General features: G+C 48.2%; 3 protein-coding genes across 7 annotated transcripts in view; all 3 read right to left on the bottom strand.

Moving 5' to 3' along the window:
* LOC125946383 (uncharacterized) overlaps positions 1-4,339 on the bottom strand; it is a 10,149-nt gene extending 5,810 nt beyond the window's left edge. The window contains exon 1 of the mRNA XM_049669343.1: positions 4,202-4,339. Coding sequence (XP_049525300.1) covers positions 4,202-4,231 — 30 coding nt within the window. The 5' untranslated portion in view covers positions 4,232-4,339. The remainder of the gene's footprint in view (positions 1-4,201) is intronic.
* Positions 4,340-26,837: 22,498 nt separating this feature from the next.
* Positions 26,838-56,178, bottom strand: LOC119455816 (glutamate-gated chloride channel-like). 4 transcript variants are annotated; one of them, XM_037717290.2, is made up of 10 exons: positions 55,849-56,167; positions 53,655-53,756; positions 52,883-52,983; positions 51,501-51,565; positions 49,221-49,444; positions 47,321-47,403; positions 46,618-46,752; positions 45,089-45,456; positions 44,288-44,504; positions 26,838-27,023 (listed from the first exon to the last, which is right to left on the bottom strand). In XM_037717290.2, exons 2-9 carry the CDS (start codon positions 53,738-53,740, stop codon positions 44,289-44,291), a joined length of 1,278 nt encoding a protein of 425 aa, XP_037573218.1. In that variant the 5' UTR covers positions 53,741-53,756; positions 55,849-56,167; the 3' UTR covers positions 26,838-27,023; position 44,288. The 4 variants fall into 4 exon arrangements, with proteins under 4 accessions (XP_037573218.1, XP_049525298.1, XP_037573217.1 ...); XM_049669341.1 differs by lacking the exons at positions 44,288-44,504; positions 45,089-45,456; positions 46,618-46,752; ... (3 more) ...; positions 52,883-52,983; positions 53,655-53,756 and adding exons at positions 27,807-28,174; positions 30,942-31,076; positions 31,458-31,540; ... (2 more) ...; positions 39,568-39,668; positions 40,558-40,659 and having other exon boundaries at positions 26,838-27,248; positions 55,849-56,178; XM_037717289.2 differs by lacking the exons at positions 44,288-44,504; positions 45,089-45,456; positions 46,618-46,752; ... (4 more) ...; positions 53,655-53,756; positions 55,849-56,167 and adding exons at positions 27,807-28,174; positions 30,942-31,076; positions 31,458-31,540; ... (3 more) ...; positions 40,558-40,659; positions 42,219-43,842 and having other exon boundaries at positions 26,838-27,248.
* Positions 56,179-68,497: 12,319 nt separating this feature from the next.
* LOC119455814 (glutamate-gated chloride channel-like) overlaps positions 68,498-71,345 on the bottom strand; it is a 16,720-nt gene continuing 13,872 nt past the window's right edge. For both annotated transcript variants that reach the window (XM_037717288.2, XM_049669338.1), the window contains exons 8-9: positions 69,759-70,171; positions 68,498-69,053 (exon numbers count right to left, since the gene is read on the bottom strand). In XM_037717288.2, coding sequence (XP_037573216.1) covers positions 68,835-69,053; positions 69,759-70,171 — 632 coding nt within the window. In that variant the 3' untranslated portion in view covers positions 68,498-68,834. The remainder of the gene's footprint in view (positions 69,054-69,758; positions 70,172-71,345) is intronic.

Here is a 71,345-nt window from a genome sequence, read left to right as displayed (position 1 = left end):
TCCTCTCTACGGCAAGGAAATCTTGCCGTTCGCGAGTAAAACCGCCGTCGAACATCGACCTGCGAAGGGTAAACGGCGTGCGGTGAGTTACCGTGCCGGTAACGTCGATAGGCCTCAGCCGCGACTCCGCGCTTCTCGGCTACCCGCTGTTGCTGCCGTGCCGGGCCGTGCTCGTGCGAAGCGTGCCGCTATGAACCCTGTGTTGCGCGCACGTCTAGAAAGGCCAACACTTTCGGTATCTGTTCGCGCAGCTAATCAGACCGCTAATCACAACTGTGCTGGAACGTGGGCCATTTGGCACTTGCGTTGCGGGCTGTAATTAGCGATTTGCAAGTGCGCACAAGCGAGCAAGACGACGAGGAAGAGCAAGGAGCGCGCGTACTTACCTGCTAGCAGACTAACCGGAAGTTGTAGGTTCTTGCTCGACCAATCGACATCGACGCCCCCGTTGACATCACCAGATGCACCCTGGTGACGTTACGAAGACCGCTATATTAATACCCGAAAGGCTCGGAGAGGAGCCAGCACCCCCTAGATAGCACAGGCCTACGCACTCCGCACGTCATGCTACCTGGCCCGAAATTTTCATTGCCAAGGCCGGCGTGACGAAAGCGGTGACGTCGAAATCACGGTAGCTTATGCGCGGGAGCATCCCCATTAGATACAATGGCAGTCGAGCCAGGTATCATGACGTATGGATCGGAGTGCGTAGGCCTTGTGCTATGTAGGTGGTGTTGGAGGCGCACGGCATTGGTGTGTGTGTGTGTGTGTGCGTGTGTGTGTGTGTGTGTGTGTGTGTGTGTGTGTGTGTGTGTGTGTGTGTGTGTGTGTGTGTGTGTGTGTGTGTGTGTGTGTGTGTGTGTGTGTGTGTGTGTGTGTGTGTGTGTGTGTGTGTGTGTGTGTGTGTGTGTGCGCGCGCGTGTGTGTGTGTGTGTGTGTGTGTGTGTGTGTGTGTGTGTGTGTGTGTGTGTGTGTGTGTGTGTGTGTGTGTGTGTGTGTGTGTGTGTGTGTGCGTGTGTGCGTGTGTGTGCGTGTGTGCGTGTGCGTGTGTGTGTGTGTGTGCGTGTGTGTGTGTGTCCTTCGCGCGCCCGCGGCGCGTAGCGCTGCAGCGTTTGGCATCATTGATGGTGACTGCAATCTGAACTCGACACGCGTGTTTACGTGACATCTTTAAAATATATCTGAGATGATTTAGGGGCCCCTTAAAGGACTCCTGAGACGATATATTAGACTAATTTTCTTGCGTTAAATGAAATACTCTAGACCTATAAACCTTCGTTTACTGCACGGTGTAAGATAAATACTCTTTAGGTGGGACACTTCTAGGCTTGCTTGCGGGACGCGATCGACCAGCTAAAGTAGCAACGGTGCGCTTCCATCGGCGCGATGACGGCAGCGGATACTAGTTAGAACGCAGTCGATTGCTTGCTCGGACAAGGAACGCGCGCATAAAACGCAAGCAACCAGAGAACGGCGTCAGAACGCGGCGTCGTGTCGCCTCATCTGCTCTCTCGAGGCGATGCCCTCTCCCCCACGCTCTCCCCTCACCCCGGTGACCAACTTTCGCGCGTCACTCAATCATTTCGGATTTGCCGCGAAGCGCCGGTTGCCATACCAACGGGTCCAATAAAGACTTTTCTGCCTTGAAGTTGCGTCGTCCCGCCGATAGGTATCCGCTGCCGTCACAGGGCCGATGAACGCGCGCCAATGCTACATTATCTGTTCGATCACGTCTCGCCAGTGTCCTTACTTAAAGAGTACATATCGTACATCGCGGTTTACTGGACGCATTGGAGCGACTTGAATAATTTAATATAATTGCCTTGCCACAGCCAGTTTCGGTTTCATTTCCCAGGTGGTGACTGTGTCGTGACGTCATGACACATAATGTGGCCACGTGGAAACGGGACATGTGACATTCTGACTTGTCGCTCCGGCTCGCTGTGTCCGCCGCCAAGCTGTTACACCGGGCCTCGCAACGAGTAGCTGTGTAGGAGGCGACCGAGCAAGCCGGATCGAGTTACAAAACGTCACGATGTCCTGCTCCCAGGTAGGACGCAAAATTGCTAACGCACCATGCTTCGGAGGCACAGGCCGGACGCGTGCCAGCACGGCCGTAGTGGAGGAGGAAGCCGTGCTCATACAAAGAAAACCTTTTGGCTGCGTCCTTAAACGTATTCAGCCAATTTTTTTCAGTGCTTTAGTACGTCGGACGCAAGAAGCGTCCGTCAAGCGTTTCACGACGTCCGTCCACTGCGGCTGTCGAAGTCAGTGTCGCGCCTAATTAGGCCAGCGTGCGCGAAAAACATAATTTAAGAATTTACGTTGCTCACTCCGTTTTCACGACAGTTTCAGGGGGCAATTACACGCCGTCCAACCTCTGGGCTAATGACAGTGCGCGCACGCAACGCGAAAGGAGACAGGCATTCGATAAAAGTGTCTTCTCCGTAAACCGCTCATACGTAGGTGTTCATTCCACGTTTCCACGTTGAGCTTTGTTTGCAATCAATTCTTAGGAACTGGAAGAAAAGTAAACAGCATCAGAACCCGGTGTAGCGAAAGAAGATATACCAACTGAGTAGCAGCATGGTGTTTTCGCACGTTCTTTTATGCCAGATATCCTGGTATATAAAAATTCCGCGGGGACAGAAAGGGGGGTGCGTGGGCGTGCCCCCCCCCCCCCCCCCTCTTTTTGTTCTTGGCTGCGCCCCTCCATAGAAAGGCCCACACCGCAAGGCGGATTAAGATGATGCTGATTTTATTACGGCACATGGAGGCGCGGTAAGGTCCGTAAGTAACGACGGACAGTTCGAGCCTCCCAAAGGTTGCAGCCGCGGAGTGGGTGCAGCATCTAGAACGTGCCAGTTGCACGACAGTGCACAGTTAGCATTGTTGGAAAAAAAAGAAAAAAAAAGTGTGACAAAGAGTCCAGCGACGTCGCTTACGACGACGATAAGCGAACGTTACACGTGCGTCGAAATTCGTAATTCCTAATCTTGTGGCAGTCGAATGTTTTCTGTTTTTGTTTTTGTTTTTGTTCGCCTTAGATTCGAGGCAAGCACATTCGAGGTCCGTTCGCGCCTCCACCGCCATGCTGTCACAGTATCGACGGCGCACGTTGGAGATCCAGCAGGCCTCCAGAAACGCGAGAGACGCACGCGCAGCGAGTCTGGCCAACGCCTCCTCTAGAAGGAGGCGTTGGTCTGGCTTCAAAAACGACGAAGTGGACGCACCTTCCCGCTCCGCTGAATCGGCTCGGCGTGTACGCTGGCGTTTGTGCGCGCATGCCATATAGCGTTCCTGCTGTGCAGCCGTGTGCATACCACACCGCGGTGCATACGGTAGTCTGAGTGGAACGCGCAGTACACTTCAAGCTACAAACGCTGACGGCTTCCCGTCTGTCTCATCTCGTGCGCCATTGACGTGCGATGCCTGCAACGCTGGTAACGGCGCGCCTCAACACGCCAGCGTTTTACTGGCTGTCAGAGCTCTGATGCCTCGCGTGGTGTGTAGCGCCTGGTCGCGCCACATATCCAACACCATCTGAGGCAACGCTGGTCTGAGGAGCTTCAGCGCAACGCTACAACATGATGTCGCTTGCAATGTTTAGCCCAAAACTGTTCACTTATTTATTTTCCGTAATCCTAATTTTGTGACCTTCGTAATTTCGGGCGTCCGAGTAAAATTGAGGGCCGTCTATATTCTAGTAAATACGGTATCTCTCGTATGTGCGCTCTGCTCGCTGCAGACACAAACGAAGCCTGCGTGGCCTTCATTTGTTGCAAACTGCGACGCTGTCTCCTTGACCATACGCGAGAATTCGAACACAACTTATCATGTCGGGCAGTAGAGAGAACACGACAAAACAAACGTACGCGTTTGGCTTTCCTTATTACAACTCGGGCAAGCAAGGCGCGTCGTTAACAGCACACTGTTGGGCGCGAAGTTCTACCGCCGCACGAAATATGCGAGTGCGAGAGAGCGATACGTTCAGCGTGCCAAGCGTTGTAATTCGGGTCACAAGGCCTAGGAGAACGATCGCCGTGTGAGAGAAAAACGAGACGAGTAGTCGCACGGTGGCCTTCCTTGTGAGGCAAAATCGCGCACTAACCGAAAGTGCAAACACAGCTACACAATACCGGGCCGCACAAAAAAGACAAAGCTTCCTACAGTCCGGATGAAGATGGAAGAGTGAACTCACTTTGTTGTAAGACGCCGAAGGTTCGGACATGGCGGCTGGAATTGCGTCGTCCCACACGGTCACTCGAACGTGTTCAAGATGGCTACGGAAATCTCCAGCAGAATCTCCAATTCAACGACGAGAACGCGCCGACTTTGTCACATTAGGTTGAAAAAAAAACAACAAATACCACGTACCATTCCTGTTGCTCTCTATCTGAGGTGGATCGACCACAAATTTGGCTCCAGTTTTATTCGCTCATGTGCCGACTGTTTCTCTTGCTCGGGAGGGATGACAACAATGACAAAGTGCCTAATAAGCGTTTTAAGTGAGTGCATCTGGCTTTTACTTTAAAAATTGATTCGGCCCACTCATTGCCATATGAAGCGATAATTAAACATGCTCACTTTAATTAGTTGGGCCGAGGGCACTGCGAGTCAACTGCTCTGCAACGTGTTCAACATTCTTACGGTGCGGGTGCCGAAAAGGATTGCGCTTGTATGCGCGCAAGTTGGTGTCTTACTTTAACGTCAAGTTATAGATTATATCCTTTTATTGCGATAGCAATTATATGTACACTGCAAAGCGGATTTCTGCCGTCGGCGTCGCCAACGCCGTTGCCGTGAGGTTCCGTACGACGTCAATGGCGGTGAAATCGTCGCCGCGCGCCGGACGCTGTATGTGCGAGTGAAATGGGGCGAGGGACGCGCGCTTTCACGGGGAGTGAACGCACGGCGGAGAACAAACGGGCGTTCTACGCCGCGCTCCCTGAATTAAGGGCTGAAGAATTAAGCGTCTCTTTCCTCCTTTACAATCACCATATATGTAGAGCAAACGCGACTTCTTCCGACGCACGAAGCGGGGTAGTGGGGGGGGGGGGGGGTGCTATCGCAATTGATGGGAGAACGCAGGGCAGCCGACGCGTACGGACGTGTCTCCGCCGGCTCAGTATTCTTCGAATGATTGCGATCGGAAGATTTGCTTCAATCCTCAAGATTTTTCACCATTCTACAGATCTCGTCGAGAGGATTTCACCGAGCCTGTTTTTGACCCGGTAGGCCCATTTTTCGCCATTTTTGGAGACTTTGAAGTTTTCTCCCACCGATTCGCCCGCTAACCCTAGATTTGGGATTAGCGACGGCGAGGAGTACGGCCGGGCGGCCGCCCGCGCCGTCAGAGAGGCATCATGCCGGAGGTGGAGATAGTTGAAGGGGAAACTCTTTCCCGCGAAGAAGCTGACGCGCCTGGGTGGCGGACCGCTTTAAGCAAGAATAAGCGTTCTTCCCGGCAGCAAGAGAGCGTTTCTACTCAAAGTGACGGCACAGCTGGCCGCCGCACGGCTAACGCGCAGGGCGTCGTCCGGCGCCTTGCGACCGCATCGAGGCTCCCCCGCTTGCCGCGGACCCATATTCGAGTCATTGTCTGACCCAAGGGAGGCCTGGATCTCAAGAAGGTTAGCCAAGGTTAACGAAGGGGACTTGGTAACATCGTTACCAAGTCCCCTTCGTGGTGAGACAATGAAGACGGCGTAGGAAGCGCGCCAAGAAACGCCAGCAGGCCCAGGAGGGTCTGACATCGCGGGATTCCAGCGTGGCACCACCTGCGAGAACGCACTCTCTCTCGCCAGCTCCTGGGAGACGCCGTAGCCGCTCCAGGAGGCGCTCTCGCTCCCGAGGACGCTCTCGCTCCAGGGGGCGTTCCCGCTCCAGGGTGCGCATCCAAGAGGCTCCCACCACCTGGGCGGATCGAGTCAAGCCAAGGCCGGCGCAGCAGTCAGCACAGGTAAGACACGTGGCACTGCCAGAGCAAAAGGAAGACCCTAGGGTCGCTTTTCTAATTCAGGAGAACGCTACCTTGAAAGCTCAGCTTCAGCAGATGAGGGTCGAGTTCGAAGCCCTCAGGAATTCAGCACAGCCCCCGGCGCGGCCTTCGTCAGTGGAGCGGCGGCCGGCTAAGCGGAGGATAGGTCCAGAAGGAGAGGTTGCGGCGGCGTCCGACTCTGCCGTCCTTGAAGCAATCAAGGAATTGCAGAAGTCGGTGATGCGACAAGCGGAATGTTTTGACCTCGTAGCACGTAAAGTCGCAGTGATCGAAAGCAGGATTGGTCTCGGCGAGAATTCGTTGGTCGTCCCGGTGACGCCCGTCTCACTGGTTCCCCAGGCGGGCCCTGGTATGCCAATGTTTCTGGCCCCCGTACATAAGGACGTGCCGAGAAGTCGGCAAAACTGTGGTAGTAATCATGGCTCCCAGCGGAAATGAGTTTGCCATTTGGCAGTGGAACTGCGCGGGGTTTAGGAAGCGTAAGGCCTCCCTCCAGCAGTATATTTCCCCATTGGCGGTGAGGCCGCATGTGATTGCCCTACAGAAAACCACAGACGCGGCGGTTGCCTTGCCCGGCAATCGATCTGTATCAGTTAGGGGGGAGGGGCAACGCGGTCTGGCTATCTTGGTTGCGAGGAAATATGCGTTTGTAGAACACAAGCTTCAGCTAGGCAACTCTACTTTGGAGGCCCAGCTGGTCGAAATCATCCCGAATAATTGGCTTAAGTGTAGCATCTTCATACTGAATGTCTACAGTACCCCTCGGAATCACAAGCAGGCGTTTTCCTCGGTGATCGCAAAGGCGGCTGCCCTAGCGGGCAAGTCGCCGCTCGTAGCTGTCGGGGACTTTAATGCACACCACCCGGCCTGGGGATATCCAAAGGCCACTGTTAAGGGGAGAAACTTGGTTTAAGCTATGACGGATTGTTCCTTAGAGCTGGTCACGGACCCTCAGTTCCCAACTAGGGTGGGCACCTCTGTTACGAGAGACACTACTCCGGATCTAGCATTTACCAAAAACGCGGCGGGCGTACAGTGGGCTAACCTGCAGGAAAGCCTGGGAAGTGATCACTTTATCCTCTCGGTCACCCAGGAAACCCGGGCGCCTCCGCCTAGGGAGTTCAGGGTGACGGACTGGGACGAGTTTAGAAAGCACCGCAAGGCTGATCAGACCGAATATGGCACGTTGGAGGACCTCTTCTCGCGATTAGCAGAGGATGCTGTCCTCGCAACCAAGACGGTCCAGACTGACTTACAGGTGGATGCAATGGACTCACGTCTTGTGCATCTGTTGGAGGCTAAAAAATCACTGGTTGAGAAATGGCGCATGCAGAAGCTCAATAGGAGGCTGCGGAAGCGCATAGCGCTCCTCAATAAAGAAATCGAGGACTATTGTCAGGAACTGTCTAGGCAGCAGTGGAATGAAGTTTGCTCAAAAGTAGACGGGCAGATGTGCACCGGGGGTAAATGGAACCTCTTGAAGGTGCTTCTCGATGAGACTAATTCCAAAGGTAACCAGAGGTTGGCAATTGACCGATTGATCCAAGCACAGAGGAGCGGTGGGGTCCATGACACGACTCTACTTACGGAATTGGCGGAGCGATACCTTCCGGTTGGCCCCGTAGGGGACTGGGATTACCCGGACTACCGGGGAGGGCCGCTGGAGGCAGTCGACTCGCCCTTTACGAAACTTGAGATCGAAGAGGTGCTTCATGAACTTAACAGTCGCTCAGCCCCTGGCCCTGATGGAATAACGAATAGGCTGCTGCGTAATCTTGATGATAAGTCCATTGCTAAGTTAACCGAGGAGGTCAATCTCCTCTGGGCAGAAGGCCACGTTCCGGAAGCCTGGAGGACCGCCTCGGTGGTACTCATTCCCAAACCGGGCAAGGCACTCAAGGAGAACCTACGTCCCATCTCCCTTACCTCTTGCGTGGGGAAGGTGATGGAGCATGCAGTATATAATAGGGTAACTAGGCATATCGAGGATAAAGAGCTCTTTCCACATACCATGGTAGGCTTCCGGCCGGGTCTCTCCACCCAGGATGTGATGCTCTTGATTAAGAGGCAAATTATCGACCGACAAACCCAACATAATCGGGGAGTATTGGCCCTTGACCTCGCCAAGGCGTTCGATACCATTTCACATAAGTTCGTCCTGGAGGCGATCGAGAGCATGGGGCTGGGACCAAAGTTCCACGCCTATGTTCGTGCCTTCCTCCGGGACCGCACAGCAACCATAAATATTGGCCAATTAAAATTGAGGGCCTTCACACTGGGTGCGAGGGGCACGCCGCAGGGAGCGGTCATTTCGCCTTTCTTGTTCAACATAGCCATGAAAGGCCTCTCAGAGCGTCTTTCCACTGTAGCGAATACCAACCATGCCCTATATGCGGACGACATTACTGTCTGGTGCATGGGAGGTTCGGATGCTGAGGTGGAGGAGGCGCTTCAGTCGGCACTGTCTATCACCGAAAGTTTTCTGGAGGGTACGGGACTTCGACTCTCCCCCTCCAAATCGGAGTTGCTTCTCTACAGAACGGTTCGGCCCGGAAGGAGGCCCTCCACGCCGCTTGATCAGGTACAGATTACGCTAACCCCAAGGGACGGGCTGTCGATTCCCAGAGTCAACTGTATTAGAGTGCTCGGCTTGCTTCTTGAGTCCAACGGCAGGAATTCACAGGTTTTGGCCCGCATCACCTCCAAGACGGAGAACATGTTCAGGCTGATTTTAAGGGTCTCAAACCGCAGGGGAGGGCCGAGGGTCAGCAATCTCCTTCGGCTCTACCACGCGTTCCTCATGAGCCATATTAATTACGTCGCATCGGCATTGAATTGGTCTAAAAGCAAAGAGGATAAACTAGACACTTTAATGCGAAAAAGTATCAAAAGGGTGCCTAGGACTCCTCATGAGCACCGGCACGGACAGGCTCATGAGCCTGGGCATGCACAACACCCTATCGGAGGTGACTGAGGCACAGAAACTAGTTCAGGTCGCGCGGCTTTCCTCCACCAAGGCTGGGCAGCGTCTCCTACAGTCGCTGGGCTGCCATCATACGGGCAGCACCGAACAGAAGGTGTTTTTAACACAGACAGTGAAGGGTACCTACGAGGTGGAACCCTTCCCGCGCAACGTCCATCCGCAGTACAATGTTGGCCGGCGAAAGGCACGGGCCAGGTCTCTGCTTGACTTCGTAGCTAAATCCCCGGGAAAGGTGGCTTTCGTTGATGCGGCGCAGTATGGCCGCTCCGATAGCTTTGCGGCCGTGGTTGTTGATCATCGTGGTCGCGTACTCAACTCAGCGTCCGTTGGGAAGGTGTCTGCCTCCGTAGCAGAGCAGGTAGCAATAGCTCTAGCGATGAAGGATCCTACGCGTCCTGAGATATTCACTGACTCCAGGGCTGCCGTCCGGGCCTTCGCCTCGTGGGTGGTCTCCAGGGAGGCTGCCACTATCCTCAGTTCGAGGGGTGCGGTAGGCTTTCACACAATTACGTGGTTCCCGGCCCACATGGGCTTAGGGGTTCATCCGTCAGTTTCCAACGTCAACGAACTTGCCCATAACCGTGCGCGAGAAATCACGTGCCGCGGCGGTCCGGGCGGGTCCGCAGGCGGGTTCGCGGAGAGCTTCAAGGATCCACTTGGCACCTTTCACGAAGTCACGTCTCGCTATCAGCTGTCAAGGCGGAGGTACCCCCTCCCGCATTCCAAGCTCACTAGACCGCAGTCGTCCGTTCTCCGGATGCTGCAGGCAGGTTCGTTCCCGTCTCGTAGCACGTTTAGTCACTTTGCTGAAGGCATAGATCCAGGATGCCCTAGCTGCAGAGAGAATAAGTGCACACTCGCTCATATGCTCTGGCAGTGCCCGGCGTTATGTGGCGCCAAGTTCAGCACACAGCAGGACTGGGAGAGGACCCTTAAAAGCGGCGAACTCTCAGTCCAACTCTCGGCAGTCCATGAGGCCTGCGAACTGGCGGAGGGCCACGGTCTTCCAGTACTGGCGTGGGCGCGGCCAGCAACCGTGGCGGACCCCCCTTCGGGGGTGTCTGATCGGGGTTCTTCAGGACCAAATAAAGTTCATTTCACCTCACCTCACCTCGCAATTGATGCTTCGCCTTTCGGGTGAAACTGCGACAACTTTTTTTCCCACAGATGTTTCAGATATCGACTATTCAGCGCAACGTCTCAAATTTTCCTGTCATTGTAAGGAGCGTCGTCCGGTAGTGAGCGTGTATCCCTGGTGAGGACAGTTTGACATCTTTTCATAAGCTAATTATGTAGTTGCAACAGATGTGTAGTTACATGGTAATGTCCTTTGTTAGCTTTACTGTGCTTTCTTTTCTTTCTTTTCTTTTGTTCTTTATTCACATTGGCTTGCACTACGCACGACGTAAACATAATTTCTTCATTGCACCCGTATGTGTGTAAGGATGCGAGTTATTTTTTTTTTTCATTTCTTATTTCCGCCACAAACTTCACTTCACGTGCACAAAATATTCTTTGACCCTATAGCTATCGCGGCTAGTAGCGGGTACATTTAACAAAAATGCATACTTTTTATTTTGCAGCAACATAACATAAGGCGCACACAAATTTGATAAAAATACAGCAAAAAATACGTAAAATACACAAGAAGCTCATAACTCCTAATAATAGTTATTCACATATTTAATAAGAACTGCTTTACTGCTGGTAAAACGTGATTGGTTTTAAGATTATTCGGAATCGAATTCTAAATTAGGCCTACATTAAATTCGAGTAAAAATCAATAGACTGATTTGCACCCTTAATGGTGTAAATCGGTTCTGGGTGTACGATTTCGGATCCTCAGTTCGAGCTTTGAGCGCCCACGTGTGGAAGAAAAAAATATTCGCCGGGACATCCCACCCGTAGTACCCTTAGAACAATGGCACAGCGGTACTTAAAAAAATGAGTGGGGAAGCAAGAATTTATTTTCACACAAACACTTGTTGACAGCCAAAAATCCAGCAAAGATCTTCGTCCGTTTGCATGGTCTTGCAAAACGCTTGTATGCTGTTTATCTTCTGACGGCCGGTCACAAGAAAAAAAGAGTAATAACTTCCGCAAGTTCTAGGAGTTTTCCACGGTATCGAATGGAATATTACAAGACAACAGGTATATTTGCAAGAGAGCGATACCTGAGCATCCACAGAAGAAGCAACAAATCTAGAGGGTGTGAGAAATATCGGGAGCTATATATATATATATATATATATATATATATATATATATATATATATATATATAGAGAGAGAGAGAGAGAGAGAGAGAGAGAAGTTTCCCTTGTGCTCTGCAAAATATAAATGCGCTTTAAGCAAAGAAATAAAAAAAATTAAAAAGAGATCTATGGCAGCGATTTTTCTTCGCATGAGCTCGTGCGTTACTTGTTGCAGCACTATGCATAGAAAGCGTTGATGACAGTTGTCGGCAACAAGCACGAAGCGGCGCTCAAGAAAAAATAAATATCGTAAAAGAAAGTCAGAGCTCTACTCGCCGCCTCAAGGAAGACTGCGTTCCCACAACACAATAAACAAATTAACGCACATTATCACCATCATTAAAAACAAAGGCTAATGTCGCTTTCTTTATGCAACATCGCTTAGATCAACCTTTACTTACATAGGATGCACTTGTTAGCTCCATTTCTTTGCAGCAGGTTACCGCTCCACGCCGGTGCATGTAATGTCAAAAACTTCTGGATTTCGGCTAGCTTTGCGTTTCACAAGTAACTGTCGCGTACCACGGCCAAAGGAAAACAAACTCCTAAATCACGATAGCTCCTCGCGACTCTTACGCAACATGCGTCCGTGTAGTGGTCAACAGCGGTCAAGCAAGGGATGTCCTTGCGTGATCGCCATCACAGTTTACACAAGGGGAGCGCCAGCACAGTTGTCCCAGTGGTGGCCATCAAGAGTCACCGACAAGGGGACCTGGTCTTCATCAGGGTTCGACAAGTCCCCTCGTCTAAACCTTGGCTCCAGCATGAGGCTTTCCTTGTTCGACCGCTGTGCACCTTCGAGTGTACCTCTGTCATGCTTTCTGCTTAACTGGTATTTTCTGCTAAACTGGTCGAAGTTGAATAGCTGAAGGGGTGCACGACCACAACTTGCGAAAAGAATAGAGTAGCCTAACAAAAAACTGGCTCTCTCACCAGTGAGGGTGCTTCGTTGACCTCCTCGCGAGGAGGTGCGCATTGAGGCACCCTATGTCCACCCGGGACATCGCACCGAATTTTTTTTTTTCAGCACAATTGCGCCTGCACGCCATGTCGTTCTTGATGAAAACTTACAAAAGCAGACGGGGCTGTCACTCGAAATGATAAGATTCGTGCGTAAGCAAATTCATCATAGTGGAGCGAGAGTAATTGGAGCCGTTCTCGCACGTAACTAACACACACTTTTCTAACGCCATGTGTAGGTTACTTTATCGACGGAGCACCTACACGTCAAGGCGAACTTGTTGGAATTAGATGGCGTGTGCTTTCCGAGCGCGAAAAACAAGTGGGGCAGAGGTTAGATACACCAATACACCGTACACTGCGCCTTCAGCCCTTTATGTTAGTTTCTTGTCCAAGCGACGCTCTCCTCTCGAAGTATGCGATATCGGTAACGTCTACATGCTCTTGGCTTGATTGAAAACAATACTGGCTGCATGGTACAATACAAAAGGAAGAAAAGAGCCATTCTACAATCGTTACAGTCATCATGGCTCGTGTTGGGACTGGGGGTAGCGTTTGGGCCAGTGATCCTTAAGCAACAGGGATGAGTACGTCCGGGAGTAAGAGCGAGATAAAAAGGGTTTTTTCTACATATTTACAGTGGCTCCAGATATGGAAGCCCACTCCAAGTAGCAGCACTTTGTCTCAGCTCACTACGTATCTGTGCACGCATCAGAACGTCAGGACACATCACTGCACCCAAGGTGTCCGCTTATAAAACAGTCATTTTCCCTAGTTGTCCCGACTAGGGAATCTGATGACCTTGGGTCGACCAATCAGAGGGGTCGTATTGGTCACAGAACTCCGCCTCTAATGTTGCGCCCGCTTTCACACACATAGCATAGAGCCACATCATAGTTTCGAAATTGATAATAGACAGCACACAAGCATGGAAACGCACATTACACAAACATGGAAACACTGGGAATCGAACCCAGGTACATCGCGTGAAAACCAAACACGCTAACCAGTACACCACATCACTACGTTGGCACAGATGACTCGCATACCTATTTGTAGATACATGTGTACTTCCGAAGTTGTCGTTTTATGTCGGTCGTTCACCGTCGGCGATCGTGCGGGGTATACATATAGTTTGTGTAACTGTTACCGATGCTTATAAGTGCTTGGTGATAGTAAAGTTGTATTTAAGTGAGCAGCAGTATACGAGTACCGCTTTCAACAACTGTCATGTGGGGAGCATCGGAATGTGTCATGTGGGAAGCAGATTACGGAGCATGGGAGCTGCGCGCAAAGAAAAACTGCTTCGCCAGGCAAATGTTCTTCAATGTTGTGTCTTTATTCGCTATGCTGCAGATTGTTCGCAGCAGTTGCTGTTTAACCGGGAACTTGGCTTTGTCTGAGAAACTTTCAACCTCGTTCACAAGGTTCAGTTAAATCTGATCCGCAGCCAACATGCACACCTGCAACTATAATTAAGTGCACCTGCTTTAAGGTTGCGCTGTTGCACTGCTTCGGCGGTATAACGCCAATACGGCTCCGATTTTCTGAGACGTCGAATAAGCGGGCGGGATTTTGCCCACACGTCTAGGCTTGTTGAACCGACAAATATTTCCATTCACCTCCGCTGGCCTCAACAGGGTTAACCTCTCCGTTATAATGACATATATAGCTTTTGTGAGTACGCGAAGAATGCTCTCGAACCTCCTTTTATGCCGCTCCCTTGTAGTTACTGATTCAGTGCTTGTTTTGAAGCAGCAAGGCGCGTCGGTATCTCTGCCCGTGAGCCTACCGTAACTGCACTGCAAATATTTGAAGCTTCAGTGCTTTGCACACGCTAGCTTGTTTTCACCTCTTCACCTGCCAGGCGCATGTGAGGTTGCGTACTAGCAACCGTGGCCATACCTGCAGCGCTGTCGAAGTTAAAGGAATTAAGGGAGAAAAGAAATCGAGGCGTGTTTAAAGAATTTATGTGGTGGGTACTCAGCTGTCCCGAAACTGCTGTTTATTACGAGGGAAGCATTAATGGAGAGCTACGGATTAATTGTGGCCAATTGGCGTTATTTAACGTGCACCGAAAGATTGACAAAGGCGTTTTTGCATTTCCGTCGCAATGTGACAGGCGTGGCCGAAACGCTAAACTCGCCTTGTTACCGCGGCGACTGTCGTTGAAAGGGCGAATCAGCTGCTTGAAAATATCATATAACTAGGCGGGGTTTTGCCGGCTTACAATGGCTCCATTTCTAGCCTTGCAAGTCGATGGCTACGACGCAAAATGAACCAGGAATAACCACGATTTGCTCATTGTCTTGCGCTATATTTGTATGATCAGCACCTACGTATTGAGCACTTTCGACTATCAGGAATGCAAGCGATTCTCCGTGTGGAAGACGAGCCGAATTCATGCACAAACTATTTTTGGTATGTCAATAAAATCATGCAGACTCTATTAATAAAGTGCACGCGCTGTATTAAGCGGGCACGACGCTAATGTGCAGTGTGTCAGGCAAAAGTAAGGTGTGCCATGAAGTGGTTCCAAGCAGGTAAGATGGACTGCATGCTTGCACACCTAATTATCTCGAAGGACAGATGGAATTCGGATTTAGGTATCGTTTGCATTAGTTGAGTGCCTCTGCCTTCGTTATATCAACTGCGTCCTATATACACTATTATTAAAAGCTCAAGTTTTTCTCATTCGACCTGAAGTATGCCTTAGCGGAAAGTCAACGTCATCTGTGTGCGCGATCTGAAAGCATGCTGTACATGCAGACACGTTTATGCAGAAATATACATAGAACATATTTTTCAAAGTAGAATGGCTTATGTACAATACAGCAAAGTGGCCAGCATAGTTTCACTGTAGATTTTTAATGCAGAATGAGGACTTATATACCAAGCTCTGAAAGTAACATGTAAAAGACAAACTGCAACAGGAAATACAAATGTAGATAGCCCGTGTTCGTGCCTACATACAGCTTTTAAAATGTGAAACAAACATAACGCATGAACTTCATGCGGTTGTGACCAACAAAATTTGGGCCTATCAGTTCGCCGTTTCCTCGTTCATTAAAAAAAAGTTTTGTTCATATTCAAAATTATGTAAAAAATCTACATAAAGTACAACATCAGTAACAGAACATACATGCGTCCTAAACTTATTGTAAGGTCACATTTTTCATAGATAAGTTATCTAATGAGGAATTTAGACAGCTAAGTGCTCGCAGCGTTAATGAAAAAATAGCTATGCATGACTAGCATGAAAAAAAGAATAAAAGTGCTGCATCAAAATGTACGTATTTGAATTGAAGAACTCTACTGGGAGCCAAGCAACATAAAAAATCTGTTGTCCTGCGGAGGACACTCCGTATACACGCCACAGTGTTTGGGTGAACGCAGAGAGATCCAAGTGAAGTTTTTTATGTAGACATTGCCAATAAGAGAAAAAAAGCATTTTCAAGTATGTTTCATTTTGAATTTATTGCTTCGTCATCACAAACACATCAGATATCCTTCAATATGTTCAGAATTCATATTTATGCTTCATGTATGCAGAGGTAGAACACCGGCCTTCTAATCCGAAGGTCGTGAGTTCGAATCCTCCTCCTCCTCCGGCCTGGAGTGGCGCCTGACACCGGCTAAAAAAATTGCCGAGAGCCTGTCGGGCTATACTAGCCCAGTTGCAACCAAATTAGGAAGGCCCGCTAAACTTAAACAAAGGTACTCCCTCACAAGAACAGGAATTGGCCTCCCTGGTGCAGTATTCGGCCACTACCTCCCTCATGACCTCTGCAAATAACCCATGGCCCTCAGTCCCTAGCGGCTGCGGCGCACCTGACCAAGGCAGCGGTCAGACCTGCGACGCGGCAGAGGGTGCTAAGAATCACCGGATCTGGACAGGCCGCCACTGGTAACTGAACGTGGAAACTTTCAACACGCGCACCCTCTCGAGTGAGGCTAGCTTAGCAGGGCTACTTGAAGAATTATCGGGCATTGCCAGGGATATTATTGGCCTTAGTGAGATTATAAGAACTGGTTAGGCGTGCACAGTACTGACTAACGGCCACGTCCTTGATGAACATTGATGAATTCTACAGCATTATTGAGATGGTAGGAGCTGTCGTAATAAAGCTGAATAAGAGGTATAGAATAAAGGTAGTACAAGCCTACGCTCCAACCTCCAGTCACGATGATGAAGAAATGGAACAGTTTCATGAAGATGTTAAATTAGCGATGAGAAAGGTGCATACTCAGTATACTGTAGTTATGGGCGACTTCAACGCAAAAGTGAGGGAAAAGCAGGCTGGTGAGCAAACAATTGGCAACTACGGCATCGATTCTAGAAACACTAGAGGAGAGATGCGGGTAGAATTCGCGGAAAGGAATAGGCTCCGAATAATGAATACCTTCTTCAGGCAGCGTAGCAACTCGAAATGAATCTGGAAAAGCCCTAATGGAGAAATAAGGAACGAAATAAATTTCAGCAGGAAGTTATATTGAAACGTTGCGAGGCGAGAAGAGGCAGCGACTTCCGACGCTACTCGACGAGTTTTCAGTTCTCCGGTCGAAACCTGCCGAGCCACTACCAGAGGCATTGGCTGCACGGACGGCGTCGGCAGCAGCTCTACGCGTTGGGCGTTATCCGAAAGGGTGCGCCGCACAGAAACACCTTCTCTTATCACCTCTCCCCCTCGCGACCAGCGCGGCCTCTCATTGGCCGCCTCCTCCCCCAGCACGCCTCTACTCCTCTGCTGTTCACATGACCTGCCCTCGCCCGGCGCGGCTCTCATCCTATCCTGTCCACATGACCTTGCGTGACGCCGCACAGACGGCGAAGGGTCGATTAAGAACAGCTTCACTGTTAAAAAATATGAGGACATTTACGGATGCCCCCCACGACCACTCCCCCAGCGAGGCCTGGCTCGCAGGGAGACCTCGCTCCTTCTCCGGCTCTGCATCGGCTGCAGCTGGACGGCAGCACGCAGCTACCGACTGGGACGAGCGACGTCCCCGGCCTGCAGCTCCTGCGGGGAGCCGGAGACGATCGAACATCTCCTGCTGGCCTGCCCGGCGTACCTCCAGCAGCGGGGCCCACTCCTGCAGGAGTTCCGCCGCCTGGGCCTCCCCTCTGGCAAGGAGGAAGATCTCCTCTTCCCCGGCCGACACCACCTTTCTGCACTTCGAGGCGTCATGGAGTTCCTTGACTCGTCAGGGCTCTCCGCACGCCTCTAAGGACATTTCTACAAGCGGGAAGGCCTCACGGCCTCCCACCCCACCCCGGGCCTGACCGGCCTGGCACAACACCCCTGCAGACTCTGCAGCACACCAAGGCCTTCCATCTCGGCCTGATACGTGCCGCCTATGCCTGCCGGTTTTGCTTCGCCCAGCCATGGCGACTCCACTCTATCCCTTCTTTCGCTCCCACTTACCCCTCCCCGTTGGCGCTGAGCCGTGCTCCCTCAAGGGCTGCAGAAGATAGCCTCCTCCCCCAGCACGCCTCTACTCCTCTGCTGTTCACGTGAACTGCCCTCCCCCGGCGCGGCTCTCATCCTATCCTGTCCACATGACCTGCGTGACGCCGCACAGACGGCGAAGGGTCGATTAAGAACAGCTTCACTGTTAAAAATAATGAGGACATTTACTTGGAAACAGTACCGCGGTCTGGCGGAGAGCGCGGCGTGCGTGCACGTGTCTCCCATGACAAATTCGTCAGGATCGAGTCACCTACCGTTGATTCTTCTGGATCACTTCTGCAAACGACACGAACGGCTGTACCGAAACGCGTGGGCCCTGGATAATGGCCGACGCAACTTTTGCACATTTTGTTCTGTCAGCGCCTGTTCCGCGTGGTGTCTTCCAGAGTATTCTAGGCCATTTTATCTAGAGAGACTAAGGCGAAGAGCAGCAAGCTACCGAAGCTGCTAGCAAAGCTACGGACACAGCAAGCCAGTGGAGCGGAAATGTTATACGTTGCCACGGGAGGGAGGAGTGTGCAAGACGTGTGCTTCAAGCTGCCTTGTAATTTGCATTTGATGTATGCTTACTTAGTTGTATAGATTCTTTCACTGAGGAGATCCATTCTGAGTGTCATTTTATACGTGAAGCTGAATGTCCAATATACTGAATAATCGATTGGGCAGTTGTAGTAGATCGCACACATGATTGATTGAGCAAATAGCGGAACCGCGGTACGCGTAAGGAAAACAGACTCAGCGCTGCGTTCGGTCATTGCGCTGTTTCCCATGATGGTGGCGATTGATTTGGTTCTAGAACGTTGGTCCAAAGGTGCAATGTGTCCTTGTTCGTCCTCAGTGGATTTTTAGTTCGTTGTTTTCCTGTTGTAAATATTTGAGTTATAAGGGGGGTCATAAAGGGAGGACTGGGCGCTATGTTTGTTATCTAATTTTTCGCGTATCACAAATGTCATTTCAGGTTTCTGATGATGCTCCGAACAATTTATTTTGCTGCGTTTCACCCACACTGAGGCCGATGCAAGTGCGACGAAACCATACCACCGGCCGGTCACAATCACAGATGTTACTTTCGATGCGCTGCCATTGGCTCAAGCGTCGTATATTTAAGCTTAGGAAGGAAATTTGCCGCCTGAAGTGCCTTCAGCCGGCGTTATTGTCACGCCGCTTGGTTAAGGAATAAATTGACAAAATAGGACAGCTGAGCGTAGTGACCTCATTGTATGTCCCTGGTTACTAGTAAGGCAGTGCGCTGTATTTTACGTCACCTCAAAGGTGTCGACGAAAAGGGTCGTCCTGAAAAAAAAGGACGATGGATCGCAAGCGTTCCGCCTTTACGCATGCTTTGGACATTCCGTGGGCTTCGAAGGTTCACAGCGCAAAAGAACAGAACGTATAGAAAGGCGAAATAGTAGACGCTGTTTTTGGCGCTACTCCGAAGATGAATCGACGCCAACGCGCGCAACTTTCAATTCGAGTGCGTCAGAGACAGCACTGAGTTTCTGCTTTGCGGGCAACAGTCTATTCGGGCAGTGAAGCTCAGCGCCTCACCGCAAGTCAGTCCTGCCAGACTTTGTTTCACGGCTGACTTAGCGCCCGCAGAATCTCCATTGTACGATCACCAATCGCTGCGCGGCAACCAAAATGGCCTGCCTGAGCTCAGCCTGGCACTTTCCATAATACTTTTATCTGAAGCGTCGTATTAAATCACCGTCCATAATTGTTACGCGTTTTAATCACCTCCGCTGATCTCACGTTGCTTGGGTCACGCGAGCAGCAAAGTGAACGTGCTTTTTATCCTCGGCTTATCCGGATGCACGCTGCAGCCGCTGATTCATGGACTCACCTTTTTTTTCTATTAAATTGGCACAGACACCGCCCACAGAAATAAATGTTTAAAAGGGTATTTTAAACTTTTATTTCTATGGTCAGAATCGGTTATTACACAAGTGTGCCGTGATCATCCCCGACCAGATGAGTTTCCCTGATACCCTAGATTTCTTTCATTAATTTGTAGGGACAACGGCGTAGCATGCCGGTAGCTGTTCGTGTACTAAAGGACAAAAAAAAATAAAATTAGTTGTCGAAGTAATTCAATAGCTCTATTAGGTTCCACTTGATTTCATTTAGGGGTGTGCAGCAGGCATAAAATTATTTTCTGCATGTGTCTATGCATTTCTTCATTTCTACAAGATTTCGTTCAACTTTGTATTAAAAAGGTACATTTCTCGGCGGAAAATTTGTAGTTTCTTTAACTTTCAAATAACACGAGCCACCTGGGTATCTCTGTACATAGAGCACTAGTTTAGGTCACTTGATGATTATTATTATTATTATTATTATTATTATTATTATTATTATTATTATTATTATTATTATTATTATTATTATTATTATTATTATTATTATTATTATTATTATTATTTATTGGCATCCCCTTTGAAACGGGGCGGCGACAAATAGTCACCTAGCCTGCTTGATTTAATCAGGTATACTATACATGTTCTTTATCTAGCATTTTTGTATACCTCTCATTATTTTTCTTTTTCAAAAATTTACCTTGTACCGCTGCCTATGATTTTAAGAGATCAGGTCGTATCCATCTTTTCCCTACTTTTTTTCCACCAGTACTCTAATCGTCTCTTGCTGATCTCTACGGCTGATCTGTTTATGTTTCCTTCCACTTTAAACCCAAGCGCTTCTGGGAGTTGCACGTTACCTACGGTTCTCGCTGGGTGGATCCCGTCGCATTCCATTAGGATGTGCTGAGTGGTCTCTGGATCTTTACTGCAGCATACACATGTCTCATCTAGTTCCGAATATTTCTTCCGATATGTTTTCGTCCTTAGGCGACCGGCTCGAGCCTCAAATAGCAAGGCACTGCCCTTTGTGTTATCGTACAGATTTTCCTTTCTAATTTCTTTCTTCTCATTCTTGTAAATCTCCATTGTCCTTTTCGTTTCCATTCTTTGCATCCAATTCACGGTCTCTATTTCTCTCACTTTCTTTCTGATGACCCCTGGTTGTCTATTTACAGTTTCGATTATCCTGTACTTGGTTGCCAACTTCCTTGACCTCTTCCTCCATTCTGTGTCCACGCTTTTCATGTAGAGATACTTGTGCACTTTAGCCGCTCATTTATTTTCATCCATGTTCCTGAGCCTTTCTTCAAAACTAATTTTGTTCTGTGCTTCTCTGACTTCAAAAGACGCCCAACCCATGTCACCCTGCACTGCCTCATTTGTCGTATTACCGTGTGCTCCCAAAACCAGCCGGCCTACTGATCTTTGGTTAACTTCCAAACCCGCCAATATATCCGATTTTAAGCATATAATGGTATTTGCGAATATTAGCGCTGGCACCATTACTCCTTTCCAGATTCCACGCACCACCTCATACTTATTGTGGCCCCACAGTGCTCTGTGTTTCATTATTGCTGCATTCCGCTTCCCCTTTATTTTCAGATTATCTTGGTGGTTGCTTGAGTAATTCTTTCCATCGTTTATGTGTACGCCGAGGTACTTATATTGCTTCACTATGGGTATTACTTGCTGTTGAATTGACACCATGAAGTTACTCGTGTGTTCATTAAAGATCATAATCCCTGATTTCTCTGTGCTAGACTTAAGGCCTAGATTTGTCGCTGCCTTCCCACAGATATTCGCAAGTATCTGTAAATCTTTTTATTGTCCGCTAGTAGCACAATGTCGTCTGCGTACATCAGTCCAGGGACCTTCTGTTGCACCATTTGTCCATTACGCATGTAGGATAAATCAAAACCTAATTCGCTGTTTTCCAGCCGTCTTTCTATGCCCTTGACGTAAAGCGTGAACAACAATGGTGACAGAGGGCATCTTTGCTTCAATCCTTGGTGAATTCCCACCATTTCATTTCCTTTTCGGCCTTCCCATGCCACTTGTACTTGGTTGTCTCGATATATCTCCCTCAGCAGCTCCACGAAATCGTCATCTATGCCTTCGTCTTAGACTTGATTGCCTTATAAGGCGACGCGATAATCGCGTAAAGCTTACAAAGGTAACATTTTATTGCTTGAAAGCAAGCTGGTTGTGCTGCCTCATCGCAGGTTTGTTAGCCTCAATACAGACATCTGTTTGATTCGAGGCTAATAGGTCAGTGAAATCACTCTGGTTTCAGAGGTTTTATGAGTGCAGTTGGCGATTGGCATATTCATTTCCAGAATAATTGATTGATCGTGATTAGGTTTTGGAAGTGTGGAGTTTTTACCTAGTTGGTACAAGATATTTTCTTATAAGCGCAAGAACTTGAGGCAAAATGGATAGACGTCGAGACACACACAAGCACAACTGTCAACAGTTGTTTATTGAAAGCTGGATCACGAGTTTATTTACCCAAGACAAATACCAAGGGTGCACAATTGCGCAAATATGAGCCACTGAGTAATTGCATTTTTTTTCCTCGATAAGGATAGCGAAGGAGTACTAACGCATTCTTTATCAAGCTTATCTATTGTTGCGGATTCAATTATTAATATTTTCATTACGACTGTATTCCTGTGCACAACAATGCAATCATAAAACATAGGCGAGCAACTGCACGTGCTCCAGTGTATACTTCTAACCAGCCTTCACGTCATTTCTTGACATGAAGACAAGCCTGTGATGATGACCCACTTACAGACTGCAATGCGAAGTTCCGGAGACCTAGCACCCCCGAGACCTCCTATTTCTATTGCACCGATTCATTTCGTGTCTCAGTAAGGCTCCGTTCCTTTCGCCCTATCAAATTATTGCTGGTGTTAGTGAGTTTGCTTGGCCTCGTCGTGATATCGGCGTTTATTATGAAGGATTTCGAAACGCAATCGCTCATACTCGCACAAGAGTCGGTATAATGTTGTAAGAATTCCTCTCGCTCGATTTTATTCCTTTCTTATCATCCACATCTTACGGCAGACCGATTCCGGTGATTACGTGGTCTAAGCTCCGCTCAGACCTCCGACGAAGAACAAAAAGGAATGGCATTGGAACAGAATCATTACACGGTATCCTGGCGTTGGTTACACAGTTACGCGCAGCCCGCACCTGACAGCTGGAGTACCCCATCGAATATTCCGACTGACGTTTCAAGTGAGCGGATCTTTCCCATTTACCAACACATACCGGCAACTCTGCTCATTAGTCGTAAAGCACGTGTATTCACTCAAACAACTCGCAGAACGGTTACGGTTGTGTAAAGCGAATGTTTGAGCGTTAGCCTACTGCAGTGCTCGCAGGTTTTCGAAGCATAGACTGGCGCAACCGAAGGCAGAATGACGAAGATGGCATGACGACAATGAGAGGGCGATTCCTGACATTGTGACGATGGAATAACGACGACAGCGTGATGACGACTGCGTGAGGGAAATGGAATGACGAGTGCAGTATGACGGCGACGGCATAAGGACGACTGCGTGATGACGATGGCTAGACGAGAATCGTATGACGACAATGTGGCGACCACGACGGCATTACGACGACAGTATGCCAACGAATGCATGTCGTCGATGGTATTCACGAGCTTCACGAAACGATCACGCATGCTTGCAGAAGTCAGGTATTGCAATTTCCAATTGGTGTAAACTTTGGGGCATGGAAATAAATGTACATAAAACAGTCTCGCTGCGAGTAACACGTAAAAAGGAACCTAGTATATTTCCTTATGTTCTAAACGACACAAATATAACTGATGTTGAAAAATACAAATACTTAGGCGTCACATTCACTAACAGATTCTCCTGGTCAGACCATATTTCCCTTACATGTTCAGCAGCTTTGCGCAAATTATGGTTCTTGAAAAGGAAACTTAAAAAGGCACCGGTAAACACCAAAATTTTAGCACATAACACATTAAATACACAACTTGAATACGCGGCGGTTGTATGGGATCCTTATACCAAGAGGGACATCACGAGTTTGGAACGTGTACTAAGGAAGGCTGTTAGATTTATCTTTGGAAAATATAAAAGAGAGGATTCCCCGTCCCTACTAATGCTTAGAAATAAAATCATCTTACTAGAACTCAGACGTAAAGTTAGTCGTCTCCAGTTTTTACATAACATCATAAATGAAAAAATCAGGCTTCAATTGGCTCCTTATGTAACGCCTCTTAATGCTCGAACAAGACATAGACACGACTTTTCCCTTACGCCAATATTTGCTAAAAAAAATCTCACATGAATAGTTTTTATCCGCGTACGATAAGCGAATGGAATTCCCTCCCTGTTGATGTACTACGATCACCGAACTTCACAAATGAGTTAGAAAACTATTTGTCACATAAGCTATCACAACCATGAGCAGTATTTGTAACTATTTTCTCTTTTTTAATGTGGAATTTCCCTGTATTTTATTATGTTTAGTGCCCCATTGTTGTTTGGCACAGCTTTCTTTTTTGCATCCACGTATAAATTCAAATGTGCGGTTCTTTTTCTTGTAGTTACATACTGTCCTAAGGCAAGCATTTTGACTTTATAACGTGGCCATGGGCTGCATCCTTTTCATGCACTCTTTAAATTTTACTATTTATTGTCTATTTTTGTCGTTACTTGTCAACTGTATTGCCCCTCCTGCATGGGCCAGTATGTTGGCCTGCAGTATGAATAAATAAAAAAATAAAAATGAACAGTGGCAGCATGATTAGGATGGAATGACAAAGAAGGAATGACGTCGGATCGGATGACGGGCGCCGTCGGTGGATTTCGCCGCCCGTGATGAGGGGGAGGGCAACAACATCTGGTGGTGTTACAGGGAAGCAAGCTCTGCGTCATGTCACCGAGTACTCCTCTCTCATTGATTGAAGCGCACGCGGCGTCGTGTGCGCATCTATTAAGGGAAGCACCATTTGGCGCCTCTCTCAACTCTACCGCAAACCTCTCCCGCTGCGCACGGCACCAACGGCGCTAAACTGAGCGACGAGATAAGAAGAGCGAACGATTTGAAAGCAAGGCTAGTAGAAAATTATCTATAGCTTTACATTGAGCACTCCGGGATGATTGTTACCGACGCACAAGACGTACATAAAAGTGCACTGCGTACCGCTCTGTGGGCTTTCGTTGTGCTTCAAATGACAAAATTTAGCCCAAGTTTGTGAGCATAAACGAAGGCAATGCATTCTCATTTTCTCTGGATATCATGGAGTCCTTAAGCTTCGTCGTGAGATGTTTTCATCGTCTCGGCATTGCTGCGTTAACCACATCGGTATGTCCATCGCTCTCGGATGTTGTTTCGTCGTATTAACGTGACAATTAAGCGCGTCGCTAAGTCACTTGTGTGGCTTAAAGCTGGGTTCAAGGCTCCTCTTTCACACCTACGCCGAGAGGGCCTTCAGGATACTGTTTTACTGGTGATCGTGTTCTGTTCGAACGTACCACGGTACAGTGCTGAGCGGTACTTTCTGCAGCTGTGCCGGTCCAGCTGCTGCGGAGGCACCAGACTGGCATTGTTTGTTCGAGGCCGACATTGCTCAGTGGAACGCTGTGCATCGGCTGCCCGGCTCAGAGATGCACGTAGCAATACATTCGCGAGTCTGTGTACGCCGACGGCATGGGAGTTAAGCCTGCCGTGTTGTTGTCATTCACGTTCAAAGGCGACAAAAGACACACAGAAAAATGCTTATAACAGACTTGATGAAATGTTCGTTCTTTTTATTTTTTTTATTGCATGACTTCAACCTCTGATCCAACAACAGTAAAACCGCGTCAAACAACGTCTGTGTGAATGGACATTTCTAAACATTTTTAAGCACACATATATGTACTGAGTCATAAAAAAAATAATGGAGGGGGGAGAGGGGATGTATTATTTCACATACCAGTCTACAGACGAGAGCGGTTGCATAGGCACATAAAAAAAAGAAAACACGACTATAGAAAAAATAATAGCATGGTCAACTCCGCGCACACAACATGGAAGTATCAGATAGGATAAATTAATCGTCCATAAGTTACTACCGGAGGACAAGTGACAGTAACGTGTGTCCATGTGCCTTTCTTTGTGGCTGTGCCCTTTTGCTATACGTTATGTCTATACGGAAGTTGCTATGCGGAAGTGGAAGTTGCTAAATCGCATGACAATACAGTGAGGGGAATCATGCAAAAGGGCACCTTACGAACCCGAAAATTTGGGGCTTCTAATCTATCCCTCAGTTCTAGCATGCGGCAACTGTCCTATCCTACGTAATTTATGTTCTTGTCGACAAATGAAATCACGAGGGGTGAAAGCGGGTTTATTCGGTATTAGCCACCTCTCAGTCGTGACCCTATTCTATTACCGGTAAAAATAAGTGAGTAGGCTTGCCTTGTTGAGGAAAAAAACACTAAAGCGCGGCTTACAAATCGCTTGCGGCTGTACAAGCGCAGAGTAGGAAGCACACGCCACTGATTTTTGTAAATCACATGAATCCATTGCAAAGCATGTTCAAGACACTTCCATGAGACAAATCACTCACTCTCTCTCTCTCTCTCTCTCTCTCTCTCTCTCTCTCTCTCAACTAAAAACAATACGGCATCTAAAACAGCATTCATAGTAGATCTCTTGCAGAATGCGCGTGAGTATTCTGGAATTCGGCCCGCTCTATACGCAACCATGGAAGGCCGAATGTGATGGTCATCCATACTTGGTGGATCTCTCTTATCGGTGCCAGGCCAACGCCATTACATCTGTATAACTGTATTTGACCTGAAGCCATCCGACATCAACATTGCTCTTATGAAGTGTGCATCCACCCAGCTTAGAGTCTGCACGTCCTTCGGGTTTTGCATTTCCTTCGACATTTTGCGTGCGCAACGCATCTCCAAGAGGCAATAATTACCTGCTTCACATTCAGGAAAGGAAGCGAAGCCTCATTTTACTAATAAAGCTTCACAAACCACCAAACGCATGATGCACGTTCACTGCAAACATCTAGCGTGCATGGTTACTTTGACTCGGTACGAAAGACCTCGCCATATTGCGAAAAACAACTTCGGACTGTGTGTGCGTGTGTGTGTGCGTGTGTGTGTGTGTGTGTGTGTGTGTGTGTGTGTGTGTGTGTGTGTGTGTGTGTGTGTGTGTGTGTGTGTGTGTGTGTGTGTGTGTGTGTGTGTGTGTGTGTGTGTGTGTGTGCTATAGAGGGCCTTGCGTGTCTTTAAGGAAAACGATACTTAGACTAGCTACGTTGAAATAGGGTTCAATATATTTACTGCTCAGTTCTAGATGCCGGCCTACAGGCAGTGTTAAAAGAAAACATTTCTTGTGGCCTTCTTGCCAACTCTCGAGGCAGTTTGGCACGAGTTAACGTAGCAGCGGAGGGCAGAGCAGGCGGGGAGGGCGAAGGCCATTTCAGAAGGCTGAATACGGCCGGGTGAACTCGGGAACTCGGAAGAGACCTGCGTTACTCGTCAACGTTCGACCCTGCGTGGACACTGAAGTAGATGATGAGGAACAGTACGAAACACAGAGGAAAAGCGATCCGCGCCACGATGTCCATCTTATCCGGCAAGGATCTCGGTCGCTGCATCCAGGCCCTCAGAGATTGCAAGAAGGACGTCTTGGCCGAACCAGAAGCCGGCTTGCCCGCTTCCTCAACCTAATGGACGGGTGAAAAAAAATAAAGTAGGTTAATTTGCTTGCTTCGTTACCCAAAAATTCATAGAATATAGAGTTCTCAACGTGTGTGTGTGTTTTAAGCATCCACAACCATATATTCAACGATTTTGTTACCACCGGCGTCATAATAGGCTTATATGAATTGACTGATTAGAGCTACAAATTCGTAGCAGTAGCAGTATTCGTATAACCGGCTATGCTGAAGCTTTCGACACTACATAAGCAAATGGTGTTAAGCACTAAATAAGGAAACAGAAAAAAAAAACGACCATAAGAGGCAAAATATGAAAGAAAGAATAAAGCAACACCTCAATCTGTGAGCTGTATCCTCGCGTTTAAACTATCGTGATGCCCGAAGACAGCACGACAGTACAAACGCTGGATGCCACGATTGAACCCCTAATGCAGATATATATGCTATGGTTAATTCGTTTGCCAAGGAAACATGATGATAAATACGGTTGTGATATTTGCCCCAGGCAACACGAACATTGACTGAAGTACCAGTGCAAATTCTAGCCGCAAATTAACTACTTGCCTTGCTCTCGTCTCTCGGTGAAGCTGACGCATCCTGAACTCCTCGAGTCACGCGGACGATGTAGTCAGCCGCTGTGACGTAGACGAGCACGAAGAAGACGAAAGTGAGGCAGACTCCCGTCCACGTGTCCACGGCCTTCGTGTACGAAGTACGCGGGAACTCGTCTTGGTTAAGCTTGGATATGAACATCGCCATCACTAGTAGCACGACCAGGGGCACGAACACGCGCACGGCCGTGTTCTTGTTGCTGATCCAGAGAACGACCCAGGACACCAGGACGCACATGATGCACGGGAGGTACACGTTGATCATGTACCCGTTTCGCTCCCGATCGAACAACAAGTCCAGTCGAAGACAGGAGTACTCGCCTACGTAAAAAAAAAGAAGAAGAAGGAACATCACCCGACCAAATTCTAGAAGCGGCAAAGGGCTTGTGTGTGCCTCCCGTTCCCCACATCATGTGTCTGTTTCGCCCAGTGGAGGACTCTACAGGATTATTCGGCCCGCAAAGGAAAGCCTCGGTGCTCGAGCAGTTATTTGTGGCACTGAAAAACAGGCGTACAAAACACGTACACGAGAATAACAAGGACGGCACGACCGCCAACTATCAAATGAAATATACAACGATAAAGACGCAACACACCAAGGAAAAGACAGGCGGAAGGAAATGGCGCCACTCATTTCCTTGGTGTGTTGCGTCTTTGTCGTTGTATGAAGCCTGTACCAACAAGCCCAACAGCAAGTTTTATGAAGATTATCAACTGAAAGTTTGCACAGCGGCAGATAGTCGCGTGTCTGTGCTTCTTTTCTGAGAAGGTTCGTCTTGTGCTCGTGTTTTGTGCGCCCGCCTTTCCGTATGGTAAATCCCTACCAACCACAGCGGTGGCCTAGAGAAAAAGCGTCCGCCTCGTATGCGGGAGGTACTGAGTTCAAATCCCGGTGCCACCCGGAACCAACCGGGTTTTTCTAATGGGTAGAGATGTTCCCTGGCCTGGTGCTCGGCTCACGAGGGGATTCACATCTCGAAAGAAGGCCGAATAGAGATTTCAGGAGTTGCCTGTGGCCGCCTCTTGTCCAACCACAGACGGCCTTCTTGACGAGCATCCAGCGTGGCTGTGAGAGGCAAGTGCTGCCGCCAGGTGCCAACCGGTAACATAGGCACAAGCGCACTCCCGGCCTGGTGCTCGGCCATTATGAGACTTCAACGCTTGGAAAGGGGTGCTTGTGCTCAACCCGAAGGCGTTCCCACCTCAATAGGTGCATTTGGGGTGACACATGGGAAATGACCGCCATGGGAGTGGCCTAAACATCACCTTGTGATGTGCTCACGAGGGTTTCGACGGGAATTTAGGGCGTAGGCTCCTTTCCCACCCCTGAAAAAATCCGAGCGCCAGGCCGGGGTACACCTGTGCCCATTTACCAGTGGGTGCCCGGCGGTGGTGGGACTCCAACCCAGAACCTCCCGCAGTCGAGGCGGGAGCTCTAACACTAGGCCATCCGTCTATTCCTCCTTCCTTCCTACCAACTTACTCAGCTTTCTCTCGTTGATTACTGCAGAATGTCGAGCCTCACTGTCTAATCATCATCATCAGCCTATATTTCTATGTCCACTGCAGGACGAAGGCCTCTCCCTGCGATCTCCATTACCCCTGTCTTGCGCTAGCGTATTCCAACTTGCGCCTGCAAATTTCCTTACTTCATCGCCCCATCTGGTTTTCTGCCGACCTCGACTGCGCTTCCCTTCTCTTGGTATCCATTCTGTAACCCTAATGGTCCATCGGTTATCCATCCTACGCATTACATGGCCTGCCCAGCTCCATTTCTTCCGCTTAATGTCAACTAGACTATCGGCTATCCCCGTTTGTTCTCTGATCCACACCGCTCTCTTCCTGTCTCTTAACGTTAGTCCTAAGATTTTTCGTTCCATTGCTCTTTGTGCGGTCCTTAACTTGTTCTCGAGCTTCTTTGTTAACTTCCAAGTTTCTGCCCCATATGTTAGCACCGGTAGAATGCAATGATTGTACACTTTTCTTTACAACGACAGTGGTAAGCTCCCAGTCAGGATTTGGGAATGCCTGCCGTATGCACTCCAACCCAATTTTATTCTTCTGTGAATTTCTTTCTCGTGATCAGGGTACCCTGTGAGTAATTGACCTAGATAAACGTACTCCTTTACAGACTCTAGAGGCTGACTGGCGATCCTGAATTCTTGCTCCCTTGCCAGGCTATTGAACATTATCTTTGTCTTCTGCATATTCATCTTCAACCCAATTCTTACACTTTCTCGATTAAGGTCCTCAATCATTTGCTGTAATTCATCTCCATTGTTGCTGAATAGGACAATGTCATCTGCAAACCGAAGGTTGCTGAGATATTCGCCGTTGATCCTCACTCCTAAGCATTTCCAGTCTAAGAGCTTGAATACTTCTTCTAAGCATGCAGTGAATAGCGTTGGAGAGAATGTGTCTCCTTTTGTTAATATTTGTGCCCAAAAACGTGCAAGCTCTTAAACGACATTTCAGACGTGGAGCGTCAGTGCTTCAAGCCTCATTTGCCTATGCTGGCAAAGTATGCGTACCTGTCCTCTCTAACTATGTCCCGCTGCCGTCATTCTTGCTTCAGAGCGAAAGCGAGAACTAACTCTTTCGAATGAATATCCTGTGTAGATTCCATATTGAACTGAACAAAAGTGATCGAACAAGGAATGTCGGTGGTTCGACAACAAGACATCTATTCGTCAGAGCAGCAACTGCTTTCCTTGGCAGCGTTTGGGGGCACCCTAAAGATCCCCAGGTGGTCAAAATTATATTTGGGGTCCCTCACTACGGCGTACCTCATAATCAGATCGTGGTTATAGCACGTAAATCTCTAGAAATTAATTATTATTATTAGGTAAACCTTACTACAGAACCTTACTCTGCGCTAGCAGAACACCTTACGCACTACCAAAATATCTTACCCCACTACTAGAGCACCTTACTCAGTGCTCTACTACTAGAATATCCTTACTAGAATATCCTATGTTGACAAGCCGACAAGACTATGTAGTTTCATAGCACGGCGTATATTGACGGACACGTCAATCCCTTACCCTTTCCTCCTGCCCATAACATTTCCCGTTGAAAAATAACTCACCTGTATTTGTCTTTGAAGAACAATAGCTTGTCAGGAAACTTGTTAGGCTGAACCTCGAAAGGTGCAGATTCCTCGTCACTTGCACAGGGTCACCCTGTCTCCACAAGAACACAATATCTTCTGTAGTGTGGGCATCTAGTAACGAAAATACACAGAGTCGGTACTATGGTATTGCTTGTTCCTATTGTCAAGCGAGTTTTGCTTTACGGATTGCCGATCGGCAAGTTTCTTGCAAGTATACAAAAGTGATAACAATCTTAATACTTGTGTACTGCTAATATCAGTATTCAAAAGCAACGGCGTGTGTTGTACTGTGTTGTGTCGCGCTATCATTTATTTCACCTGTACGCGAAATACTGGACTTAAACTACAATTCCGCACTTGACTCGCAATTACACTGTTTTGTCTGGCATAGTGTGTCCCTAAAAGCTATCCTTTAGAGCGCTCGCCAAGAGCGCTCATTTACGTTGAGTCTTGCTGTTCAAGTACGCAAAAGTTTCACAATGATATACTCACAGCTGGTCGTCATAATTGAACAAGTTTGCCGATCAAACGGGAAATTCTTGAGGTTCATGGGACACGACAGCTTCAGTGACACCCTGCGTAGACAGCGGTGCAGTCGCTAAGCGAGAAATCCGCAAAGCGAACGCTTCTTGTGCGTCCTGTGTGAAAGCAAAACTAAAAAAAAATGAAGTGCGTTCGCGTATCGTCTGTAACATCGTTCGATGGTGGAGACGATAGGAAAGCTTCCGTGGTGCAAGCCGAGGGTTGAGCTTGTGAGAGCGAAAAGGGTAGCTAAGCCCGCTGGACTCCTGGACTGAGGGGACTACCCCTGCACAGCGGAAGAGCTACCTACGCTCGTGTGCTCTTTAGTATAACGTTTACTCTCTCTCTCTCTCTCTCTCTCTCTCTCTCTCTCTCTCTCTTTCTCTCTGGAGCTTGTGAGCAAAGCAATTCATGCGAGTAATTTCGTTCGAGTATTTCACTAAGGAACAGCCAGCCCCAGCAAGTCCACTGTATAAATCATTCAGTAACTCAATGTTCACTGCTATTAACATTTCTCGTGAAAACACATTCTTGAGATTTGTTATCACGTCACTCCATAATGCTGCCCCTTCTAAGACGTCTCAAAATGAAATGGCGTAGTATGAGCAGTGCGCCCACACTCCTTTGCCAAAGTAAGACGAATGTCAAAGAGAATATTCTTTTCCACTGTCCCTCCACAGAGCATGACGATAATGATGATGATTAGGATGATGATTTATTGGTATGCCCTTTAAAACAGTGCGGTAACCAATCACCTCTTAGCCTACTTGAGATAATCAGGTATGATATACATGCTTTTCAGTGTAGAATTTTCGTTTACGCCTCCTTCATCTTTTTTTTTCTGCCTCAGAACATCTATATCTACCTTGTGCTATTGCCTATGCTTGTGACGGACCCGGTGCTATCGATCTTTTCCCTGCTTTTTTTTCCGCCAGCACTCTAACCCTCTCTTCCTTATTTCGGCTGCTGACCACTTATTGTTTCTATTCAATTTAAATCCCAGCACTTCTGCGAAGGTGTAAGCATGTTACCAACAGGTCTTGCTGATTGAATACCTTCGCATTTCATTATGATGTGCTGAGTTGTCTCAGGGTTTTTACTGCAGCAGACACAGCTAGCGGAACGCTGAGTACCCCTTGGGATCATGGTAATAAATGTAAAACAAAACTTTTTTTTAGTCTTAAAACGGCGGAAGAAGGAAACGCAGTCGCGTACTGGAATTTAAGAGTCGAGAACTTCAAGCAGCCTCACAGGATGTTACTACTACCATCGTCGCGGCTATTGGCTACACGTGTTGATATCGTGGCGAATGGCCAAGGGTGATACATTTCTTAAGGCGAACAACATCTATTATTTAAGGGCTTTGCTTCTATTGCTTACAATAGGTCTAACTGTATTAGCCTTTGCATAGAATTTTGTTGTATTTTATTAAATAGTAAAACTATGGGAAAATAGGCGAGCCGAAGGGCCGGTAATCCCAATTATCAAAAATAAACTCAGGCACTAAAGCAAGATAAAATGAAATGCAAGTTAAAGAACGAAGAGAAAATGAAGCAAGGAAATATTATGGAGGAATAAAACATCAAGTAACTTAGGCATATAGCCTGCTATACTAAATGTTTAGTCTGGGTGCAATGTATCTGCATCGCACTTACGTCCAGTCACAGCGCTCGCTACGAAAACAGAACATTGCACACATCGAAGGATACAGCATATTACAACATCTTACATGTAAGACATTACAATACATTACAACAAGGAATCCAGGAAAGATTGGTACAATGTCGCATGAGCGTGCACAAACTTAGATTACGTACTCGTTCAGAGACGATCCTCTTTCAAAAAGATAGCTCAATCTTTTGGAAAGTCACGAACTGCTGTGACAGCGTGTGTCTGCTTGTTTCTATAAATCAGCTCTGATTTTCGCGACTTGTACTTCTGGTCCTGTCACTGCGGTGAATTGGTGAATTACCAGATATTTGAGAGCATCATGTAAGATAAGCGGAAACATTGCATACCTTACGCTGTAGAGCACCCTGCCATCGTGGTATATCCTGACCAGTACATTCGGCTTTATGATATTGTGAAAGGATCCGCTGATCTCGTTCGAAAAGAACGGGTCCGGAAGCCATAGCTTGTCAGGGTTCTCCACAATGACATACGCCAGCTGACCGCCCAGGTCGTTGAACTTGAGTCTCTCGTCTTTCCACATTTGGCGAAACGTGAGCTGCACGCTGAACTCCTGCACACGAACACAAAAAGCGGGGCCGAATGAAAAAGGTGTTCTCGTACTATGTTGAACTCAAAGTGCATCATGGCCGACTAGAATTTCCACGGCGTTACTCTGGAAGGTGGCAGGTGAGAAGCGGTTGGAAGATTTTAGATCGATGGCAATCCCAGCAAAGCATATGCAGTATCATAAGGAAGCTATACTCTGTTTCGTGCGTACATTTCTGTAGTCCCTAAACGCATCATAGGTTCTGGAGCGCTAGTGAGGCTGCTGGCACATGCTTGATAGTAACCAGGAATTTTCGAGGTGCTTACAAAGGCGTAGCAAAGACCCTGTAGCACTTCCTTTTATCCTTGCCCTTGTTTCCATCATTCATAATTTCTCATCGTTTCTATGTAGCTTTTGAGGCCTGTCAAGCCGGTCGACATTAGAGAGTGGTTACTTCCGACGGTCGAGCACAGCTTCCTAGAGGATCATGACATTTGTGTTGGGCAAAAGCCGGCACACATACTTGATCGAGGAACTGACGTGCCAAAGCTAAAGAATATGCTTGAAGGTTAACATGAATAGCTTTAAGACTAACAGATAAACCAAAGCAGTGTTAAGGAGTCTGGCGCGGGAGCAAGGGTTCATGATTGGTAGTTCGCCTCTTTAAGCAGTGAAGGAGCGCGCTTATTTAGGCCGAGCTATCACAGGAAACTCGGATCATGCAACCGAAGTCTCCGGGCCAACAAAAATGTGTTGGAGCGCATATGGAAGGTACTGTCATGCCCATGACCGTCAGCTTATCAATATCATTGAAAAGAGAAATATAACTACAATCAAGTGCATTCTGTCAGTACTCCCCTGGGAGAGAGTCTTGTAAGATAACGAAGAAAATTAAAAGGACGTATGGACAGCCGCTTGAAAGGAAAGTGATAGGCGTAACGTTAAGAGATAAGAATGTCTATATATGGGTTAGAAAGCAAACGCGGTTAGCTGATATTCCAGTATAGGTCGTGAGGTAGAAGTACAGTTCGGCAGGCAATACAATGGAAGATCAGATAACTGTCGGTCTAATAGAGTAACAAGAATGAGCACCAAGAGAAGGGAAAACCATTCGAGCGCGGAAGAGGATTAGAATCAGTTATGAGATTAGGAAACTCGCAGGCATTGGGTGACGTCGGCTGACACTAGCGAGAGCTAACTGGAGAGCACTGGGGAGAGGTCCTTGCCTAAAAAAAATGTCGCAGTTTCGCCCGAAAGGCGAAGCATCGATTGCGATAGCAAATTAGTAGAGCGCTATTCGGAGTATGGATAGTAGTTTTATCGGCTGCATAAACTTGGACACATTGGCTTACTAACTGAATTAACAATCGTGGTGTCAGCGCGCACAAGCAAACATGAATAGATCACACTGAATGACCGCAGCCAACGACTGTCAAAACGCTGGCAGCAAGCGCAAGTTCGCGCGGTCTATCGCTTCAACGGAAACTGAGTGGCAAATGCACAGCCCATACAAAGGTCAGAGCCTGTGTGGAGATAAGAGACGGTGCGGGCGACCGCCGGGCAGAGAAGTTGTTGGCAGAGGAGAAGATGCCCCCCCCCCCCTCCCTCCCTCTTCCCGTTTCTTGCTTTCGCGTGGGAGATTGAGTGGTAAGATACGCCTTTGGCGCCGGAGCACAGCGCCGCCCCGCCTCCCTCCATCCCATACCCCAACGGCCTTTCGCGGGACGGTCGCGTTTGCTTTCCGCCGTGCGTTCGCCCTCCGTGATAGCGCGCGTCCCCCGAGCGCTTTCGCTCGCGCATACGGCGCGCGGCGACGATTTTATCGCCCTTGGAATCTATACGGAACCTCACGGCGACGGCGACGGCGACGGTGACGCCGACGGCAGAAATCCGGTTGAAGTGTCCATATAATTGCTATCGCAATAAAAGATTATGTTACTTGCCACTTACCATATCTTTGTCATCGATGTTGTCTATAGAACGGACGTACATGTTGGTGTAGACTATCACGGGACCTGCGATGAAAGCAGTGGTGAGCTTCGATGGCAGAAATTGGTTGTCTTATTGTAATATGTACCCGTTACAGGCACAGGCATTCAGGGCAGTGTCGTCTGACTATTATAGAAAATTTTTATTAGAATTTAAGCAATCATAGACAGTGGTGGCTTAAGGTTTGCGTGAAAGCATGCAGATTAAGCTGTCGGTACTATATACTCAAATTAGGTCGCATATTGAGAATATTTCCGCGTAATGTAACCAATAATGCTGAAGTCATGCCAAACTGACTACTGATAAGGTATTTTCCAGAGATGACACAATGACGTGCAATTCAATTTTTACCACAATCACAATTTAGAAAGCATAGCCACAGAACGTCGCGCAAAAGTGCGCAAATAAATATGTCGTCGCCAAGAAACCCCTCCACTAGAGGTGGCCACACGATTGCGCCCTGCCGGAGATAGTGTCGGGATAGTAATGTGAATGTGAGTTAACCTGCTCGACTTCGGCATCAGTACGTTACATTCTTACCGTTTCGTTGACCAGTGCACTCCTCGATCGGTGAGCCGCTCTGATCTAACGTAACCTTTTGTGCCACCACGAGCATTTCGACTTCTGAGGTCGAATTCAAAACGTTTTTCATTCGTAAGCACTTCTTGGAATCGGTCGGCTGCTTTCGCTAATAGTGCGTCCAGCATCAAAACTGGCTGGAATTAATTTGCTCTTACAAACAATTCTAGCTTTAAAAGCTATGTATGAATACAGACTCGGAAATCTTGCTGCAGTGGCAGCGCGCTTCACGACGAGTAGGCAATCAACCTTGATAAAAATTGGAGGAATGGATGAATGAAGCTTTATCTCCCATTGAACAATGGAGGATAGTGAGAAAAAAAGTCGTCAAGAGACGGCTTGAAAACTCTCAACCCCCCAAGGACGCTTAAGCTTTGCCTTGAGTGGAACGCGATAGCATTCAAACATCCCTGACTGCTTCTCATGCTTCCCAGCTACTGCAGTTTAAGCAACCGTAATGGTTACCGGAAAACACTGGCGGCGAACGCTATGCACGAAGGCGAGCTTTCTGGCAGAAACGTGGCCTTTCGCGTGGGCCGATCCCGGAGGTTGTGCACAGCCGCGCCTAAAACATTACATCATTTCCAGGTTTCTGTTATTGTTTCGGACTTTTAATGCTTAAGTCTGAGAATACTTAAAATTGGAAGGACGCTTAAGCTTCGCCTTTTAAGAGTGGAACGCGACAGCATTCAAAGATACCTGACTGCTACTCATGGTCCCCGACGACTGCAGCTTATGCAACCGTAATTGTTACTGGCAAACAGAACGCTATGCACGTAGGCGAGTTTCCTGGTGGAAACGCGGCCTCTAGAGTGGGCCGATCCCGGAGATAGTGCACAACCGCGCCAAAGAAATTGCATAATTTTCAGGTTTCCGGGTTTGTTTCGCACTTTTAATATTTCAGTCTGAGAAGATTTAACATAAAAGGCGTGCGCTGTGGGTGTTTTGTCTCATGAAATTTGTTTGTGGATTGTCATTCTCAAAATTCCGAGGAATAGCTTTGCCAAGAATGCAAGACAAGGTATGAGCAGCATTAACGATAGAATGGTGTGGCATACCTAAACGTGGTTGGGGATGAATTTCACGGCCGCGGGCGCCAATGCCGACGCCGACGCCGGATTTCCTGCGACACGAGGTCCTAAACGCTATCGCGTTAGCATAAAAGGTACGCGCTGTCGGTGTTTTCTTTCGTGGCATTTGTTTGTATCCTGTCATTATAAAAAATCCGAGGAATAACTTCAAGAATTCAAGACAAGGTGTGAGCAACTTTAGTGCTAGAATGGCGCGGCAATATCAGCCCGCATATACCGCTAGTCATAGCAAGGCGTGGCATGTGTACATATACCATATAATTGGTGTTTTGTGGCTAAAGCGCCCTTAGGCGTTGATGCACCCACGCTGACGCCTGGTGGCACGTCTCCTCCATCACGACTACCAACGTCGATGACCATGAGCAACCGTCGTGCATATGGAAGCTGCACTACGCTGCACACGCTAGCACAACGCGAAAGACGAAGCACGTAACTGACACACTAATACAACGCGCAAGACAAAGCACGTAACTGAATCGTCACCGAGTCAAATCAGCGCGTACAGCGCGTCGTAATTGCAGCCTCCGCGATCAACTTCAGAAACATTTTCAGAGCTAATTGCGGAGGCCACGCTCCGCTGTGCTGAGTACGGTGAACGCCACCTAGGTGGCGTTGGTAGTGCTTCTTGATGCCAGCGTCCCTTCGAATGCTGGCATCGAGGCGTCGTAGTGCTGAGACCACCGAAGCGTTCACTGTCGGTGCGCGTTAAGGCCGGAATACATGGAGCGAATAACCGGCGTCCGAGCGAAGAACTTCGTCGGGCGGCGAACGTCCGACGGCCGGCGTCAAGAAATTTGCCGTCCGCAGCCGATCTGCCTGTCCAAACATTTTCGTCGGGCGAACGCCGCCGCCGGAAGCGTCTAGCGCGCAGCGGTGGACGACAGCCAATCAGGAGGCACTAGTTCCGGTCGCAATGCATGCTGGTGTTTCGCGCGCGCGCGCCTTTTCGCGTCGTCTGCAATCGCGTTGGTGTTGCCGTGTCTGCATGTCTCTGCACCGATTGAGTAGTTCCTAGTATGATCTCTCAGGAATCGCGTTGTATTTGTACATCCCATATCCGCTGATCTGCGAGGAAACAGACAAGCAGTGCAAGCTCTCTACAACAACCTTCAACAGAAATCTTCTGATCTCAGAGGCCACATGCTGTCGTCATGCCTATCTCCCGACTTCCCCGATAGATGACGTTGGCATCGGATATTTCTTTCGCTAGGCTTAGACGCGTTCGAAACGAGAAGCGATCTCGAAAACTACTCAAGGTTATCCATAATACTCTGTCGTCGAAGCGGCCTGAGACTAAGCGAAAGCCGTTTACGCAGTCATTTGCTTCCAACTAAGTGAATTCTACAAGGACAACGCCAAATTCAGTTCGAAGCGGGCGGCCGGGACCGCCGCCAACACGGCGGCCAACGCGCGGCGGCGTTCGCCGCATGTATTGCAACACAGCAAACATCCTGCGTCGTGTCGCCGCGTCGTTACTTGACGCGTGAAGTTCGTCGAGAAAGTTCGCTCCATGTATCCCGGGCTTTAGTGTCATAATGCAGTACTTCTCTTTTCTGCTCATAGGCGGCGGCACCGCCCCGAGCAAGAGCGCGGGTACACGGAGGAGTGTTAGATATATAAGGCGCGTCTGTGTAGCTCTCTGCGAATGCGTTTGTGGCGCAATGGGTTAAACGCTCGGCGATCTATCGTCGCGGACCGAGAGGTCGTGGGTTCGATTCCCAAATTTTGCATGTTTGTGGAACTTTTTCTTCTGGTTTCTTTCTTTGTATTATGTTCTATGACGTATTTCCGTGACGGAAATACGTCAGTGAAGTCTTGGTGGACCCCGGAATAAAACACTTTCGTGTTAATATATATCGAAATTTTCAGTCACGGGACGCCGACGCCGGACACCGACACCAGAGTTTCTGCGACACGGGGCCCTGAACGCTGTCGCTCTAATAAATGTTGAAAAATGAGAAGGTATTTTGCGGTCATAGCCATGGTTTAGCAGGTTCCCATTATTTCAGTATAACCATTTAGTCCAGACAGTCGCTCTACTGATACTCAACGAGGAAGTGCGCCTTGCTCGAGGAAAGAGACAGGACTTTCCAAGAGTGTTTCCGCCATCAGTAGAACCCTTCCACCTCCGTTTTTTTTTTTTCAGCCCATTTTCCAGCATTATGCGTGAGCTAAGGCCAGAACGATGAGAAATTTCGTTTACCCGTCGACTCGTTGGTTCCTGCCGGTCGCACTTGCTTGTCATACTTCTCCGGCTTGAAGATGTCGTTTACCACACGGCCAGCGTAGTTCGCTAAGTTGCTCCTGACGAGAACCAAAAGTAAGCGTGAACTCGATCAGCACAGCGCGAAGTCCGACAACGCCAAAAACCAATAAAAGGCTATATAAGGATGGAATATACGTGAGTGTGCAAAAAAAAGGCATTTTCGCTATTAGTTTGGCGGAAATAAGAAATTTCGATGTTAGTGGTATCGTATGCGGAATTCAAGGCCCTCTATAGCTTCTCTGTTCAAGATGCTACACCAACAAGCAAAATCTAACGTGACAGTATACGACAACTTGAGGCAGGCTTACCATCCCTCAGATAAGTGTGACAGTTTCGTAATGGTTTGCAGCGGTACTATAGACGGAAAGGTGCGCAAAATTAAACCGCGTAGTTCCTACAGACCGAGCTGTAAATAGGTGGTATACACTAAAGTTATACTGAAAGTGCATGTACAGATATGTATGTATATGAAAATGTGCGTGCATATGGAAGACTAACCCCGGTATTCAGAAATACATCTTAACTTGAAGCCCATGCTTGACTTCATATACATGGACGCCTGGCGTAAACGTGCCCAAGACCCTCATTGCGTCTCCTTTGGAGCATACACGTCAGCCGTCACTTAAGGCACGTCAAGCGTGGACATCAAGCTAAGATGCATTTCTGAATACAGGGGCAAGCTTCCACTATGTACACCAAATGCGCACTAATAGAGTATAACTCATCGCGCGTCGAAGTTCGCGATCTTAAAATGCCTTGTTTCTAGACGCTCGAAAAGTGCAGTGGTGTCTTCATGTAGTTCTCGAGTTCAAGTGTAGGCGAATTACTTAAACATGCGTTTCGCGAAGTAAAATGGACGACTCTTAATGTTTTACGTAGAAGAAAACAATGGCCTCGCGGCATGCAGTTTGGATAAAGCAGTCTTACTGAGCGTTTCCGGCTTGGAATAGAGCAAGCAGAATGGCGACGGCGGTTGCGAGTTTCAAGTATAGCCCACTCCTAGGACGGGCCATGCTGAGATTGTTGTCCCTGCAAGAGAACAAGACGCTGTGAAGGTGATCATGATTAACTGTTCTATCAAAATAAAGCAGAGCGTAATGGGTGATACTGGTGGCGGACGGCAATCAGCAGTGTTGAAGAAAATCGCACGTAAATACTTCTCACTTCAGTACGAAAACTTGTCAACTCGGGCATATCTGCGCGGTACACAAGTCATTATTATCACCTGTCGAACATTCTACAGAATACAGGGGTGCACTTCGTAATTTCTTTAGCACACGCAGAATTAAAAATATGAATAGAAAGGGTGATGGATGAGGCAAAATCAAACCTGAAGACAACTATAGCATCAGAAAAGCATCGGGGCGATGCTGGTGTAAACACCAGATATTCCAGCTGTGCCTGGAGCGACCAGCGTTATGCCGCCCATTAAATTCTTGGTTTGGCAAGAGAGTAAAGGTATATGATGTGCGCGATAATCTCTGCCAGGCCTTTGTTAAGGCCCGGTGATAGCTAAAGTTATCACTTCAACAACGACAACAAAAAGTAATTGCGACTAGCAAAGGACCAACCCACTTAAGGCATTATTCGACAAATACCGTAGCTGTCGTTTGCGGACTCACTTGCACTTACCAGTAGCAACAACTGCGTTGATATAATTGGGGTTCGAATGGAAATCAGCACGGGATATTCCCGTGTGTTTCCTTATTGCGCATCTTCTCTTCTATCCGCAAGCTTGCTTACGCAACGTCCATCCGTAGTAATCTAGCATTTGCGTCACCCATTCGGAGCCCTCGTCATACTAACCTAATTAGTGCGTTGGAAGCCGTCCAGAATGATGTTGCGAGTTGCATAACATCTGAGTACGACTGGAGAAAACGTGTTAATACTATCAAATCATCTCTTAACCTTTAATCTCTATCAACATGCCTCAAGATTACCCAACCGTGCCTTTTCCACAAACTGTACTACTATTTCTCACACCTGCGCAGTACTCTGCTTATTCCTCCTCAACGCACTTATCACCGACTATTTAACAGCCTAAGTGTACGGCGCCTGCCTCAGCATTGTACTACCACCACATTTAATAAATCGTGCTTGCCCATCGGTACAAAGGACTGAAACGAGCTGCCACAATCAGTAGTTAATGAGCGCGATCTACAAAAAGTTACGCAGTTACTGAACGCCTATTTCCATAATTAATTACTTTACTGACATATCTGCGATGCCTTACGTTCGTTGTTCCTTCAACGACCATGTCATTTGCGCCCCCGACATGTTTATATGTTATTTCTGTTTTGTTGTTGTTTTCATGACAACTGTGATTACTGATGTACATGCTCCCCCTTATGTAATACCCCGCCAGGGGCCCTTAAGGGACAGAAAATGGTGATGATGATGATGATGATTTAACAATGCACTGTTGCCCACGAAACTCGAAAAAACCTTAGCAATCATGCCCAATAAATCCCTTAGCGTGTATAAGCATGCAAGCTGCCCATCACGCGAACGTTTGGCTGTGCTGTTTACAAAATCTACAAGCTTTGTCCGAGGAAAACGGGTCGAGACATTGATAGGGCAACACTCACCGAAGAAAGGAAGCGTCGAGCTTGGTAAATCCTCCCGCACGTCGCTTGTAACGCCGCGGCCTGTGCGGCTCTTGGGTGGCGCTTTCGAGTGGCCCTCTCCTCAGAGCATAGAAGTAGATCGGGGCCCTAGCGTCTTCTCTGCCGACCCCCGGTGCCTGCTATTTTCTTCTTTGCTCCCTCTCCCTTTTCTTTCACGGACTCATCAAGCTTGGGGCGACGTCACGGCCTCTGCCGTGGCTTGTTTTTTGACCAACTTTTTGTACTTTCATGGCTACGCTCACCCGGCTGCCCAGCGGAAGCGGCAATAATTCGAATATCCTGTTGGTCGCGACGATTTGGGCGCCTTGACGGCGACGCGGAAAGGGAGGGGAAGGCGATAGTCGGCGCCCTGGGCAACTCGCGCGGATTGCGCAACAGTGTGTTCTCCAGATGTCGGGCGGAGGGGGGAAGCGTGTTTGTCGGGAGGGTGTTTGCGTCCAGGGCCTCGCCCCGGGAATGCAACCAGCGGCATTCAGCGTGCAACCTAGTTCAAGGCTTTTGCCCCCAGTTATTACAACATCGCCCCTCGCCCCCTTTCTACAGTGCCCCACCCTACCCGGGCTCCTTCGTGATACTGAAGCGAGGGTGGCCGGGGTTTGCGGGTGGCTCCGAAATAGCGGCGAAAGAGCGTTGCCGTTGCGTCTTTGAGCGCCTTGGTGTCGCCCTTGTTTTGACGAGCTAGCCGTCAAGCGAGCGTGATAGCCCGCCGCTGCTGTGCCACCACTACTTCCACGAGACAAATCATTCCCTCTCTCTCAAATAAAACGATGCGGCATCTAAAACAGCACTCGTAGTAGATCTCTTGCAGAATGCGCGTGAGTATTCTGGCACTCGGCCCTCTCTATACGCAACTATGGAAGGCCGAATGTGGTGGACGTCCTTCCTTGGTGGGTCTCTTTTATAGGTGCAAGGCCAACACCCTCCCATCTTCATAACTGTACTTCACCTGAAGCCATCCGGAGTCAACATTGCTCTTATGAAGTGTGCATCCACCCAACATAGAGTCTGCAAGTCCTTCGGGTTTCGCATTTCCTTCGACGTTTTTCGTGCGCCACGCATCTCCAAGAGGCAGTAATTATGTGCGTCACATTTAGGAAAGAAAGCGAAGCCTCCTTCTCCTAATAAAGGTTCACAAACCACCAAACGCATGACAGACGTTCACTGCAATCATCTAGCTTACATGGTTACTTTGACTCGGTAAGAAAGACGTCGCCAGTTTGCGAAAAACGACTTAGGGCCCATTCACACTTGCGACTAGGCGAGGTCGCGCGACCAATTGCGACTGGCGACCAGAAAACTACTCAAGACGAACGATGTTCACACTTACAAATGCGACCGACGAGTCGCTAAACCGAAATGTATCACGATATGCCGTTCACGTCTGCTTGAAATGTCATCGCCGCGTAAAATAAGCGTCTGCGTATACGGACGTCCTGTTCCTTCGCATCTGATTGGTTCAGCTGTTCTGCGACTGCGGTCGCGCGACTGAAAAATCGAGCAGTGAGCGACTGGCCCGAAACGGTCGCATTTCGAGAAAAGCGACCATTTGCGACTACTTGCGACTGGTCGCTTAGCGACCAACTTGGTCGCGCGACCTCGCCTAGTCGCAAGTGTGAATGGGCCCTTAGGGCTTGTGCGTGTGTGTGTGTGTGTGTGTGTGCGTGCGTGCGTGTGCGTGTGCGTGTGCGTGTGTGTGTGTGTGTGTGTGTGTGTGTGTGTGTGTGTGTGTGTGTGTGTGTGTGTGTGTGTGTGTGTGTGTGTGTGTGTGTGTGTGTGTGTGTGTGTGTGTGTGCTAGAGAGGGCCTTGTGTGTCTTTAAGGAAAACGGTACTTCGACCAGCTACGTTGAAACAGGGTTCAATATCTTTACTGCTCGGCCCTAGATAGCGGCCTACAGGCAGTGTTAAAAGACAACATTTATTGTGGCCTTCTTGCCAAGTCTCGAGGCAGTTTGGCACGAGTAAACGCAGCAGCGGAGTGCAGAGGAGGCGGGGAGGGCGAAGGAGATTCCAGAAGGCTGAATACGGCCAGGTCAGGTCGGAAGAGACGTTCGTTCCTCGTCAGCGTTCGATCCTGCATGGACACTGAAGTAGATGATGAGGAACAGTACGAAACACAGAGGAAAAGCGATCCGGGCCACGATGTCCATCTTGTCCGGCAAGGATCTCGGTCGCTGCATCCACGCCCTCAGAGATTGCAAGAAGGGCGTCTTGGCCGATCCAGGAGCCTGCTTGCCCGCTTCCTCAATCTAATGAATGGATGAAAAAATTAAAGTAGGTTAATTTGCTTAAATCGTTACCCAACAATCTCTCCAGTAGACTGTATGAAACAGAAGTGTCACGTGGCCGCTGGGAGTATAGAGGTTTTAACGTATGTGTGCGTTTTGAAACCAATACAATACACAACCACAAGCTCAACAATTTCATTTGCACCATTATCATAATGGGCTTATAATATTTGGACGGTTAGAGCTACAACTTCGTAGCAGGAAAATTTATATAACCGGCTATGGCTGAAGTTCTCGACACATCATAAGCAAACAGTGTTAAGTCTTAAGTAAAGAAACAGAAAAAGCAACCGAAAGAGGCAAAATACGAAAGAAAAGAAAAATGAACATCTCAATCTATGAGTTATATCCTTGCGTTTAGACTATCGTGATGTCCGAAAACAGCTCGACAACACAAACGCTGCAAGCCACGATTGAACGCTTCATGCGGATAGATATCTTATTGTTAACTCGTTTGCGAAGGAAACATTGTGATAAATACGGTTGCGATATTTGACGCAGGCACCATAAACATGCGAATTCTAGCTGCAAAAACAACTCCTTGCCTTGTTCTCGTCTCTCGCTGAAGCTGACGCATCCTGACCTCCTCGAGTCACGCGGACGACGTAGTCAGCCGCTGTGACGTAGGCGAGCACGAAGAAGACGAAAGTGAGGCAGACTCCCGTCCACGTGTCCACGGACTTCGTGTACGAAGTACGCGGAAACTCGTCTTGGTTAAGCTTGGATATGAACATCGACATCACCAGTAGCACGACCAGGGGCACGAACACGCGCACGGCCGTGTTCTTGTTGCTGATCCAGAGAACGACCCAGGACACCAGGACGCACATGATGCACGGGAGGTACACGTTGATTATGTACCCGTTTCGCTCCCGATCGAACAACAAGTTCAGTCGAAGACAGGAGTATTCGCCTGCGTAAAAAAAAAAAGAACATCACCAAATTCTAGAAGCGGCAAAGGGTTTGTGTGTGTCTCACGTTCACTACATGCTGTGTCTGTTACGCCCAGTGGAGGACTCTACAGGATGATTCGGCACGGAAGGGAAAACCTCGCTGCTTGAGCAGTTATTCATGGCACAGAAAGACAGGCGTACAAAACGCGTACACGAGAAGAACGAGGACGGCACGACCGCCAGCTAACAACTGAAAGTTCGCACAGTGGCGGGTATAGTCGGCGTTTCTGTTTCTTCTCGTTCGTCTTGTGTTCATGTTTTGTGCGCCTGCCTTTCCGCGTCCTGAATCCATACCAACTTACTCAAAGTTCTCTCGTTCTTAGCAATGATTGCTGCAGAATTGGGACGTTGAACCTCACTTTCTTATATTTGTCACCAAAAACGTGCGAGTTCTTGGACATTTCAGGCGCAGAAGGCCAGTACTTCAAGCCTCACGTGCTTATGCTGGCAAAGTATCTGTCCTCTATGACTATGTCCCTCAGCAGTCATTCTTACTTCAGAGCAAAAGCAAGAACAATTAACTGACTGTTTCGAATGAATATCACCTGTAGATGTTATATTGAACTGAATAAAATAGATCGAACAAGGAATGTCGCTGGTTCCAAACCAAGACATGTAATCGTCTGAGCAGCAACTGCTTTCCATGGCAGCGTTTATGTACGCATAGCTCAATCTCTCTATTGAAAGTGAAGGAGGGAGGAGAGTGTCTCCAGCTCATTTTATCCTCCTTTCCCAGTGAGTTTGAGGAAAAGAGGTTGGAGGAGAGTGAGCTACACCTACATAAACGCTGCTTATGAAGGAAGGACGTTTCAAGGACAGTGCTAGAGCTGGCACTGAACCAAAAGAACACACAATACGACGGACAAAGCGTTGACTTTCAGCTGACAGATTTTATTAGGTAAACCTTCCCCGCTACAAGAGAACCTTACTCTGCGCTACTAAGATATCTTACCCCAGTGCTAGGGCATCTTAATCAGTGCTACTAGAATATCTTTTATTGTCAACCCGACAGGACAATAATAGTTTTATAGCACGGCCTATATTGACGGACACTCCAATCCCCTAACCCCCCCCCCCCCTTTCCTTCTCCCAATAACATCTTCTGTTGCAAAATAACTCACCTGTAGTTGTCTTGGAAGTACAATAGTTTGTCAGGAACTTTGTTAGAGTGAACTTCGAAAGGTGCAGAGACCTCTTCACTTGCACAGGATCACTCTGCCTCCACAAGAACACTATGTCTTCTGTGGTGTGGGCATCTAGTAACGGAAATATGCAGAGTCGCGATCGTTACTATGGTTTGTAAAAGTACTGAAAGTTGAGCGAGTTGGTAGCTATTCATCTTCAAACTGCAGCGCGCACACAAGAAACGAGGACCAAAAGGCGAAGGTGACAGACAGCGCCTGTCTGTCACCTTCGCCTTTTTGTCCTCGTTTCTTGTGGGCGCGCTGCAGTTTCAAGATGAACGTTACTATGGTATTCCTTGCTCCTTTTATCAAGCGAGTTTCACCTTATACGGATTGCAAGTTTTTTGAAAGTATGTAAAAGTGATAACAATCTTTATACTTGTGTACTGCTAATATCAGTATTCAAAAGCAACGGTGTGTATTGTACTGTGTTGTCTTGCGCTATCATTTGTTTCGCCTGTACGCGAAACAGTGGACTTGAACTACAATTCCACACTTGACTAGCAATTGAAATGTTTTGTCCCTAAATGGGTGTGTCCCTAAATGGTGTGTCCCTAAAAGCTATCTTATCGCCTAGAGCTCTTATTTACGTTGAATCTTGATGTTCAAGCATGCGAAAGTTTCACAATAATATACTCACAGCTGGCTGTTACAATCGAACAAGTTTGCCGATCAAACGGAAAATTCTTCAGGTTCATGGGACACGACAGCTTCAGCGACACCCTGCGTAGACAGCGATGCAGTTGTTAAAAGAGAAATACACAATGCCAACACTTCTTGTGCGCCCTGTGTGAAAGCAAAACTACAATAATGAAGTGCGTTCGCGTAACATCTGTGACATCGTTCGATAATGGAGACGATTGGAGAGCTGCCATTGCGCAAGCCGGAGGAATAAGCCTGTGAGCAAAACAATTCGTGCGAGTAATTTCGTTCGAGTATGTTACTAAGGAACAGCCAGTCCAAGCAAGTCCAGTTTATAAATAATTCAGAACCTCAGTGCTTACCGATATGTTAATTTAAGACAGCACTGAAGCCCTGGTGTGCTTTTGTTTTGTTAAGAAAGTAACTGATACGCCAATGCATTTCTCCGCAAAGTTCGGGAATTAATATCTCGAAACGGGTCTCATCCTGAGAATTCGTACGAAGTGGATTCGTCTTGCGTACTCCCCCACTGGAATTTGTAAATTGCAATATGGGCTATAAGAAAAGTAGATAAAAACTTATTAGTGAATTTTTGTTAATTAGTCAATTATGCATTTAACTTTTTTGTGCACGTAATGTCCGCCTCTTCCAGTAGACCAGCTGATGAACTACAATTGTGCTATCTGCAACAGGCAACCTTTAAACAATTTTGAAAGTGTTCGCGTAAACACCTTGTATATATCTAACCTGTACCATTACCTATGCTTGTGACCGACCCGATGCTATCAATCAATTCCAAGCTTTCTTTTTCGCGAACACTCTAAAGATCTCTTCCTTATTTCGGCTGCTGACCACTTATTGTTTCTATTCAATTTAAATCCCAGCACTTCTGGAAGGTGTAAGCATGTTACCAACAGGTCTTGCTGATTGAATACCTTCGCATTTCATTATGATGTGCTGAGTTGTCTCAGGGTTTTTACTGCAGCAGACACAGCTAGTGGAACGCTGAGTACCCCTTGGGATCATGATAATAAATGTAAAACAAAGTTTTTTTTTTAATCTTAAAAACAGCGGAAGAAGGAAACGCAGTCGCGTACTGGAATTTAAGAGTCGAGAACTTCAAGCACCCTCACAGGATGTTACTACTACCATCGTAACGGCTATTTGCTACACGTGTTGTATTGTGGCGAAGGGCAAAAGAAAGGTGTTACATTTCTTAAGGCGAACAACATCTATTATTTTAAGGGCTTTGCTTCTATTGCTTACAATGTGTCTAACTTTATTAGCCTTTGCATAGAATTTTGTTGTATTTTATTAAATTGTAAAACTATGGGAAAATAGGCGAGCCGAAGGGCCGGTAATCCCAATTATCAACAATAAACTCAGGCGCTAAAGCAAGATCAAATGAAATGCAAGTTAAAGAACGAAGATAAAATGAAGCAAGGAAATATTATGGAGGAATAAAACATCAAGTAACTTAGGCATATAGCCTGCTATACTAAATGTTTAGTCTGGGTGCAATGTATCTGCATCGCACTTACGTCAAGTCACAGCGCTCGCTACCAAAACAGAACATTGCACACATCGAAGGATACAGCATATTACAACATATTACATGTAAGACATTATACAATACATTACAACCAGGAATCCAGGAAAGATTGGTACAATGTCGCATGAGCGTGCACCAACTTAGATTACGTACTCATTCACAGACGATCCTCTTTCAAAAAGATTGCTCAATCTTTTAGAAAGTCACGAACTACTGTGACAGTGTGTGTCTGCTTGTTTCTATAAATCAACTCTGATTTTCGCGACTTGTACTGCTGGTCCTGTCACTGCGGTGAATTACCAGATATTTGAGAGCATCATGCAAGATAAGCGGGGACATTGCATACCTAATGCTGTAGAGCACGCTGCCGTCGGGGTGTATCCTGACCAATACATTCGGCTTCATGATATTGTGAAAGGATCCGCTGATCTCGTTCGAAAAGAATGGGTCCGGAAGCCATAGCCTTTCAGGGTTCTCCACAATGACATACTTCAGCTGACCGCCCAGGTCGTTGAACTTGAGTCTCTCGTCTTTCCACTTCTGACGAAATGTGAGCTGCACGCCGAACGCCTGCACACGAACACAAAAGGGGGGACAAATGATGAAGTGTTCTTGGGCTAGCCACGCAGAACTCGAAGTGTGTAATCGCCGACTAAAATTTCCACGGCGTTACTGTGGAAGGTGGCAGGTGAGAAGCAGTTCGAAAGCTTCATATTGATGGCAATCGTAGCAAAGCATGTGCAATATCCTTAGCAAGTTACTCTTTTTCATGATTACATTTGTGTAGTCCCTAACCACATGATATGTTCTGGAGCGCAAGCGAGGCTGCTGACACATGCTTGCTAGCAACCAGCAATTTTCCGGGTGCTTACATAGGTGTGAAGGGGACCCTGTAGCAATTCCTTTTATAGTGAAGCTGTGTATGGCTAGGATCCCGGGATTTCTTTGTGGCGTAACGTCGACAGAAAACTATCATCATCTACGGCTCATACCCCCAAATGCAATGGTTCAAACCCCCGTAAGGCAGAGGCTACAAGCACTCAGCAAAGTGAAACGAGCAGTGCATACATTCTTAGGCATACAATATACAGAACAGCAAACGTTTCAATAAAGAACAAGCTCAAAACAAGCTTCCGAAACACATATGTGATGCAATGCAATGCTTGGCATGGAGCGCTTTCCGCATACGTTTCTTAGTAAAGATTATTGCTGTGCAATCATCCGCGGCGACGGCAGCTTGCAACGTGGGGAGTTATGTCCCTAGCCTTTCGTATATAAAGTAACCAGCCTATCCACTGATTCTAATGTTGTTGCAGCACCACTATGGGCGACGGCGTGCTGTGAAAATAATCGCTACTTCCATTGCTACTATTACTCTAAAATAGCATTACTACCATTACTCTAAAGCCTTAAAGCATCGCACAACCCCCTCAGCAGCTGTAGAGGTGGTTTTCAACAGCTTAGCTGGACATTCACTGGGCCGGGAAGGCGAGTCAATTTTTATGCTTGCCCTCGTTTTCGTCCTTCATAATTTCTTATCGTTTCTACAGAGCTTTTGAGTGCGTCCTTAAATATAAAGCCCGCCGGTATTAGAGAGTGATTACTTCCGATGGTCGAGCACAGATTCCTAGAGGATCATGACGTTTGTCTTGGGCAAAAGCCGGCACACATACTTGATCGAGGAACTGAAGTGGCAAAGCTTGAATGTTAACATGAATAGTTTGAAGACTAAGAGATTAACCCGGGCAGTGTTAAGGAGTCTGGCGGGGGAGCAAGGCTTCATGATTGGTAGTTCGCCTCTTTAAGCAGTGAAGGAGCACGCTTACGTCGGCCGAGTTATAACAGGAAACCCGGATTATGCAACCAAAGTCTCCAGGTCGACAAAAATGGATTGGAGCGCATTTGGCAGGTACTGCCATGCCCATGAAGGTCAGCTCATCAATATCCTTGAAAGGAGCAGTATACGCGTAACTACAATCAGTGCATTCCTCGAGTACTCCCTTGGAGACAGTCTTAGAAGATAACGAAGAAAATTAAAAGGGCGTTATGGACCGCTCAATGAGCGCTAGAAAGGAAAGTGACAGGCGTAACGTTAAGAGATAAGAACGCCGAGATATGGAGTAGAGAGCAAACGCCGGTAGCTGATATTTCAGTATAGATCGTGAAGGAGAAGTACATGCGCTGTTGAGCACGAGGTCGCGAAATCTAATCCCAGCCGCGGCGGTCGCATTTCGATGGAGAAGAAATGCAGAAAGGCCCGTGTGCTTGCGTTGTAGTGCACGTTAAAGAACCCCAAGTGGTCAAAATTAATCCGGAGCCCTCCACTACGGCGTGCCTTATAATCAGAATTGGTTTTGGCACGTAAAACTCCAGAAAGAAGAAGGATAAGTACAGTTCGGCAGGCAATTACAATGGAAGATCAGATTACTGGCCTGATTGTCTAATGGAGTAACCAACTGAGCACCAAGGGAAGCGAAACGCATTCGAGCGCGGAAGAGGATTCGAAGCAGTTATGGGATTATGAAACTCGCAGACATTGCGCGACGTCGGCTGACACGAGGGAGAGCTAACTGGAGACCACTGGGTGGTCTTTGTCAAAAAAAATATGGTGGCTATGGTCACTTACCATATCTTTGTCATCGATGTTGTCTATCGAACGGAGGAACATGTTGGTGACGACTATCACGGGACCTGCGATGAACGCAGTGGCGAGCTTCAATGGCAGAAACTGGTTGGCTCATTGTAATATGTACCCGTTACAAGCACAGGCATTCAGGACAGTGTCGTCTGACTATTATGAAAAATTATTATTATAATTCAATCGTAGATTGCCGTAGCCTAATGCTTGCGTGAAAGCATGCAGATAAAACTGTCTGTACTATATATTCATATTAGGTCACATGTTGACAATATTTCCGCGTAATGTAAACAATAATGTTAAGGCCATGCCAAACTGACTACTGATAAGGTGTTTTCCAGAGATGACACAATGACGTGCAATTCAATTTTGACTACAATCAGAATTTAGAAAGCATAGCCACAGAATGTCACGCAAGAAGTGTACATATAAATATGTCCTCGCCAATAAACCCCTTCGCTAGAGCTATACCACACGGTTGCGCCCTGCCGGAGATAGTCTCGCGATAGTAATGTGAATGTGAGTTATCTTGCTCGACTTCGGCATCAGTACGTTACATTCTTACCATTTCGTTGACCAGTGCACTCCTCGATCGGTGACATGCTCTGATCTAACATTACCTTTTGTGTCAGAACGATCATTTCGACTTCTGAGGCCAAATTCACGAAGTTTTAATGCATAAGCATTCTTTGGCGACTACCTCAGCAAAATCTGTCCGTCCCGTGACACCTTATAACTTCAAAATAAATGCTTAATTGGTGAAGTTAGCACATTTACCCGTTATAATAGTCTAATAGTAGATGATTGGTAGTAATGGTTAGACATGCATAAGCTAGCTAAGTAAGCAAAAGCGAAGTAGCAGCCGAGCCAAAAGAATGTCTCCGCATTATTAGGTAATTCTCCGAATTTCTATAACATTTTTTTTTGTTCGTAAGCACTTCTTGCCATCGGTCGGCCACTTTCGCCAATAATGTGCCCAGCATCAGGATTGGCTGTAATTAAATTGCTCTTACGAACCATTCTAGCTCTAAAAAACCTTTTTGTGAATACAGGCCCAGAAGTCTTGGTGTAGCGGCAGCGCACTTCAAGACCAGTAGGCCCTCAATCTTGATAATAAGGGTTAAAAAAGGAGAAGGTATATTGCGGACATTGCCATGGTTTAGCAGGTTCCCATTATTTCAGTATAACCATTTAGTCCAGACAGTCGCTCTACTGAGACTCAACGAGGAAGTGCGCCTTGCTCGAGGAAAGAGACAGGACTTTCCAAGAGGGTTTCCGCCATCAGTAGAACCCATCCACCCCGTTTTCTTCAGCCCATTTTCCAGCATTATGCGTGAACTAAGGCCAGAGCGATGAGAAATTTCGTTTACCCGTCGACTCGTTGGTTCCTGCCGGTCGCACTTGCTTGTCATACTTCTCCGGCTTGAAGAGATCGTTCAGCACACGGCCAGCGTAGTTCGCTATGCTGCTCCTGTCGATACCAAAAGTAAGCGTCAAATCGGTCAGCACAGCGCGAAGTCTCACAACGCCAATAACCAAAAACAGGCTATATAAGGATAGAATTTACGTGAATGGGCAAAAGAAAAGAAAAAGCCACTTTCGCTATTAGTTTTACAGAAATGGGTTCTAAGCCCCCCGTCCGTCTTCCTGCCCTCCCCCCGGATCCTTGCGGTCCGGGGTGCGTGCGCGGCCGCTCGAGCGGAGCGCAGTAAAACGCCCCCGCCCCCCCGACCCTGCCTCCGGAGCGTTGCGCGCGACTGGAAGACGGCGGGCTTCCTTCCCGCTTCCCTCCCTTGCTTGCGCGAGATTGAGCCGCGATCGCCGGCTCACCCTCGCACGCTTTCACTCGCACATGCAGCATACGGCGCTGGCGACAATTTTACCGCCCATGGATTTCATACTGAACTTCACGGCGACGCCGACCGTAGAAATGCGCCCGGAGTGTCCATATAATTGTTATCGTAGTAAAACGTCTTTGTTTCGAGACGCTTGAAAAGTGCAGTGGTGTGTTCATGTAGTTCTCGACTTCAGGTATAGGTGAATTACTTAAACATGCGTTTCACGAAGTGAATGGGCTCCTTATGTTTTACGTAGAAGAAAACAATGGCCTCGCGACATGCAGTTTGGATAAAGCAGTCTTACTGGGCGTTTCCGGCTTGGAATAGAGCAAGCAGAGTGGCGACGGTGGTTGCGAGTTTCAAGTACGGCCCACTCCTAAGACGGGCCATGCTGAAATTGTGGCCCCTGCAGGAGAACAAGATTCTGTGAAGGCGATTATGATTAACTGTTCTATGAAAACAAAGCAGAGCGTTATTGATGATAATGTCGGCGGACGGCAATCAGCAATGTTGAACAAAAGCTCATGTAAAAAATGTTCACTTCAACACGAAAATATGTACACTCCGGCATATCTTCACGGTACATAGGTCAATATTATCACCTGTCGAACATTGTACCAGAATACAGGGGTGCACTTCGTAATTTCGTTAGCACACACAGAATTAAAAATATTAATAGAAATGGTGACGGATGAGGCAAAATCAAACCTGAAGACAATGCTTAATACAACTATAGCATCAGAAAAACATCGGGGCAATGCTGGTCGACACTCCGGACATTTCAGTTATGCCTGGAGTGACCAGCGTTATGCCACTTATTAAATTCTTGGTTTGCTTAGAGAGTAAAAGTACATGATGTGCGCGATAATCTCTGCCAGGCCTTTGTTAAGGCACGGTGATAGCTAAGTTTATCACTGCAAAAACGACAACAAAAAGTAATTACGACTAGCAAAGGACCGACCCACGAATTTTAAGGCGTGCTTCAACGGATACCGTAACTGACGTTTCCGGACTCCCTTGCACTTACCAGTAGCAACAGCTGCGTTGAAATAATTGGGGTTCGAATGGAAATCAGCACGGGATATTCCCATGTGTTTCCTTATTGCGCATCTTCTCTTCTATCCGCAAGCTTGCTTACGCAACGTCCATCCGTAGTAATCTAGCATTTGCGTCACCAATTTGGCGCCCTCGTCAGACTAACCTAATTAATGCGTTGGAAGCCGTCCAGAATGATGTTGCGAGATGCATAACATCTGAGTATGACTGGAGCAAACGTGTTAATACTATCAAATCATCTCTTAACCTTTAATCTCTATCAACATGCCTCAAGATTACCCAACTGTGGCTTTTCCACAAACTCTACTACTATTTCTCACACCTGCGCAGCACTCTGCTCATTCCTCCTCAATGCACTTCTCATCGATTATTTAACAGCCCAAGTGTACGGCGCATGTATTGAACTATCACCACATTTAATAAATCGTGCTTGCCCATCAGTATAGAGCAATGGAACAAGCTGCCAGAATCGCTAGTTAATGAGCGCGATCTAAAAAAAGTTAAGCAGTTACTGACAGCCTATTTTCAGAAATAATTACTTCGCTGACACCTCTACCATGCCTTACGCTCTTTGTGCCTTCAACGACCATACCATTTGCGCCTCCGACCTGTTTACATGTTATTTCTTTTTCATTGTTAATGTGACAGCATTCTATGGCTCATGAAGCGGAAATTCAGGTGGCGTGGCCAGAGATGGTACAAAAGGTCACGTGGTCACAGCCAATCAATCAACGGGAAGCGCGCGCCGTGCGGGACGCTGGGTCCCTTGAAGCATCGCCAGATGGCACTTACCTCCGTGTATCCACGGCAGCGTCGGTCGTGCAGGGGGAAGAAAAAGAACCAGAAAACTCGACTTCGAGCATAGCGTTCGTAAAGGTTACGGTTTAATAAGCTGCAGATGCCTGAAAGCGGGAACTGTGTGGCCGGTCTATAGGTATATAGGGCCGCGCGTGGCGGCGCTGCCAGTCGGTGCGGTGATTTCGGTGAGTTCTGTAGTGCGCTCCGATGGACGAACCTTTGACTTCGACTTCTCAGTAACTGCGCCCGGCTCCTTTGGACATCCACGCAAGTACGCGAACGAGGCCGAGAAGTCATCGCAGGGAGGTCGCAATGCTTTCGCATTTATCCACGTTGGGATACCTAAGTACCCTTGAATTTTTTGTTATCATGACTGCTGTGATTACTGATGTACATGCTCTCCACTTATGTAATACCCCTCAAGGGGCCTTTAAGGCACAATAAATGAGGATGGTGATGATGATCCGACAAGGCACTGTTGCCCGCGTAACTCAAAACAACCTCAGCAATCATGCACATTGAATAGCTTAGCGTGTACAAGCATGCAATCAGTCCATCACGCGAACATTTGGCTGTGCTGTTTACAAAATCTACAAGCGTTGTTCGGGGAAAACGGGTAGAGACATGGATAGGGCGACGCTCACCGGAGCAAGGAAGCGTCGAGCTTGGTAAATCCTCCCGCACAGAGGCGTCGTTTGCAGCGCCGCGACCTATGCGGCTCTTGGGTGGCACTTTCGAGTGGCCCTCTCCTCAGAGTATAGAAGTAGATCGGGGCCCTCGTCGTCTTCTCAGTCGATCCCCGGTCCTTGCTATCTGCTTCTTTGCTCCCTATCCCTTTTCTTTCACGGACTCATCAAGCTTGGGGCGACGTCACGGCCTCTGCCGTGGCTTGTTTTTTGACCAACTTTTTGTACTTTCATGGCTACGCTCACCCGGCTGCCCAGCGGAAGCGGCGATAATTCGAATATCCTGTTGGTCGCGACGATTTGGGCGCCTTGACGGCGACGCGAAAAGGGGGGAGGGGGGGGGGGGGGGGTGAGGCGATAGTCTGCGCGGTGGGCAACTCGCGCGGTTGCGCAACCACGTGTTCTGCAGATCTTGGTTGGGGGAGGTCGGAGGGTGGTACGCGTGTTTGTCGAGAGGGTGTTTGCGTCCAGGGCCTCGCCCCAGGAATGAAACCAGCGGCATTCAGCGTGCAACCTAGTTCAAGGCCCCCAGTTATTACAACGTCTCCCTTCGCCCCCCTTTTCATAGCGCCCCACTACAAGCCGGCTCCTTCGAGATATTGAGAGCGAGGGTTGCCAGGGGTTGCGGGCGGCTCCGAAATAGAGGCGAAAGAGCGCCGCCGTTGCTTCTTCGGGCGCCTTGGTGTCGCCCGTGTTTTGACGAGCTCTCCGTCAGGCGAGCGTGATAACCTGCCTCCGCTGTGCCACCACTACGAAGTGACGCGCTTCCCTGATGCAACATTCTTCATCATCTGAGCCCACACTTGAACACGTCGCGGTCATCTGACCTGACCCCTTCCAGATTCATTAATTATTACTGCGACGAACTAAGCAAGCTCTTAGGTTTGTTTACGTAGAGCAGTGGCGCGCAGTTACGTACGCTTGCCGGTACAGAACAGCTCGTACTTCCTTACGCGACATATACGTATACATTCTAATCAATTGCACTTCGGCGTAGGTTTGTGTTCGAAGCAGTTCTTTTCCTTCTGGATCTAGTTTCCTTCACCTTTTCAACGTTCACGGTAGTGAGGGGGTCGCGAACGTTTGTGCATTCGGACAGGAAACATAGGCAAGCTGGCCGCGAAGTACGAGTATGTACTCGTATCGGTCATAATGTTAGCGCGAGAGCTGGTGGCACAGAAAAAAGACTCGCACAGGACAAGACCTGGAATTCAACGTAACTACCGCCTTCGTCATTCTGTTCTCTTTTCTGTTGTACCGACGATTCCTGTGGGGACAAAATCATGAATAACATGTATCGTATATAATAAAGTAAGATATCTTTTATTGGGTCCTTTTCAACCCTTCTGTGCGATATGCCAACCAAGTTAACGGGTCAAGTTAACAAGATAAAATAGTGCAACCCAGTGGCGCACCAACGGGGGGGATTCGGGGGTGGTAACCCCCCCCCCCCCCCTGAGGCCGACTTAACCCCCCTTTTGTTTAACCCCTTTTCTTTCCTTACGCATTTGAGTGCTGCAACTAAGATGTAAGACGCGCAATCGTCTGCACACTCGCAAAAAGCGCATTTTTTTGACAATATCCCGTGAAGAAATCGAAATTAGTGCTGTTTAGATGGTATTGGCAAACTGTCAACCTGGCAGAGATCCTGGGTGCGCTACTGGTGCAACCAGTATAAAGCTGTAAAAGAAGACTAACATGGTTTATTCAAGCTATGAAACAAGGATGTTGAGGTGTACTTTCAGTGCAACTTTCATCAGAGAAACGGTGGAAGTCGAGGAAGTCGGAGCCAAGATCCATAAGAGACGTGTAATGAGGAGATACGGCAGCTACATCAGCAAAAATAAGGAACAAAGATAGTCTCATGTGACAAGATGTTGACCGAAATCACCCTAAGAAGCCAGGAGCAAAAAAAAAAAGAAAGTCACACGTACCTGCCTTTGTAAAACTTCTACAAGTTAATCGGCGTGAATAGTTCGATCGACATATCTTAAGTTGCTTAAATTTCTACAGGATACGAAACATCTCAGAGTCATGTTCTAACGTTTATTCTCTTTATACGAAGAATTATTTGTACGAAATAATTACTGTGAGTATTCTTTTTTCCCCGATCATAAAAGGGTGAAACGCAAGCTCTATTGACCTCGCTTTACAGTCATCTCTTAACTTTATGATTTCGCACCTTAGTTATCAGTCGTTTGGTTTTGCATAACACATTTCTTTTCTTTCTTCTTTTACCTACCGCGTTTCCTGTCACGTTATCTGTATTTATTCTCTGTGCCAGCGTGTAAAATAACATCGCATGCGTTTCCACCCCGCTCAATTCATCACTTGACGGTTTTAGCATCATCATGCCTCATCCGAATCGGATAAATTATCGAAAGCTAGCATTCCTCCAGAGTCCATATGGAGAAACGACACCTCAACAAGATAGGCCCCAAGAGGTTGTATAAGGATAGGCAAGCTAACCTACAGGTGCGGAATAAACTAACCAAAACTTAGTCCCCTTTGTCTTATTTGACGCTGTGTAATTATTCCATAAGGACTGCAAGCTTCGTACGAAGACACCGTCTCATGTCTTCCTCGTCAGTCAGCGAATTCCGTCGGGGGAACTGAACTTAGGACCCCTGTGTTCTTTTCGGAAATAAACCTTCTTCTCGCGCTCCGTTCCGGACAACCGCTACCGCTGGCAGTGCCTAGTTCCCGGGCATTTATTACCTTTGGCTTTTTCTTATATGTTCTAGCGCCCTCTCGCTTCCCGCTGTGGCGGGTCCTCAGCATCCCGCGCGCGGATCTATTCTCGGCGGCCATGTGTGAAGGAGCGCAAACACGCCCGCCTTTCTAGAAGCCTCCGCAAACCTCTCGGTGTGTCGCCATGTTTGCGTGATGAACGCAAATACGGTGAATTTTACTCGGCGGTTCACGTTGCTCGGCGGTTGAGTCCCTGTGCTGTTGAACACGAAGGCGCAAGTTCGACTCCCACCGTGTAGGTGACGGCATTACGTCGCGGCCTGAATGCAAAAAAAAGGCCGTGTGCCGAAACGGCGGCATCCCCTGCGTAAGACTCCGGTGCTTCAAGTTATACCGCGATCTACGGTGTATATGCAATCGGGGCAAAAGTTTGCGGACCGCGCCAAAACAGAAAACGCTGAATTTTGTCGGAACAGCTTGACCAACCATGGAACTGAGCGATGCACTACGATCCTTGGCCGTGCAAATCCTTTAGGCCCTTCTCAGTTAGGAGTTGCGTGCATAGACTATGCCGAAATTCAGCATTTTATCCGTAAGCGTGGTCCACAAACGTTCGTGCCTGATTGTATGTCATAACACACACAGCGAAGTCCCAGCTATCTATCCTAACAACTCGCAGGCTTCTTCGCAGAATACTCAAAGTGAGAAAGTGGCCTTTCAGCCTTCTTCTGCAACTTTCTGCAACTTCTGCAACAATTTCTGCAACTGATCCTGCGGCCGGCATCTTTCAATCACCTTTTCGAACGTTCGGTAGAATGTGTTTTGAAACCATATTCGCATTTCGCTGACAGGTCTGTTTGGCCTTGTATGACGGTTGCTACATCCTGGAGCGTCTCGATAGCCTTCTGAACGGGAGACGTGCGTACTCGCTTTCGTGCGAGCAAGTAGAAGAAGCACCGAGGACAAACAAACTAAACGAATACATCGATCATACTGCGTGGTGAATGCCAAATGGGACGAAGCCAAACCATGTTGGCCATGGAGTTAATATAACCAATACTGACTCTACGCATGCTGCACTCTTCAATTCGCTGTGAGCGGACGGCTCAGTAAAATGTTTTAGCTTAGCCTTGCCGCTCTGCCGTTACCATTACCACCCCTCTCATGTCCAGACGTGCGCGTGACCCCTGGAAAAGCTGCTGATGGTACCGATAAAACGGTAACAATGTTACGTGACGTTGTAGCGTGGGTGCAACTGTACACGGAATACTTCCCGAAATGTGCGGCTTCCACATTGACTGGTGTGGTCGTCACTGCTGGAGATATGGTGCCAATGGCATTCAGAGTATTCTAGGAATAATTAGTGTTGGGTGAAATTTATGATAATACAATGGGCTTTCTTGGATACTACGCTGCAATAGATTTCACGCTGCCCATTCCTTTTGTGTTCCTCGCACGGGATACGGGATTGTGTAGCTATTAGAGAGTTTTAGCGTGTCCGGTATTCCGGTAAACGCAAGCGGACTGGGCGTTCTACCGGATGAGCGGAGGTGCAATCGTGAACGGCCTGCACGGTCCAGCCACCTGGTGGCGCTGAGTTAAACCAGACAAGCGCAGAGCTAATATTGCAGTAACCGTGTTTAGTCTACTTTGCTGCTGGTGTAAATTTCTGGCAGCTGCGTAATCGTGTTGCTGCCCAAAACTTGCACCAGCAGCGAAGTAAGTTACACTTGGTTGCTGCAATATGAGCTCTGTGTTTATACGGTTGAGCTCTGCGCCACCAGGTGACCGCATCGCGCATGCCGTTCATGCTTGCGCCTCCACTCATCCGGTAAAACAACCAGTGCGCTTACGTTTACCGGAATACCGGACACGCTAAAACTCTCTATTTTTTGGTGTTCGTACACTTCAACATGCAATAAAAAACGCAGCTGTTGCCCTAACTAAATGAGATGCCACTATAATGTTACGAATAAATACGTGTTACTTCCTGCCGTTGTGCACATTACGCACATAGATCGAGGGTTGTGGAATAAATGCGTTGAAATGGGTGAAATACTGCAAGAAGGAGGAACGGAAGAGAAGGTAAGGTGGTTTCACCGGCGTTGTTTAATTAATGCAACTTTAAATTATGCCACCTAATTAGACCTCTAAGCCTATAGGTGCTTCTGAACAAAAGTGCATGAGATGGAATCTGGGACCGCACGACGCCAACGCAGTACCTACACACACTGTTTTTGGCAGAAAGACTTATATGCTAGGCCTATCGAAGCCGAAGTCATAAAGATCGACTCACCGCCTAATTAAAGAGACCGGTTGTCTGGTTAGTTTGCGGAGACGTTAAGGCACAATAGCGCGAATTCCGACAACATGGCAAATAGATACTGAAGCGAACGCAATCCACGTTGATGTACGGCGCCATCGACCTGTCTTTGTCAGCGCACTCTTAAATTCATGTAATGAGCAGGCATCGCGCGATGACCACAAACGGAAAGAGAGGAGATTAATCAAAGACTGGGGGATTGCCTTTAATTCAGATCACTTAAGCTGCACCTCCGCTTTAAGATTTTGAGAGTGCGGTTTATAGTGCTACAAGTGATGCTGTGCTGTGCGGTGGTAGTATGCGGTGGCAGTGACCAGCTGTGATTGTGTATTTGTCCTCTCTTTATATATATATATATATATATATATATACTTTTCAGTCACTTTACCTCCCCCTCTCCTCTCTCCCCAGCGTAGGGTAGTAAACCGGATCTTCCCCTGTGGTTAACCTCCCTGCCTTTCCCCTTTCTTCTGGCTCTCTATCTATTAGTGTCTCTAACAGTGCGGTAAATATATCAAATTAGAAACTTCACCACAAATATAAACCAAAATGAAGCAATTTAGCAATTTGATGGATTGGTCTCACGAAAGAAGACAGCCTCGGACTGCGGAGCAAAGAATCTTGCTACTGCATACCTACGTATATAGCGCAGCCGCCGCCATGGTTGCACGTGGCCATTTTCACTTTAATTTTCATTTCTGTATTTGTTATTTCTTCCTTTCCGAACCGACGCCCCTTGCCTCGAGCTCGAGGTCACGCGTCGACAGTTGTAAGGAACAATTTCGTAAATATATGGGCTTTCTAAACGAGCATGCAAGCTGACAAAAATGCAAGGACGAGCTGCACAGAGGATGGCTATATGTTAATTGAGACCACTTCAGCTACATCTCCGCAGCGCGAAGGCCTTTCGGGTGCCCACGGCATGCCCCGCTTTTGGACAGTGTCAGATATAGCGGGTTTAGAAACGGCGAACGGGCAACGGTCTGTTGCTTCACGAGACGAGGGAAACCTTGTGGCCACGACTCCTTTACGACCGTTGCGGTAACCGCGACTCAGTCAACGCGCTTAACCAAGCCGTACCGTTTTACCGTCTGTAGCACATTCCATGAGAGTAAATTAGGCGCCTCCTGTCTGCACTCGAAATTAGCTGCGCGGCATACTCGTAAACGTACACTCTAAACGTCGCAGTTTCATCCGAAAGGCGAAGCAACAATTGCGATAGCAAATTAGTAGAGAGCTATACGGAGTAAGGATAGTAGTTTTATCAGCTGTATTAACTTGGACATGCAGCAGCACCAGCAACGCGCAGAACTGTTGTCGACGCCGTCGGCGTTTTGCCCGCGTTCGCACCGAACGCGCCCGGCGTTGCCGTCACCGTGAGGTTCCGTATAGAGTACAACGGCGATGAAATCGTCTGTGGGGGGACGGGAGGGAGGGAGGGGAGGCGACGTTTAGCTGCGGCACCAAATGCGTATATATGTAAAAAAGTTGTCGCAGTTTCACCTGAAAGGCGAAGCATCAATTGCGATAGCAAATTTGAAGAGAGCTATACGGAGTAATGATAGCAGCTTTATCAGCTGTATAAACTTGGACATGCAGCAGCACCGGCAACACGCAGAACTGTTGTCGACGCCGCCGGCGTTTTGCCCGCGTTCGCTCAAAATGCGTGCGGCGTTGGTGACTGTTGCCGGAGCCTCTGATATAAATAGGCACTTGGTGCCGCAGCTAAACGTCGCCTCCCTTCCCTGCCCCTCCCCCCTCCCCCACAGCCTTTCGCGCGTCGGAAGAAGGTACGTTTACTCTACATATATGGTGATTGTAGAGGAGGAAAGAGACGCCTACTTCTGCAGCCCTTAAGGGAGCACAGCGCAGAACGCGCGTTTGTTCTCCGCCGTGCGTTCACTCCCCGTGAAAGCGCGCGTCCCTCGCGCCCTTTCACTCGCACATACAGCGTTCGGCGGCGCGCGGCGACGATTTCATCTCCATTGACGTCATACGGAACCTCACGGCGACGGCGACGGCAGAAATCTGCTTTTGAGCGTCCATATAATTGCTATCGCAATAAAACGTTGCGAGGCGAGACGGTGGTTAAGGCTTCCGACGCTGCTCGATGAGTGTCCCGTTCTGATCTTGTCGAAAACCTCCGAGCCGCCGCCAGAGGCACCGGCAACAGTCACCAACGCCGCGCGCGTTTGGTGCGAACGTGGGCAAAACGCCGACGGCGCCGACAACAGTCCTGCGCGTTGCTGGTGCTACTACATGTCCAAGTTTATACAGCTGATAAAACTACCACGGCCGTTGGATAAAAGAAAAAAGTAGGCCGCATATCTGCTTGCTTCGCTGCAAATGACATCGAAAGACGATAGTCTTCTGCCACCCCTGATAAGTAACACCCTCTCTTGTCCACCCTCCCACCCCTCACGCTCTTCCCCTCCCCTCTCACTCCTCGCATGATGGATGCAATGGAGATTTTGCTGAATTCAATTCAAATTTACCGCGTTCGCCCTGCTCTCGCGCCATCTGTTGGGACCTTTTATTACCGTTGACTTAAAGCCGGCTGCAGAGCCGCGGCTTCAGTCGGCTTCTTTTAACGCGTAGCGTTTCCTACACCATTTCTAACGCATTCGACGCCATTTCTAACGCATTGATTTTTCATTTACTAACGCAAAAACCAGTACAATATGTATTCCTAATTAAATGAACGCTACGGATTACGGTTATGTGCCTCCAAACTCTGTGCTGCTAAATTAGCCATCCTATACTCCGTTTCATACATCAGCCAGGTGCAACGCTGTAAAAGCTGCGCAAGAAGTACGGCCATTAAAATGTATTACTCCGTGCGTTCCGTCTATGCAGCGGTCTATAAATGCTTCGCTGCGCGCCAGCGGCGTTTGCTCGCGCGAGCTTGCACATGAGGCTGCAGCGACGGGCTGCAAATAAAACGCGCATAGCATGGCGTTTTCAGCGCAGCTTAAGAAACTAGGGTCTTTAGAGTTACGTATCTATGTATTTTCTATTAAAGGAACACACCTCCTAATACTTACTAGTGATGTTGCGCCTCAGATATGCGTAATATTTACTTTGTGATCGATAACGTTCACAAGTATGAACAGCCGTACCAGTTTAAGTAGTGTGGACGGTAAGCAAGTGGTCCAATTTTGGCCGGGTGGCTGAATCGGGTGACAAGCAGCGTTTACATGAATGCGACAGAATGCGACAGTAGCGCATCACATTTCCTAGCGCATCACGTGTAATGCGATGCGCTAGCGTTTACATGTAGCGCATCATCCCTGGTGCGCTGGTGGCGGCACACGCACATTGAACGCAAAGCAGCGCTTGCAGACGCTTCCGGCGTCACGCCACGAAGCAGCTCGGCGAGCGCCCAGCAGATCCACAGCAAATTGTATTTCCTATAATTCCTAATGCGCTGTAATCGCGTTTACATGCATTGCGAAAGTCGACTTACGCGTCTCAATCCACCCCTGCCTGACGCATTAATGCGACGCGCTTTCCTAGCGCATTATCCCCGTTTACATGGATGCGATGCACTAGAAAATTAATGTGATGCGATGCGATGCGCCAGTTGTCGCGTTCATGTAAAGGCGGCTACAGACAGACAAACAGACAGACAGACAGACCAAATTTTCAGCGTTTAAGTTCCCCAAGAAAGACTATCGTCTTTAAAAAAGGTGCGGCCTGCTGCGTCGCGTCGCCGTCAATGGGCGAGCGCGTCTCGGCTAAGTTGACAGTTGCGGCCGCTGTTTTTGGTGAGGACGCCACTGCTACGGTACGCAAGGCAGACGCCGGTTCGTGCTACAATGTGGTTGCCTCAGGATTTATGCGTGTTGGTGTGCTTTTTTATGTGCATTCTCGTGTTTTTTTTTTTTTTTTTTTTTTAAGGGGCGAAGCTCCTTATGGCGGCACCCGTTCCGTCCCCGTCGTAGTAGTAGTAGTAGTGTGTAACCAGTCTGAGAAAAATGAGAAAAAAATTCCGCAGTTGTGTCCGTAGCGCGGAATCGAACCAGAGACCCCTCGCTTCCGAGCGCGCGGCGTTAGCCCACTACGCCACGAAGCGGACATGGACAAACGCACCACGATGGCTATAAATACCCAACATTAACGAAAGGCCGCGTTTCTAGCGCGTTTCTAACGCGTTTGTGCTAGCGCGTTACGGCCCGTGTAAGAAGCTGGTGTAAGACGCTGTGGCCTCTCCACCTTACCTTCAACGCGTTTCGAACGCGCTGCCCAAAGCGGTGGCAAGTCAAGTTCAAGTCGAGGAGCGTTTATGAATACGGGCGGTATACTCTCTCAGCAGTCATGTGATGGCGTCGGCAAACGCGGTGCACGTTCCGGCATGTGTAAATGGCTGCGTAAGACGCTGTGGCCGCTCCCCCTTACTAGAGAGTACTGCACGTTTCTAACGCGTTTGTGCTAGCGTCCCCTTAAGCGGGAGATCCGATGATTCCCTCCGGAGCTTCGCCCACTCATCATCATTCACCTCGTGGATCTGCTGTCATTTTTTGTTGTTGTTTTTGTTGTTGTTGTTGTTGTAGTTGTTGTTGTTGTTGTTGTTGTTGTGTGTGTTGTTGTTGTTGTTGTTGTTGTGTGTTGTGTGTGTGTGTGTGTGTGTGTGTGTGTGTGTGTGTGTGTGTGTGTGTGTGTGTGTGTGTGTGTGTGTGCGTGTGCGTGTGCGTGTGCGTGTGTGTGTGTGTGTGTGTGTGTGTGTGTGTGTGTGTGTGTGTGTGTGTGTGTGTGTGATCGTGTGTGTGAGCAGCTTGCCTCATGTTTCTTGTGTTTGAGTACTGTTCTTTGGTGTGCGCGTCTGTGGCAGACGGTTTTTTCCAGCGTTGTGATGGCGTGAAGCTCTTGTGTGTCGCTGTGCAACTCGAACGCTAGAAGAGACGCTACTGTGAAGTACCAGGAATTCCCCTGCGATCTATAGCATCGAAAAGCGTGGCTGAAGAATATTTCCCGACAAGGGCCTTCAGGGAAAGGAAGCAAGTGGGAGCCAAGCGACAGGTCGCTGGTATGCTCATTACATTTTACTGAGAATGATTATAAAAAGAACACGAAGATTAGGCTCTTGCTTCCGACTGCGGTCCCGACTGTGTTTCCCGGTTATCCGCCGTCCATGCAAAAAAAAAAAAAAAAAGAACGCGCAGCCTAGGAAACTTTTTTTTTTTTTTCGAGCCAAGGAAAAACAGCCGGCCGCAACTGTCAACTCAGCCGAGACGCGCTCGCCCACTGGCGGCGACGCGATGCAGCAGACCGCACCTTTTTCTAATGTAAAAAGAGCCACGAATGGATTGATCAACTCCGGGCTGCCCAGAAGGCCTACGATACGGCGGTGAGGCTTGGCCTTCCCGTCCCAACGCGGGAGCGGCCCGCAGTCTTGCCCCTATGAAAACGGGGTGAAGATTCTTCCGGACCTCAATAAATTTTACTACCTACCTGCCTAGCGGCCTGGTCACTGCCAGCGCAGAGAGAATATTGAAACGTGCGAGGGGAGTTCGGTTGAAGAGAAGAACGAAGCTGGGCTGGATCGGGTGCGGCACCGTGGACTGTTTTCTCTGAGCGACACCTTCGCATTCATCATCTTGTAAATAAAAGCGATCCATCGTCTTAAAGTCGTCTTGAAGAAACACGTAAATCCACTCCCGATTATTCGTAATAGAGCACTTCTTTTCATTTCAGGTGAGTCGAGCGGGCAGGCTTCATGGAGTGCATTGAGGCTCACTCTGCAAAAGATTGGCACTCCTAGGGCAGACTTTTCACATATGTGGTGTAATCGGCACTTCTAATAACGACTTCAATATTCAACCTGTAATGTGCAACTATAAAACGCGTTATTGACGGCCTCATTAGAGTCACTGTCGCGCGTACCAACGCGGCTGTGGAAACGCTTCTCCGTGAACGGCTGTACCTAGGGAGCCTATACATGCAACGCAGCGTTTGAATGTAGGCTCCCTAGCTGTACCCGAGCAGTGGTGCCAGAGCGGGCGCGAGGAGAACTAGGCCCGAGACGCCGTTTCGGTGCCACGCAACGGGCCGCACCTTTTTTTTTTTTTTTTTTTTTAACCAGGGGCCGTGAAATTGCTATCCTTACTCCGTATAGCTCTCTACTAATTTGCTATCGCGATTGATGCTTCGCCTTTCGGGTGAAACGTCGATATTTGTTTAACAACTTATCTGCCTCCCGGCCTGGCCGTTAAAGCGACGACACCAAAGAGGAACGCCAACTCCGTTTTGACTGAAAAAAATAATCCTCCCAGAACTTTATTTTCGTTAATTTCACGGTAGTATGCTGAGAGTACTAGAAACGAAAATGGAGATCAAAGTTTTGAACTTCGCGCCGAAACCTCAGCGCCGGTACATCAGTGCGGCGCCACGCATTTCAAAGAATATTCTTGTATTTAGACCGCTGTGGATTAGTAAAAGCTCTCGAAACTTGCTAAGCCAAGTCTCAGCCATTTTTAGGACACATTGTAGGCCATGTATGCCGACGAGAAATTAACTCGCTTCGAGCAGATGCTGGCAAAATCTGTGACGTCACAGCAAGCTAGTGCCGAAACAGGGAGGCGGAGGCGCCTCCGCCCCTCCTCTATGTGCTCAGACGCTCTTAAAACCACCGTAGTGCGGCGTGTATGCTTATCATCAAGCCTGCCAATAATAGCGGCTCAGGTGCGCGATAAGAGCACATTTCTTTGTTACTGAACCACTGGTACATCCGCTTTCCGTGCCTGCGACATCCCTATATATAGGAAGCTCGCAACATTCAGGAGACGCAGTACGCTTTTGCCTCCTGCATTCTCAGCCGATTACTGATTGTATTCTCGCGGGTCTGTTTTACTGCCTGCTTATCGTTGACAAGTCACTTTATTTTATAGCGCAGCTTTCAGGCGTCCTGTTCCTGCGGCGAGCGTCGGCATCCTACCTCGTAACCGAGCGAACGCGCAGCGCAGCGGGGGATGAAAAAAAAAAAAAAGGCGGAAGCGAAGAGGCGCGAGGAGGAAACCGGAGAGGAGGAACCATAAGGTGGAAAGCGGAGGAGGGTACGGCGAAAGCGTGAGAATAAAAGCGTATGGTGGTGACGATGGCTACGAGATGGCGCCGGAGTAGCGCGCGTCGTCTGCGAGGTCTGTTCGGCGGCGGCTGCTGTGAATCGCGCCCACGCGTCACACCCACGTGCTGGCTCTCGCGATCTCCAGATTAGCGAGGCAGTCGCACCATACTTCGCTCGGTTGCAATGTGCCGCAGGAAACAGATTGTCCGCGCCAGCCGTTATATCGCGAAATGAGAACACGTATACAGCTGCGCTCAATTTTCGCAATAGGGAGTATCGTAATCATCGGTGATTTTTTGTTTGTTTGCTTCATCTATCACCTTTTAATTCCCTTTACCCAGCACAGGGTAGCCAGCCAGTACTTACAATAGCTAACCTCCCTGTCTTTCCTTCCCCTTTTTTTTCTCTCTCTCTCTTATCGTTGACGAGAAGTATACATGCCGACAATCAAGTATACATTACGCACATTCGGAGCCCCCAAAAAATGAAAACCGAAGGAAAAAGCCTTTTGACACACCTTAGTTGGTAGTACTTATTTATTTATTCATTTATTTATTCATATTCTTCGTCTTCTTCTTTCTTTCTTTCTTTTCTTCTTACAACAGAGCAATAACGACACACTTGCAGCAAGGTGTTTTGTTCGCCGCGTCTGAACGAACAATGCACAAGCATTCTGTGCATGCAATTAAGCGTACAAGTGCAGCGTCTCAGCGTGCGTGCTTTCTCTAAAGCTTTCTCCAGCTGTGAAGTTACAACGCGTGCGCTCTACTGAAGCCTGCGTGCAAGTCTACCAGCGCGCGATGACGGATGGCAAGCATGAACCGCTGCCGGTTCGCGCAGGTTCCGCCGCCACCGTGGCACACGGTGTCAGATCCAGTCCTCGCGAACGTCCGCCTTGACTGCGTAGTTCCGGATGTAGACCACAACGAAAAGCAAGAATACGACTGGAAACACAATGCGAGAGCCGAGGTCCACTTTGTCGGCGGTCGACCGCGGTGCTTTCAGCCAGTTCCTGATAGGGGTCTGCCAGGTTCCTTGGTAGTTGTGCCGCACTGGACCATTCTTTGCGGCACTCTTCGCACCTTCCTGCAAAGATAGGTGGGACGAAAGGTTTCTCGAGAAACTTTATAGGTTATCGAAATTTTATATAGTTTCTCGCTGTATATAGTTGCCATATAGTTTCTATAGAAAGGTACCTCATAGCGAGAATACAGTTATGTCTTGTTGCCGCAGGCCGTTCCGCTGACGCTTCCAACGGAATAACAAAAAGCCCATTGACTGTCCTATCTCCTGTCTCAGTAGCTTGCACAGAAGCGTTTTCGGAATTGAAGGATTCTGGGCTCGACTCCCGATAAGTGGCGTAAAGTTTTACTCGTCCTCTTACTCAAAGGCGAGGGACTGACCATTTTGGGCAACATATATGTGAGACTGTGTGGTATCGGCGAGATTTCACGATAAGCGTAAGACTGCAAAAGCTCGGTTCCATTTTACCTCCTATGTCACCTTATAAACACTTCTGTAGTTTCAATTCATGGACGCTGCCATCTCGGGCTGTAGTAAGACCATGTTTGTACCTTTGCGCGTGGTTACGCCCAGATAACAAGTTTTTGAAACCCTTAACGGTCTGCACGACTATTTTCACGTGAACCAATCACTCTGAGCGCATGAACTGGTTATTGCGATTAGAAAACTCCTCAGTCAACGATGCCGGCACTCCGGCGCATCCTCAAAATCGTCTTAGGCATTCCGGGCATAAAAAATATAGTCAAACAAAACTAGCGTTCCGCTAACCACAAGTTCGATGGCATCCGCTTCACCGACGTTTTTGCCGTCGGCCTTTGGCACCGGCGCCACCGTCTTCCCGGTCCCGCATCGACGACAGCGAACGACGAGCTCGACGATCGCCACGTCGATCCAGAGGGCGATCACGAAGGCGAGTGTCACTGCAGTCCACACGTCCACGGCCTTGGTGTAGCTGGTACGAGGGAACTCGGACTGCTGGAGCCTAGACACTGTCGAGGCCATGGCGATCAGCACCAGAGCGGGAACCGCCAGGCGCGTTCGCGTGGCTGCACCGGTGTTGTCCAGCCAGAGGGGGATCCAAGACAGGACCACGTACATGGCGCACGGGATGAACACCAGCAGGTCGAGGGGCCGCGACAGACGCTGGAACCAGATCTCGACCCGCAGGCAGGAGTAGTCACCTGCGAGGAGGCTCGATTGGCGGGCTTCTCTAATCCCTCATGAGGGTCGAGCAGAGGCTGTTGCCTTCCTCTTTGCCGAAGCACAATCACTCGGCATGCTTCTTATCGATAGGGGTGTATCTTCATCAAGTGTGCGAGCAAGTGTCATCAAATGTGCGAGCAAATTTCGCAATTTGAATGACGCTTGAGGAGAAGGAAACAACTTTATTTTGTCAATTTGGCTTAGTGTGTGTGTGTGTGTGGCGGGGGGGGGGGGGGGGGGGCGGAGGGATGTGGCTAAAAGGCGATGCCTTACAGCCACCTCCTCGGCTCTTTTGATGGCCCGATGTTGAACCTCCAGGCTCGGGTGCCGGAGTATTGCTTCCCACGCTTCAGGCGAGAGACGCTTGACGATATTGTTTCTCCAAGTGGGAATGTACTTCACTATAAGGTGGCCATTTTGGCTTACTGGTGATCCACTATGAGCAGCGGACGTAGTAGCGTGATGCGGACGAGGACAAAAACAGATGTGACAGGGCACACTTGGTGCCAAGTGTGTGCTGTCAATTATTATTTTGTCGCCTAATGTGAGAGAGAGATTTTATTGATAGGAAAGACAGAGAGGTCGACCTGAGCTAGTGTATACTGGGATGGATGGATGATGATGATAAGAGGAGTGGTGAGTGCTTATGTACAGCAGACGTTGGCCCTACAAGAGACACTCGTCTAGTTTCGTGTCTTGCAGAAACTTAAACAGCGCTTTGTAGTGAATTATAAACCCCTTTCTTTATACTAGGTGGATTTTTTTTCTACATTCAATTACATTCCTGAAACTATGGAACGATGAATGGCTACAAAATTTCGTCCGGATTGCGCTACGTCTACTGCCCAGTGAGAAGTAAAAAAAATTATGGGGTTTTACATGCCAAAACCACGATCTGATTATGAGGCACGCCGTAGTGGGGAGACTCCGGAAATTTCGACCACCTGGGGTTCTTTAACGTGCACCTAAATCTAAGTACACGGGCGTTTTCGCATTTCGCCCCCATCGAAATGCGGCCGCCGTGGCTGGGATTCGATCCCGCGACCTGGTGCTCAGCATCCCAAGGCCATAACCACTGAGCAACCACGGCGGGTGCCCAGTGAGAAGTACACTCGAGCTAATTCGTGAAGCTGTTTGCCTACCGATGTTTCT

Source organism: Dermacentor silvarum, chromosome 6 (assembly GCF_013339745.2).
Source record: "Dermacentor silvarum isolate Dsil-2018 chromosome 6, BIME_Dsil_1.4, whole genome shotgun sequence".
In the NCBI taxonomy this organism is placed as follows: domain Eukaryota; kingdom Metazoa; phylum Arthropoda; class Arachnida; order Ixodida; family Ixodidae; genus Dermacentor; species Dermacentor silvarum.
Note: the sequence above shows the minus strand (reverse complement) of the source record. Positions and strands in the feature narration are given on the sequence as shown.

Bases quoted from the DNA above. Each gene is read 5' to 3' on its own strand.
- LOC119455816 (XM_037717290.2), bottom strand. From the start codon at position 53,740: ATGGCCCGTCTTAGGAGTGGGCCGTACTTGAAACTCGCAACCACCGTC. The intron at 49,445-51,500 runs GTAAGTGACCAT...GTTCGTGTGCAG, and splicing joins ACATCGATGACAAAGATATG to GCGTTCGGCGTGCAGCTCAC. The intron at 45,457-46,617 runs GTGAGTTATTTT...TTTTTTACGCAG, and splicing joins TACTTCCAAGACAACTACAG to GCGAATACTCCTGTCTTCGA.